This window comes from Zea mays, chromosome 3, assembly GCF_902167145.1.
Source record: "Zea mays cultivar B73 chromosome 3, Zm-B73-REFERENCE-NAM-5.0, whole genome shotgun sequence".
NCBI classification, from domain to species: Eukaryota; Viridiplantae; Streptophyta; class Magnoliopsida; order Poales; family Poaceae; genus Zea; species Zea mays.
Genome location: NC_050098.1, coordinates 222,203,915 through 222,275,430, shown reverse-complemented (window position 1 = coordinate 222,275,430; position 71,516 = coordinate 222,203,915). Strand labels below are relative to the sequence as shown.

Here is a 71,516-nt window from a genome sequence, read left to right as displayed (position 1 = left end):
GGCGCAGCATTGGCGCAAGTGGCGGTGCGGTTTCTTGCACGTAGTAACCGGCGCGCCGGTTACATGACGTGTGGGCCTAGGCCTCCATGCCGGATGCGACAAAGCCAAAGGGGTGCGCCACCGTGGTGCGGTGTTGGTGGGCAGGTGGCCGCTGTCGTCGGTGCTGAGGTGGTGGTCGCCAGAGGAGGTTTCTCCACCGACGAGACCGTTAGCGCCACCTGCGCTCCAGACCTCCGGCTCTTTGGCTTTAATGGCTGGTTCTCGTCTCCCATGAGGGGACGTGAACGAGGGCCTTTCAGCAGCAGCGTTTGCCCTGGGGCCATTGCTGCAGTTGTCTTGCCGCCTGAGGCGAAGGTCGTCGTCGCTTTGTTGGTGCAGTGGTTACCAGCGAACCACCTGGAGTTTGTTATCCCGCAGGCCCTCCGGTGTGGAGGTTGTTCATACCCGCGGGAATGGAACAGGAGTCCCGTTTGTGATGGTACCCTGAACATGGGTGTTTGTTCATTGTGGCCGCTGAGGCCTAAACATTTGGGCATTTGGGCGCGATGTCGTGTTTCTTCCTTATTTCGAGCACTAGGACTCGCCTGTCGGCTAGCTAAGCCACTTAACCGAGCGTGAGTTGCTTTGCGTGGAAGGTGACGAGTGAGGTATCCGTATCCCGGAGGCGTAGGAGTCCCTCGGCTTGATCGGCCTTGCCGCTCAAGGCTTCTCTTGCTCAGTTTTAGAACCCTCAGCCGCTCTACGATGAGCTGAAGCCGGAGGCAGCAGCGTCGGCGTGGACAAAGGCGGAGTCGGCTCGAAAAGAGGCTTCGTCGGCCCGGGAGCATGTGGCTTCCCAGGCCGAGGAGGTGCAGCAGTGGCGGCTGGAGCTTGGCCAGGTCGTCCGCGAGCGGGACCAATCCCGGAGTCACGCCGCCGAGGCCGGGAGCCGGGCTGAGGTCCTCGGGGGACAGCCGGCTGAGGCAATGGAGCGGCTAGCCGGGGTGTCTGCTCGGGCCGGAACCCTTGCGGAGAACCTGGTCGTGAGGGCCCAAGCGCGGTGCTGGCGTCCTCCTTCGAGGTGGAGATCCTTCCGCCTGAGTCGCCGTCCGAGGCTGGGCCAGGATCTGCCGAGGGTGGAAACGTCGCCGAGGGTGTTGCTGCTCCCCCTGCCGATGTCCGAACCTGGAGGAACAGTTTTTCTGAAGTATGCGTATGTTTTTCGCGGCCGCTAGGGCCTAAACATTTTAACGTCGGATTATAAAGCTGCGTTTTCTTTCCTCTTGTTTCGTGTGTTAGGACTTGTTTGGTAGCAGAGTCCCTCGTCCGAGCGTGAGTTACTTTTCGCGGAAGGTGATGAGTGAGGTATCTGTATCCCGGAGGCGTAGGAGTCCCTTGGCTCGGTCGGCCTTGCCGCTTACGTGTACTCTCGTCGTTTTTAGGGTTCTGCTATCGAAGCAGTCGAAATGGCACAAAAGTCGTTCTGACAGAAAAGTTTTCAAACGTTAGGACTTGTTTGGCAGCAGAGTCCCTCGTTCAAGCGTGAGTTACTTTTTGCGGAAGGTGATGAGTGAGGTATCCGTATCCTGGAGGCGTAGGAGTCCCTCGGCTCGGTCGGCCTTGCCGCTTACGTGTACTCTCGTCGTTTTTAGGACCCCGCTATCGAAGCAGTTGAAAAGCGCGAAAGACGTTCTGGCAAAAGACTTTTCCGAGGAAAATTTTGACGCAGAGGGGGTTCCCCCCCTTCTAGCCCCTGAGGGAGGGTCGGGCTTTGCCGAGGCAAGGCTGATCCTTCCTTGACGGTTAGACTTTATTTATGTATGTAAAGAAAAAAACGAGGTATATGAACGACTTGAAACATCTTAAGGGTAAAAGAGACGTAGCTGTTGGATGTTCCAAGCGTTGCTGTAGACCTCGCCTTGATCGTTGGCCAGCTTGTTTGTTCTGGGCTTCAAAATCTTGACGATGATGAACAGCCCTTCCCAGGGAGGAGTGAGCTTGTGGAGCCCTCGGGGGTCTTGTCGCTGCCGAAGTACCAGGTCTCCCACTTGGAAGTCTCAGGACCGAACCCTTCGGGTGTGGTAGCGTCGCAGAGACTGCTGATACCGTGCCGAGCGTAGTAAGGCCACGTCCGGAGCGTCTTCCAGCTGGTCCAATAAATCTTCTCGGCTGGTATGGTTGCCTCGGTCGTCGTACGCCTTTGTCCTCGGGGAACCGTATTCTAAGTCTGTGGGTACGATAGCCTCGGCCCCATAGACTAGAAAGAACGGCGAGAAACCCGTGGCTCGGCTCGGCGTCGTCCTCAGACTCTAGACCACCGAGGGTAGCTCTTTCATCCACCGCTTGCCAAACTTGTTGAGGTCGTTGTAGATCCTCAGTTTAAGTCCCTGTAGAATCATACCGTTGGCACGCTCCACCTGCCCATTCGTCATGGGGTAAGCTACGGCGGCCCAGTCCACACGGATGTGGTGGTCCTCGCAGAAGTCCAGGAACTTCTTCCTAGTGAACTGTGTGCCGTTGTCGGTGATGATGGAGTTCGGGACCCCAAAGCGATGGATGATGTTGGTGAAGAACGCCACTGCCTGCTCGGACCTGATGCTGGTTAAGGGTCGGACCTTGATCCACTTGGAGAATTTGTCGATGGCGACCAGCAGGTGCGAGAAGCCCCCGGGTGCCTTCTGCAAGGGACCAACGAGGTCCAGACCCCACACTGCAAACGGCCAGGTGATGGGTATTGTTTGCAGGGCCTGAGCGGGCAGGTGCGTCTGTCTCATGTAAAATTGACACCCTTGGCAAGAGCGTACAATCCTAGTGGCGTCGGCCACCGCGGTCGGCCAGTAGAAACCTTGTCGGAAGGCGTTTCCCACGAGGGCTCGAGGTGCTGCATGGTGACCGCAAGCCCCGAGTGTATCTCTCTCAACAGCTCTTGTCCTTCGGCGACGGATATGCATCGTTGGAGAATGCCCGAGGGGCTGCGGTGGTAGAGCTCTTTCTCATCACCCAGTAAAACGAACGACTTGGCGCGCCGAGCCAGTCGCCGAGCTTCGGCCTTGTCGAGGGGCAGCTCTCCTCGGAGGAGATATTGCAGGTACGGGGTCTGCCAGTTCGTGTTTGGCATGACCCCATTCCACTCCCCCTCGATGCGTAGGGCTTCACCCTCGGCGACTGAGGGTACCTCGGGCTGGGCCGAGGCCTCCTTGGGCTGGGTCGAGGCTTCCTCGGGCTCGGGCGTGTCGTCGATCTTGATGGAGGGTTGATGTATGTCTCTGGAGAAGACGTCTGGGGGAACTGTTGTCCGCCCCGAGGCTATTTTCGCCAGCTCGTCCGCAGTCTCGTTGTACCGTCGAGCGATGTGGTTGAGCTCCAGCCCGTAGAACTTGTCTTCTAGGAGCCGAACTTTGTCGCAGTAGGCCTCCATATTCGGGTCGCGATAGTGGGAGTTCTTCATGACTTGGTCAATGACAAGCTGCTAGTCGCCACGAGCGTCGAGGCGCCGAACCCCTAGCTCAACGGCAATGTGTGGCCCGTTAACCAAAGCCTCGTACTTGGCCACGTTGTTTGATGCTGGAAAATGGAGGCGCAACACGTAGCGCACATGTTTCCCGAGGGGTGAGATGAAGAGCAAGCCCGCACCTGCTCCTGTTTTCATCAGCGACCCATCGAAGTACATGGTCCAAAGTTCAGGTTGGATCGGAGCTATTGGCAATTGGGTGTCGACCCATTCAGCCAAGAAATCTGCCAAGACTTGTGACTTTATGGCCTTCCGAGGGACGAATGAGAGTGTTTCGCCCATGAGCTCCACTGCCCACTTTGCTATCCTACCCGAGGCCTCTCGGCACTAGATGATCTCCCCTAGGGGGAAGGATGATACCACAGTCACCGGATGAGACTCGAAGTAGTGTCGCAATTTTCGCCGTGTCAGAATTACTGCGTATAGTAGCTTCTGGATTTGTGGGTAGCAGATCTTGGTCTCGGATAGCACCTCACTGATGAAGTAAACCAGCCTCTGGATGAGCAGTGCATGCCCTTCTTCTCGTCTCTCGACTACGATCGCGGCGTTGACCACCTGAGTGGTTGCGGCTACGTAGATCAAGAGGGCTTCTCCCGCAGCGGGGGGCACCAAGATGGGCGCATTTGTAAGGAGCGCCTTTAAGTTTCCAAGGGCTTCCTCGGCCTCGGGGGTCCAAGTGAAGCGCTCGGCCTTCCTTAAGAGGCGGTACAAGGGCAGTCCTTTTTCGCCGAGGCGTGAGATGAAGCGGCTCAGAGCCGCAAGGCATCCCATGACCCTTTGTACTCCTTTCAAATCTTTGATAGGCCCCATGTTGGTGATGGCCGTGATTTTCTCCAGGTTGGCCTCGATGCCCCGCTCGGAGACGATGAACCCCAGGAGCATGCCTCAAGGACTCCGAAGACACACTTCTCGGGATTGAGCTTCACGCCCTTCGCTCTCAGACACTTGAATGTCATTTCAAGGTCGGAGAGGAGGTCGGAGGCTTTCCTCGTCTTGACAACGATGTCATCGACGTAAGCCTCGATCGTTCGGCCGATGTGCTCCCCGAACACGTGGTTCATGCACCTTTGGTATGTTGCATCTGCATTCCTCAAGCCAAATGGCATAGTAGTACAACAGTACATGCCAAAAGGTGTGATGAAAGAAGTCGCGAGCTGGTCGGACTCTTTCATCTTGATTTGGTGATAACCTGAATAGGCGTCGAGGAATGACAGGGTTTCGCACCCAGCAGTGGAGTCCACAATTTGATCGATGCGAGGCAGAGGGTAGGGAACCTTCGGACATGCTTTGTTTAGACCAGTGTAGTCTACGCACATCCTCCACTTCCCACCTTTCTTTTTTAGAAGCACAGGGTTAGCTAACCATTCGAGATGGAATACCTCTTTGATGAACCCTGCAGCCATCAGCTTGTGGATCTCCTCGCCTATGGCCCTATGCTTTTCTTCGTCGGAACGGCGCAGATGCTGCTTCATGGGTCGGGCACCGGCTCGGATGTCCAGTGAGTGCTCGGCGACATCCCTCGGTATGTCGGGCATGTCTGAGGGACTCCACGCAAAGGTTTCGGCGTTTGCGCGGAGAAAGTCGACGAGCACTGCTTCCTATTTGGGGTCGAGCTCGAAGCCGATCCGGACTTGCTTGCAGGCGTCGTTGCTGGGGTCGAGGGCGATGGACTTAACCGCCTCAGCCGGTTCGAAGTTGCCTGCGTGGCGCTTCGCATCAGGCACCTCCTTGGAGAGGCACTCTAGGTCGACGATGAGGGCCTCGTACTCGGCGAGGGCCTCGGCGTACTCCACGCACTCCACGTCGCATTCGTACGCGTGTCGGTACGTGCATCCGACTGTGATGACCCCGTTGGGGCCTGGCATCTTGAGCTTGAGGTACGTGTAGTTGGGGACAACCATGAACTTGGCGTAGCACGGTCTCCCCAGCACCGCGTGGTAGGTCCCTCGGAACCTAACCACCTCGAACGTGAGGGTTTCCCTGCGGAAGTTGGAGGGAGTCCCGAAGCAGACGGGCAAATCGAGTTGCCCAAGGGGGTGGATGCGCTTTCTGGGGACGATCCCATGAAAGGGCGCCGCACCAGCCCGGATCATGGACAGATCGATCTCCAAGAGCCCGAGGGTCTCGACGTAGATGATGTTGAGGCTGCTGCCTCCGTCCATGAGGACCTTGGTGAGCCTAGCGTTGCCAATGATAGGATCGACGGCGAGTGGGTACCTTCCTGGGCTCGGCACGCAGTTGGGGTGGTCGCCTTGGTCGAAGGTGATGGGCTTGTCGGACCAGTCTAGGTAGACTGGCGCCGCCACCTTTACCGAGCAGACCTCCCGGCGCTCCTGCTTGCGGTGCCGAGCCGAGGCGTTCGCCACTTGCCCACCGTAGATCATAAAGCAGCCGTGAACCTCGGGGAACTCCTCTTCCTTGTCACCCTCTTTCTTGTTGTTGTCTTGGCCTTTGCCATCTCCCGCTGGGGGCCCAGCCTTATGGAAGTAGCGCCGAAGCATGACGCATTCCTCAAGGGTGTGCTTGACGGGACCCTGGTGATAGGGCACGACTCCTTGAGCATCTTATCGAACAGGTTGGCCCCTCCGGGAGGCTTCCGGGGGTTCCTGTGCTCGACAGCAGCGATGAGATCCGTGTCAGTGGCGTCACGCTTTGCTTGTGCCTTCTTCTTCGTGCCACGCTAGGCGGACGCCTCGGGGACGTCTTCCAGCTGCCGTCCCTGAGGCTTCTTGTCCTTCCGGAAGATGGCTTCGACCGCCTCCTGACCAGAGACAAACTTGGTGGTGATGTTCATCAATTCGCTCGCCTTGGTGGGAGTCTTGCGCCCCAGTTTGCTCACTAGGTCACGGCAAGTGGTGCCGGCGAGGAACGCCCCGATAACATCCGAGTCAGTGATGTTGGGCAGCTCGGTGCGCTGCTTCAAAAACCGTCGGATGTACTCTCGCAGGGATTCCCCCGGCTGCTGGCGGCAGCTTCGGAGATCCCATGAGTTCCCTGGGCGCATGTACATGCCCTAGAAATTTCGAGCGAAGGCCTTGACTAGGTCATCCCAGTTGGAGATCTGCGCAGGAGGCAGATGCTCCAGCTAGGCCCGGGCGGCGTCGGAGAGGAACAGGGGGAGGTTGTGGATGATGAGGTTGTCATCATCTGTCCCTCCCAGCTAGCAGGCCAGCCGGTAGTCCGCAAGCCACAACTCCGGCCTTCTTTCCCCTGAGTACTTGGTGATGGTAGTTGGGGCCCGGAACCGGGCTGGGAACGACGCCCGTCGTATGGCCCGACTGAAAGCTTGCGGACCTGGTGGTTCGGGCGAGGACTCCGATCCTCCTCATTGTCGTAGCGTCCTCCGCGCCTGGGGTGGTAGCCTCGGCGCACCCTCTCGTCGAGGCGGGCTCGACGGTCGCGATGGTGTTGCTTGTTGCCGAGGCGACCCGGGGCTGCATGCGTCCCGTCCCGCGTGCGCTCGGTGTGGACCGAGGCCTCCCGCATGAGTCGGGAAGTTGTTGCGCGATGCTCCGGGGGGCACCCTTGCCTTCGGGAGGCAGAGCTTTCAGCCCGTCGAACCGCGGCATCCTCCAAGAGATTCTTGAGTTCTCCCTGGATATGCCGCCCCTCGGTGGTGGACGGCTCCGGCATTGCTCGGAGTAGCATTGCCGCTGCAGCTAGATTCTGGCCGACCCCGCTGGAGGCCGGGGGCAGCCTTGCCCTGGCATCGTCAACGATACGGCGCTGGACGTCCTGGGCCCGATGACGCGCTTCTCCGGCGAGTGCTCGGCCTGCCCACTCTTGCTCGATGTTTTGCCGGAGCTGCACAAGTTGCCCTGCTTCCTCGTCGAGCTTGGCCTGCATCTCGCGGATTTGCTCGAGCTGTGTGTCCTGACCCCCCACAGGGACTGGGACCATAGCTAGCTCCCGCAGGATGTCAACGCGAGGCGCAGGCCCAAGGGGATCATCATCCTCCGGCATACCGAGGTGGTTGCATTCGTCGTGACCCCCTAGATCGACGTGGAAACATTCACGACTTGGGCCACAACCCTCGTCGCCAAGGCTGTGGCCGTCATCGGAGCAATCGGAGAGGCAGTAGTCACATGCGGTCATGAAGTCTCGCATGGCACTAGGATTACAGAGCCCGGAGAAATCCCAACCGAAGTCGGGACCGTCCTCTTCCTCGGAACCCGGGGGCCCATAGGTTGAGACGGTCGTCAGTCGGTCCCAGGTTGACCACATATGGTACCCCAGAAGGTTAGGATATGCCTTTACGAAAGCGCTCATCGAAGCGGGGTCGCTTGGTGGATCGAAGCTGAATCTAAAAGGCACAGGGTGGAAAACGGACGGTACCTCTTGGTCGATGGACGGTGGGGAAGTCGCGTCGGGGACGGACTGCACCGTTATCTCAGGTACGAGGCTAATGCCCAGCAAGTCCTTCGCGAGAGTGCTGGTGTCATCTGTCCGCTTGGGGTTGGCACGTTGCGGGGAAACGACATCCGTCGTTGTCTCGGGTACGAGGACAACGCCCGACATGTCCCCCGCTGGGGTGCTGGCGTCGTCGACTCGCTCGACACCCGACGAGGTGTCGCCTCCTGCCTAGCCACGGTTGCCTCGTCTCCTCCTCCGGCGACGAGGAGGGTGGCGGGGCAAACCCGGATGCTGCTCTTCGGCCACGGGGGGAAGACATCGTCGAGTTCGCCGCCGCCGGGCGAGCTGACGGCCGTCGTTGTTGCTGTCGCGCTGCGGGGGGAGGAGCACCATGTCGTAGCCGCCATCGAGGGACATGAACTCGAGACTCCCGAAGCGGAGCAGCGTCCTGGGCTGAAGAGGTTGCTGAAGGCTCCCCATCTGGAACTCAACGGGAAGTTGTTCGTTAACACATAGCAGGCCCCTACCTGGCGCGCCAACTGTCGGCGTTTCGGACCCGGGGGGGTGTGCTCGTAGTAGGGGTTATCTCGCACCAGGGGGGTGTGCTCGTAGTAGGGGTTACAAGCGTTCGCGAGAGAGAGTGAGAGAGAGTGAGCCTGTTCGTCAGCTCGTTCCCCCGCGCGACCCTCTGCATGAAGGCCCTGGACCTTCCTTTTATAGTTGCAAGGAGAGGGTCCAGATGTACAATGGGGGGTGTAGCTAGGCGCTAACGTGTCTAGCAGGGAAGTACCTGAGCCCTGTGTACATGCCAATGTGGCTGTCGGAGAAGTGCTTGAGCCCTGTGTAGGCGATAACGTGTCCGTCGGAGAAGTGCCTGAGCCCTGTAGAAGCACAGATGTCGGTGCTGCTGGGATCTTGCTGACGTCTCCTTGCTTCCGTAGGGGGCTGAGAGCCACCGTCGTCATGGACGCACGTGGGGAGCCATCATTACCTGTTACCGGGACGAGCCAGATGGGACGCCGGTCTTGTTCCCTCGTAGCCTGAGCTAGCTAGGGGAGGGTAATGATGTATCCCTTGTGGCGCAGTCGGTCTGTGCCCAAGGTCGGGCGAGGCGGAGACTTCTCCTGAGGCCGAGGCCGGGGTCGAGCGAGGACGTGATTCCTCCCGAGTCCGAGGATGAGGCCGAGTCTCTGGGTCGGGCGAGGCGGAGACCTCCTCCCGAGGCCGAGGCCTAAGGTCGGGCGAGGCGGAGCTTCCTGTTGCGCCCGAGGCTGAAATTGTTGTTGTCAGCCTTGCCCGGGTGGCTGGCACAGCAGTCGGAGCGGGGTGAGCGGCGCTGTTTTCCTATCAGATCGGTCAGTGAAATAGCGAAGTGACTGTAGTCACTTCGACCTTGTCGACTGAGGCGCGCGTGTCAGGATAAGGTGTCAGGCGATCCTCGCATTGAATGCGCCTGCGATATGGTCGGTTGGAGAGGCAATTTGGCCAAGGTTGCTTCTCGACAAAGCCTGCCCAAGCTGGGCCTCGGGTGTGCCGAGGGTGCGCCCACTGCCTGAGGAGGCCCTCGGGCGAGACGTAACTTCGTCCGGGACTACAGTTCCCGCTCGAGGCTGGGCTCGGGCGAAGCGAGATCGCGTCCCTTGGGTAGACGAAGCCTTGACATGAACCGGGTCCATCAGTCTTTGCGGTTTGTGCTGAGGGTGGTTACCAGCGTGTTTAGGAGTGTTGGGGGTACCCCTAATTACGGTACCCGACAGTACTCCTTGTCTATTTGTATGAATTGCTATGAGTAGCAGCAAGGTCACGAGAAAACTGAAGACCAACTTGGTGAAGTACCTAGAATCTCAAGTCACGGGCAAGTTGTGCCCTTGATCACTCTTCTTTACCTAATAATGTTCTCTGTTAATCACTATGACATGATCAGGTTAATTTGATGGGACCTAATTTGTTTCCCTAGTTTTGTTTACCCCACACCTTGCAAACAAATGAACTATTGGTAGGTTTGCTATTCTTCTATCTGATTTTAGGATTAATGTTATATCTGATTTATTATCATGTTCCATTGTTATTGTTGGTTTAATTATTGTTCATGATAAGATTATTATGTTAAATGGAACATGGAGCGACCACCCGGGAAAACAGTGCTACCACAAGGGTGGAATGGGACGCCCTTGGCTGAATAATTAGAAAAGCTAGCGTGAGTTAATTCTTTCTCAAAAAGGGCAAGCAGGGTGGAGTTTTGCAGGTGTAGGGAGGTCCTCAGGCCAGACTGTCTTTTTAGCTTTTCGGACGAGAGATTCCTACATCGCCTTCGGCTCGGAATCTGTAGCGAGTTTTCTCCTCTAGTAGAACTTTGTAAAGGCCTCACAGTGGATCCCTGTCCATTCACCTTGGAAGTGTCTAAGGGTCTAGCTAACCCTAGCTAAACGGAAAACACGTCTTATGGGGAAATATGTGCAATCTCTGTATAGTGTAAAACTGGTATATCAGTCGTGCTCACGGTCAGGAGCAGCTCGGACCCTCAAATGATTAATTTATAGAATTAAACTTAATATGCCATATGCATTGCATGGTGGGTTTTATTACTAATGATGATCTCCTTATTTAATTGGGATGGTATCTACTTATACTTAGTAACTGCTAATAAATTTTTGACCAACTTTAAAAGCAATGCTCAGTCTTAACCATTCCTCCACTTCACATGTGCCCCACCGTAAGTGAGATCATGCATATTATTCCTCACAATTTATTGAGCGATGAACGTATGTGAGCTCACCCTTACTATATTCACACCGTCAGGTCAAGGACAGGTACTGCAAGATAAGGAGCATGAAGGATATCGCGATGAGTTCGTGAGAGGTTTAGGTCGTCGTCTCCTAGTCAACTACGGTTGTGGAGGATCGTTGTCTTCATATGATGTAATTATTTAGCTATTTGTACAGAACTCCTATTATATAATAAAGATGTGACATTTGTTTCTGTATCATGAGTTATCATATGTGTGAGACTTGATTCTAGCACACATTTTATTCGCGTCTGGCTTTTCCCTTAAATCCGAGTGTGACACCGTCCCATTCTGAATACCATTTTTCCCGACTGCTTTCGTTTACTTCGGGTATTTTTCGGTTTCGGTACAAAATAGGTAGATTGTATTCGGGTACGGTATCGAAAACGGTTTAACTGATTTTTAGTTCGTTTTTACGGTTATCGTTTTCTTTCTTGAAAATACCATTTTTCATACTGTTTTAGCAATCTGGTTTTGAGTCTAGCCTGCAGCCTTGAGCGGTTGAGCCTTTGGCCTTCCCACTTCCAATGCCCTAGCCCATACATTAGCCCCATCCCCCACATGCAGCCCACCGCAAAGCAAAAGCATACAACCAGCCCAATACACCACCGAACAATATGCATGTATGTGAGTGTGACATACTGACATGAGTATAGATATAATTTTCCATTCAAATAATGTCACTACGGGTTAATGTTTGACTACTGTGAAATTAATATATATTAATTTTCGGATTAAGTAATTCAGTTTGTTATTTGTTTTGTCAATTATCGACAAGTTTATCGTATTTCGGTCGTTTTCGACATATTTTCGTTTTGGCTTTTTCGTGTTCGAATGACTGATAATTTTGATCCCGTATACCGATCGTAATATTTTTGTTTTATAATGTTGTTATAAAACAAAACCAAAACCAATATGAGTGTTTTTTCGATAGTTTTCGACCATTTTCATCCCTACGCGCAAGAAAGGTCCTTACAGAGTTACAGAAATGATATCTGGTAATTCATATATGTTACAAACTTTGCAAGGTGATAAACTACCTAGGGCCTTAAATGGTCGTTTCCTGAAGCGGTATCATCCAAGTGTATGGCAAGATGCATAGAAAACCGATGTTTACACATCAGGTTGTTAATGCCTTGTACCAGGTGCTTTTGGTTCGTGTGGCTTTCCCAAAAAGACATGTGCATGCGTTGAGCACCATATGTGCCACCTGGAGAGGCTGGACGGCCCGCCTTTGTAGCTAGACGGTCCAGGTCGCGAATGGTTCGCGTGAATATCAGATCAGGCGGTTTAGCCCCTTTTTCTTTGCGTGTCTATCCATCTTCAATCTATATTTCATTACTTTACTTTCTTTCCCTAGGAGTAGCAGTAATGTAGCCTTCATCTCCATCTTCACCTCTCTTCGACTCTATGTCGGTTGGATACGTCTTGGGTGGCCTGCCGACCCCAAGACAAACCTTAGGATCTCTCCTCCCTGATAGGTACCTCTTGAGGAAAAAATTGCTATTTTGCCACTCTTCGTTTTGGCTCTCTATTATTTTGTCATCATGTGTCTATGACTGATGGGGTCATCTGTGTCTATGATTTGTCGGTTCGATGGTGTACTGGCAAAGCCCACAAATGATAATAACAAAATTGCAAATGGCTCCCCTCCCAGGGGAGAGATTCAGGTGCCATTGGCGATCGTTGCTGCCCCTGCGCACACACGGACTGTTCGGTCTCCATGCGCGGACCGTCCAGATCGATGCAGTGAAGACCCACTCCTGCCGTAGGGACGCAGACCGTCCGGTCCTATACCGCGGACCATCTATGCCGCTGTAGAGAGCACCACCATCGATACAACTCGTTAGTGATTGGCGTCAGATAAACGCCAACAAACAGGTTGACAGCTTGTGGGGTCTAATATTCAGAATGTTAATTGATTTCTAAAACGATGAAGACATCGTGTATCATAGCAATTTACTGGTCACCCTGTCACCCATGGCCCTAAAAGCATGTGCTCGCGACGCTCCTCGCAAGCAGGCACTGTCGCCGTCGTTCCTCGATGCTAAGTGGACGAAATCCACTCGCCCGTGCGTGGATCTCGACGGGAAGCCACGTGGCTCGAGTGGGATAAGGCCATGTTCGGTTCGGTCTAGATCGAAGGGTATTAAAACGAATTAAATCACATTTAATCCCCTTCAATATCTTTTGATTCAGACGTAACTGAATAAACCCTAAGTGGTCATAATCCGTTGTGTGCTCGTCGGTGCTCGACGATAAACTGAAGGGATCCGCTCGATGCACGTCTTTCTCTTGCGTGTGTAGGAACTTGCAGCGGAAAGTAGAGTTTCTCAGTAAAAAAGGTGCGAAAAATGATTAGGGTGCGGCTGTTTTCGGCAAGAAATAGTGAAATCCGAGAATTTATTTGAAAATTTCAGATCGCTCGAGATTGACGGTTTTGGACGAGAAACTGTTTTCGAGAGTGAGCGGTAAATACGTTGTAAACAGGATGGTGCCGACGTCGGCGGGTGGAATTCTGAGGGTATGTAACCCTGACATCATGGTTTCCGGTTTTTAAATAGAAGACACGGTGAGAACACGTTCAAGCACAATAAGGTGTATCTAAACCTTATGTCTTATTTAATAAAGTTTTCTAAGATATGAATCGTCTATGTGGATTGTACCAGTGAAGTTGTGCCTTAGGAAGTGTGTCTTCGTAAAGACATGATGACTTTGTTTTATTACACTTGACCCTCTAAACACACCTCAGGACATGGTGTATTAATAATTTAATATGCATCGTCACTACCGGAATCAGCTTCTTTGTCGTGTGTCTGAGACACACGGCAAAGGCTATTTTACACTCGGCAAAGGCTTTGCCGAGTGTAACACTCGGCAAAGAACGCTCGGCGAACTGTACATCGACAACAGCCTCTTTGCCGAGTACTTTTTGTCGGGCACTCGGCAAAGACTTTGCCGAGTGCCATTTGGCACTCGGCAAAGAAAAGTCACCGTCACGGCGCCAAGTGACGGTGACGGATCCTTTGTCGAGTGCCTTCTGTGGCACTCGGCAAAGAGGCCAATTTTGCCGAGTGTTTGCTCGAGAGGCCCTCGGCAAAGACTGGTCCAGTGGGCCCCACCGCCAGTCCCTGTGCCGAGAGCTCTAATAGGCACTCGGCAAAGAAGGCTTCTTTGCCGAGTGTCTGGTGGACTGGCACTCGACAAAGAACCCTCAAGTGGGCCCCTTTGCCAGTATCTTTGCCGAGTGCCTTGGCAACAGCACTCGGCAAAGATGTCTTTGCCGGTTCCGAGGTTTCCTTCTTTGCCGAGTGCCATTGTCAGCACTCGGCAAAGATGGCTTTACCGGTTCCTAGGTTTCCTTCTTTGCCGAGTGCCATGGTCATAGCACTCGGCAAAGCGACCCTTTGCCGAGTGTTACACTCGGCAAAGTGACCAGAATGTCCCTTTTTTATTTGCTTTTGTTGTTCCATCCAAACAAACAAAAGATATATATCATTCACATCACATTATATATCAAGCGCATCACAGAATGAACACATTTATCATCAACACCATATATATCACAGAGTCTCACTAAAGTCTCACAAATATAAGTCAGGATCATCACAAAACAGATATAAGTCTGCATCATCACTAACATCACCAAGTATCTCACAAGATAAAGTCTAACTAACATCACCAACACTCATAAAGGTAAGTCTGGATCATCACAAAACAAATCATCAACGAGGTGGGCATCTGGACTGGTTCAGCGAAGGGCTGGACGAAGCATGAGGGTTGTTCGACGCCGCCGATTGACCCTGCACAGAGAAGAGATTGTACGTGTGAGAACATATGAATATATATCATGCAGTACTAAAATTTTGATACTCACAGGAGTAGTGAACTCTGTAGGGTCAGCTGCAGGGAACAACGGAGGTGGTGGAGCATGACCCTGTGCGGCGCCAAGGCTCTACATGTACGCGAACATCTCCGCCATCCTCTTCTCCAGCTCCTCACGTTGCCTCCTCTCATCATCTAGCTGAGTCTGTAATATTTCGCCCTAATGTTACGATAATGCAAAGAGAAGATATATAAAAATCAATGAACGATGAATAGATAAGGAATAACCTGGAGTTGCTGGATACGATGCTGTGAGGTGTCCTGCCGAGGTCGTATGGCTGGGCTCGCGCTCGTGCTCCTTGCTCGCACCTGAGAGAGAGTGGGAGTGGAGGACGAGTCGATTGCCCCGTCGGCAATCCAGTACCGCCCATGCCTCTTGCCTCCTCCGACCCTCATGAGGACATCTCCGTCGATGTCCTCGGTCCTCGGATCGTAATCTGGCCCATGGACCTCTTTGGCCATGGTGGTGTACTCACTGAGTCGGCTGTGGATGGCGGGGTTGGTGTACGCCTTGGGCCCGTCATCCGGGTTGTAGGTGACGTCGGACGTCGCCTTCCCCTTGTGGGCCATGGCATATGCCGAGAACGTGGAGCAAGGCGCGCCACCATGTGCCGCCGACTGCGAGAAAACCAACGAGATGGTTAGAAATCATGTCTAATCGAAAGTTATATACCTAAATAAAAAAGAGCGCGTACCCATGCTTCCGCGTATTTGCCAAGGCTGCGGCTGCCTTGATGGTGGGAGGGACCTTGCATCAGCAAACGTCGTTCCCGGCTAGCGTTGTGCGCCTCATCCCACTCAGCTGAGCACCACCTCTGCACCATCTGCTCCCAGCACTTAGGATGCGCGGCGCACCAATGAGGAATCATCTAAAAAAATATAAGTACACCGCATATCAGAAGATAAAAATAAGCATATTTAGTACCAATAATAAAGTTTTGTATTTACCTGCAAGTACTACATCCGCCCTGGCCTCGTATCCAGCATCGAACCTGAAGAAATCCTACATACAAAGACGATGTATCCATACATTATTTCAAGAATATGCAACAAATGCGACTTATTAAACAATATAGTGCGAGGAAGACTTACCCACAGCTCTTGCTTCACCCGCTCCGCCTTGTTGTTGAATTGTCTACCGTCCCGATCTACTGCATCGGGGGCGACGGCGTAGTGGTCGAAGGTGTATGCTGGGCTCGTCACTCCGGCGTACTCGACAAGTCCAGGGAAGTGTTCCCGGCATAGAAGGCCGAGGATGCCATTAGGGTTGCGGCCGTGACCCCCTACAGTCTCCAAAACCATCCAAGACTTGTCCAAGTGATTAAGATGAAGTATTAGTTTCTATTATTAATTTGAACATATAATATGAAAAAGCAGCAACAACATCTAAAGTTACTTACCTCTCTCCATCGGGTCGTATCAGCGGACGTCTGTCACGAAGTATGGGTCGCTTAGGGAGGCTCGCGGGACCTCGCAGGTAGATACTCCTCGAACCTGAGGAGCCAGAACCTGAGACGTCCTGCTGAGCGGCGTCGTCGTCGTCATCCTGCTGCGCCGCATCGTCGTCGTCCTGCTGTGCCGCATCGACTCACGGTCCTCCATTCTGGGGTGACATCATTACGTCGAACGTGGCCCGTGTACATCCACTCACGGTCCTCCATCCTCTAACATATATAACCGAGTATAGTTTAATATAGACATGTAATGCATGTACACTACGTTCCTACCTTCTAATAGGTGACGATAGGTCCTAATCCCACCCGCGGTTGCGTAGATGGAGTTAGTTTCCATGCTCTACTCCGATCCGAGATAGAATTTCGGCAGCACCTCCCCGCTGTTCTCCGGATACACGTCCTGGCAGGGAGAGTGTACTGTCCGGAGAACAACAGGGAGGTGACGCCGAAACTCTATCTTGGACCGGAGTAGAGCATGAAACTAACACCATCTACGCAACCGCGGGCTGTCCAAAAAACGTGGACAATTCGAAACTGATACATTTGTAGATATGCGAAGATCTGTATATCTACACCGTATCACTTTCGAACGGGAGACGCCTAACTAGATGTAGAGGTGATCTACGACCATGATGCGGATGTAGAGGTTATACCTAGGGTGGCGGTGGAGTCAGGCTAGTGGGGCTGTGGCGGGTCGGTGCAGTGGCGACGGGACGCGGTGCAGGCAGACCCGCAGTGGCTAGGAAGACAAGTATCTTCTCTGTAAAAAAGAAACACAAGTCTGTTAATACAAAAAAATCGACAGCACCTCCCCTGTACGTTGAGGTTTTTAAAACCTGCAAATAAAACTAACAGCACGATGGCTGACATGCACACAGTAACAAGTTTATAAATGGTTGGGTGACATCGGCTTACATGATTTATACATTCTATCATCTAATCAATAATAAATATAAATTGACGCATAAAAAGTTTATACCTCGCGTGGCCGAGAGGCGGTGGCGGCGCGCGAGGAGGTGGCTTCCGGCGGCGGTGGTGGCGCGCGGCGTTGGTGGCGGGGGCACGGCGAGGGGCGCGGGCACGGCGGCGCGAGCGCGGCGGCGTAGAGGGCGCGCGGCGGCCGAGGGCGTGGAGGGCGCGGGCGGTCGGGCGAGGGGCACGGACGCGGTCGGGCGAGGGCGAGGGCGTAGAGGGCGCGCGTGGTCGGCCGAGGGCGTAGCGGGCGCGGCGGTGGCGACGGCGCGTCAAAGTGAGAGGGCGAGGGCGCGGCGGCGGGCGGGCAGGCGCCGGCGAGGGCGCGGCGGGCGGACGGGCGGGCGCCGGCGAGGGAGGGCGCGGCGGGCGCGGGCGCCGGCGAGGGCGGCCGCGGCGGGTGCGGGCGTGGGCGGACGCGGCGTGGAGGAGGCGCGGCGGGCGGCGAGCCGGCGATGGCGCGGAGCGGCGGCGGGCGCGCAGGGAGGCGGCGGCGGGCGCGATAGAGAGGAGAGAGCGAGAGCAGAGAAAGAAGGAGGAAGAAAGCCGCGGGCGAGTATATTCGCCTTCTTTGCCGAGTGCCCGTGATCTGGCACTCGGCAAAGTTTTTTTTAATTTTTAAAATAAACTTTGCCGAGTGCCAGATCGGTGGCACTCGGCAAAGGATCCTTTGCCAAGTGTCTATCATCTGACACTCGGCAAAGATTAACTTACACATCTTTGCCGAGTGCCACCCTGGGGGCACTCGGCAAAGAAGTCTTTGCCGAGTGTCGTCTCTAGACACTCGGCAAATATATTTTTATTTTTTTTTATTTTGTCTCCCAAATTTTTTGTGGTATGTTCCTACACTGTGTAGACCTACATGTATCATTTGTGCACAATTTTAACAAAGTTTTCAATCGTTAGTAGATTTAGTTCGTTTATTTGAATTTCTTCGGAAAATTTAGATTTGAACTGCAGGTCACTCGAAACTTGGAAAACCGTGCATGCAAAAATGATATTCATATTACTTAGCATAAGTTACGACCGATTCCAGGAGCGGACCAGAAACTTCGAGCAACATGCTCACTAAACATGGCCGTGAACTTGCCATCGACATGTTTAAAAATTATACAAAACACAAACAAAGTCAGAAAATCCTGAAACTTGTCCACGTGTCATGATATCATATGTACATGCTGCGATAAAAATTTTAGAATGTTTGGAGAAAGTTGTGGGACACTATGTGTACAAACCTAAGAGAACTACACATGAAATCATAGAGTTTCAATGTGGATCTCTTAGGTTTGTACACATAGTGTCCCACAACTTTCTCCAAACATTCTAAAATTTTTATCGCAGCCTGTACATATGATATCATGACATGTGGACAAGTTTCAGGATTTTCTGACTTTGTTTGTGTTTTATACAATTTTTAAACATGTGGATGGCAAGTTCACGACCATGTTTAGTGAGCATGTTGCTCGAAGTTTCCGGTCCGCTCCTGGAATCGGTCGTAACTTATGCTAAGTAACATGAATATCATTTTTGCATGCACGGTTTTCCAAGTTTCGAGTGACCTGCAGTTCAAATCTAAATTTTCCGAAGAAATTCAAATAAACGAACTAAATCTACTAACGATTGAAAACTTTGTTAAAATTGTGCACAAATGATACATGTAGGTCTACACAGTGTAGGAACATACCACAAAAAATTTGGGAGACAAAATAAAAAAATAAAAATATACTTTGCCGAGTGTCTAGAGATGACACTCGGCAAAGACTTCTTTGCCGAGTGCCCCCAGGGTGGCACTCGGCAAAGAATCCTCTTTGCCGAGTGCCAGTCGTAGGCTCTCGGCAACGACTAACGGCCGTCAGCTTTGGGACGGCCGTTGACGGCCCTTTGCCGAGAGCCCCCTTTGCCGAGTGTTTGACACTCGGCAAAACGTGTCTTTGCCGAGAGCCCCCTGTGCCGAGTGTTCAGCACTCGGTAAAGGGGCTCTTTGCCGAGTTCCTAACTTTACCGAGTGCGGCACTCGACAAAGCCTTCTTTGCCGAGTGCCCGACAAAAGGCACTCGGCAAAGCGTACTGCACTCGGCAAAGCCTGCGATTCCGGTAGTGCGTATATAACCTAATAACTACAAGGTTCAGTGACAGTAGAGATTCTACGATGGCATATCACATTACTTCTTGTTAAAACCCGCTGGGGTTTCACGCTCCCTCCGCGCTTCGCGCTGGCGCCGGTCGCTGTGTGTGGGACCCTCGCAGCAGTGTCACGCCGTGAGACGAGCAGGCACCCGGCTCCGTCCGCTGTGCGCTTCCCCGATTCACGCCACGCTTCTCTCGTCTCCGACACGCGCTTCCCAAGATCCGCCGCGCCCTTCTCTCACGCCCGCGGATCTCGAAGATGTCCGGGGCGGCCGTCGAGGCGTTCCCGTGCGCGGACCTGGGGGCCTCCGCCTGGGCGTCCTTGCTACGGCTCGGGCCGAGCGCGTCGGTGGCGGCCAGCGCGTCCGTGGCGGCCGGCGCGTCGCTGCTTGTCCGGTCAGTGCCCATCTCCTCTCTCCTCAGTTCTCTCCGTTGCGGTCCGGTGCGCGTGCCCATACCGCCATGTGATGCTGTTCACCGAATTTCAAAATCCGATAAATCCGCGACTTGTCGTGCCTCTAAGCGTCCTCCGTCTCCGTAACAGCGTCGGCTCACTGTGCCCTGTCCTTCCACCGCAGCGCCCATGCCGCTGCTTTCTCCCAATCTCTTATATGAAGCCCCTCTGCTGTGTTGTCTTCCTTTTCCCCCTAATTGGCAAGCGCTCCTTTCTTCTCGTCGACTCCGTCGCCGTCGTCCGTTCCTCTTCTTGGGATCCCTATTTCTTTTGTTTCGATTGATTTTTGTTTCGGCACCGGATTCATGTGCATTGGCTCATCGTTCATGTCGCTCGTGTAGATCTGCCGCATTGGATACCTGGCGAACAACCACCGGTCACGAAATCGTCCAGTCGTCCCTTCTTCAGCGATTTGAGGTAATCGTTCCACCGGTCCTCGCTTTGTTATGTTGCTTTGGTTTTTTGGTTCATTGTAGTACACCTTGCTTTGTTATTTCCAGTCTTCCCTTCTTCAGCGATTCTGACTTCGAGGGTTTAGTGTACCTTGCTTTGTTATTTCCAGTATCTCATCAGCCTCCTGGTAGTCAAATTAGATAGTACATTCAAGAACTCGTGATGGAACACTGCTGTCCATGAACAAATCAGCTATGTGGTAGCAGGGTGTGATCCTTTTAAAGCATACCAGAGAAGATACAATGATATGTAGTGAATAAAGAAAAACAAAACTCTACAAGTTGCCCATCTTCGAGAATATCAAACACACTGCAAAGTAACTTCTCATATAAACTAAAATTAAAATGATAATTATGGGTCCAATGGTAGGTCTCATCTTTAATGTCAGACTTCTTCATCAGTGAACAAAGTTTTGTGTTGTATCTTTCGGTGATAGTCAAGACCTCGACACGGCCCTCAGGAACAGTCACAACCCAGTCCTGGAATATTTAACAATGCATATATACAATGAAATTAATACTGTCAATCAGTCCGTTGCGAAGAGAAAGATGAAACACTTGTTTATTTTTTAGAAAGACGATAGTCTTATTGCTATTAATATGAAATGGTATAAAATATGGATGAGAGCACTTGCCTCTGTACTTTTTAGCTTAGAGAGAACTATCCGTAATGTGTTGCTTGTATCATACTCAAGAGATGCTGAGAAAAGTAGTTCTTCAAGAACATTCGCCTGGATAGCAGAAACAGAGACAATAGCAAGACACAAGAAGATAGAAATTATTAAAGACCCATACTGGCATACTGCAGATAGAAATGATTATAGGTGCTTGCCTGTCTTTTCTGACATTGCCCACGCAATCTTTCGGTTGGAAAATCAAGTTTGCCAACAGAACTTAGGAGCTGTAGTGATATACCAAGGATTGCTTTCTTTATCATCTATTACTTATACAGAAAAAATTGTTATAATTCTGGCAACCTTACATGATAGTGTCATTGGTGTTCACTCAGTCGCCCTGCTAATTTTTCTTATGCTTTTACAGGTTCTTTTTTGATAACTTAAAGCAAAGGTTTGTATTTACATGTAGAATATACTAGCTAAAGTTTTTTCAGCAAAGGGTTTTTATATACTAGCATCTACATAGTGCAAGATATTTATGACAAATTTTATCTCGAATGCATGGAGTAAGATTAATAACACCGTTTGCATCGGGTGTCGTCCTTTCCTAGAATGCAGTCACCATGTAACATTGTTTGCAGCGACTATATCAGGGGTGTGGCAGTCTCCCATCAGAGTCCCGCCAGCGCCGAACTCTTCGCATCGACAGTGGCCACACTAGAGAAGAAGCCATACCCACCTGCCACGGTAGCGGAGGAGGTGATGGCACGAGGCTGACTGGGGCTTTGGACCCCGTCCCCCATTCCACCCGTCGTCGCCGGCATACTTGTCCAAGGTCAGTCCGCTAACGAGTATATATGAAAGTCATCAGGAAAGGTTTTGGTCTAATTTTGATAATCTGCGCAACTATTTTGGTATCTAGAATAGATTTCCTTACGCAGGTTTTGGTCTGATTTGTAAAAATGTGGCAATAGTAAGGAGTTCAGGACTATCATAATTACTTTTCATTTGCAATTCACCATTTTGCTCATCATGGCACTGCTAAACTGCGCAGCTGTCATGTCTGACAATCAAAGATTCATGCATTTAGTGGAATGACACTAATACTGTTTCTATCATTTCCGGACAGTGATACACTAGTGCACAGGACCTATTATTTTCTTTATTGTTTTTGTGAGTTCTTTAAATTTTGTGTACTAGCTCTTAGCATGTTTGGAAGCATTGTTTGTTTCTAATTATCTGGTCAGTGTTCATGCAGTTAGTAAGTAGCGTAGGCACATAAGTTCTGGTTACCTCTTGCTGTTGACAATTGGCATCACGATTCTTGTTAGGATAGAATTTTTCCTGTTCAAATATCAAACAGATCTGACATGGAATTTCTTGAAGTATTTGACTGAGCAATCTTATGTTTGTTATGTTTTCTTTGTCATATAATTTTTTCCCTTTGGATTATGAAATCCTCAATGACCGGTTATAATTTGGAAGACCAGTTATAAGCTGGAAGGTGGTAAAATTGAGATATACTCTGCTTATTTGCCGTTGCTCGGTACCATGTAATTTAGTTACATGCTGTTATATCATCCACTACCTCTGTTCCTTAGAGAGGTGCATAGCTAGAATGACAGTCTTTTAGGAACGATTATTTTGGTTTACTCCTTTTGCCATGGTGGTGATTATTTTGAATGCATAATATTTGTTTTCATATTAGTTGCTTTGATGGCTTCAATTTTATTCACTTTCCGTCCCTAATTAATTGTTAATAAAGCCAAAATGAAGTTAAGTAAGCATGGAGCCTGCCATCTGCACTTTCATGCATGGTTCAGTTTTAGGATTAAATACAAATTGCAGGCATGGTCGCGGTTGTTCTTAGTTTGTTTTTCTAAATGAGAGTTTCAGTTTTAGGATTAAATACAAATTGCTATCTGCAGGACTTACCGGAGATGTGCTCATGGAGCCTGCCATATGCACTTTCATGCATGGTTCTTATCCATTAAGGGGTAAACACTACCATGAGATGATAAATCCATTTCGTGTACTTACAGATGTTTCTTATATCCATGTGTTTCAGGTCAAGAAGCTTATCAAGGAGAAAAAGAATGATGCTGGAATTTTTGAATATATCGATATAAATAAAGAGCTTCAAGAGGTGAGTTCATTTCTTATTTTGTCTTGTAATGTGATCCCTCATGCTCGTGTAGCTACATGTTAGATACGTTAGATTAATGATACTCACAAATGGATGCTTGATTTCTCCTCTCATTTTTGGGGATGCATCGATTCCTCTCTTCTTTGTTACAAGAAGCCATGCCCAGCACAAGGTAGCATGAAAAAGGTTGCTAGCAACATAAGATTTGTTTGGGGGTGTTAGATTTTTTGTAACCTTGAAAGGTAAGAAGGTTAATTATGACGATGGTAGGGACTGTCCGAACAACCCTATTAATAATAATGAACAATATGTAAAAATTTAGTGTCTTCAAAGTTGTCCTTTACTGATTGTTTGGACAAGAAAAACGCCAGTATTATGCAAGAGAATTCCAAACTATGAGCTACGAAAACAAAATAAAAAGGTCTCTAGTTAATGTTCATAATTTAACATTTTTCTAATATATGAAATATGAAACACAACTAAATGCCATATGCAGTAAGTTCCTCCTGACATCATGTATTATTTGAGCTATAACTACTTTGTTCTTGACATAGATAAAAGAGTTAAGTTGCTTGCAATAAACTCACAACCTGTGTTATTTCAAGTTACAAAAAAACATGTTACAGGTGAAATATGTATCCAATTCGGAAGTATCATAAATAGCAAATCCAGCAAAGATCCTGTGTAAACTGGACTGTCCTTGCAAGCTCTTGATAGCCACATAAGTGTGAACCAGATAACAAACTATTATTTTACATGCAGTTCAATAGGAAGCATGGTCACCTTTCGTAAAGAAGACTATAGTTCATCCCGGTGAGGTCAGGGTTATTTTATACTGAAGTAAAGACGTCTATCAACACAAAATACATTGCAATGCTTGAGCTCTCAGTGAATAGAAATAACCCCCAATAGTAACCGATCACCCCCCCCCCCCAGACAAGAGGAGGACACAAGCATGTTTTACATATATGCAGAGGAAAAATAGAGCATCTGAGCTCAGCATGTTAGTTTTTTATTACAAAAACACTAAATGAGGAAATAGCTAATAAATGGATAGATAGACAGTGGTCTCAGTTTTAGGTTACCTTCGAAGTATATCACCTGACCTGGGGTGCATGCAGACAACCAGTTGCACTGTGGGATCTAATCATTCGTGTATGGTGCCGATTTTAGTTCCTCATTGTCGCTTGGTTTATCTGGGAGGTTTGCTCCCTGAGAGAAAGAACAAAAACAAAAGGAACCTAAAAGAATTTCTGTTATTACATCCACCGTATGGGTTGTAATATACTATGTCTGTTTCATTGGTTCATTGGTTTTTTTAGGTTTATGGCACGATGATTCATCTCAGAGTTTCTGATTCTTATGTTTTGTCACAAGGGAAAGACGACAAGTCATTTTGCTGCTATGTTTTCGGGATCAGGGAGGGCATACTATGTTGGAGGTCAGCGAAATCTTGGCAACAATTGCTTTCTTAATGTCATCCTCCAGGTAAATATTGACTGTCTAATTCTACTGACATCCAACTATGTGAATGCTAAATAAGATAGCCTTTCCTTGGCAGGCACTTGCCAGCTGTGATGGTTTTATTTCCTTTCTAGATAATTTGCTTGCAACTGATGGCTTGCTACCTGAAGAAAAGGCTGTAAGAATACCTCTTCTTCTTGCTTTAAGTTCTCTCTTGGAAGGTAAGATTTATACTATGGACTATTGAACTTCTTATCATTTTCGAGATCCCCACTGTGAACTTCTAAATACGACTCAGTGTCCATTGCAAGTATTGTCCTTTTACTGCAGGCAATTTCAGGGGGGTGGGGGCTTCTATTGAGAATTTTTGAGCTGTATGTGAACCCCTATAATACAGTACATGGCTTATAAGTTCAAATATCATGTGGGGTCCTCAGCTGCATATGCAACATAATGCATTCACCGGTGGTGGAATCCATGCAACCTATAAATTTTTTGACAGTGTTTTCTCCTATGCTCCGATTTTCTTGGGAATTGATAGGTCCTTGTTATTTGCATTGCTTGGATTCTTTGCTCCACATAATATGTTCTTGCTTCTATATAAAACCACTGAATGGGACTTCTTTTTATCTTTTTCGCTTTATTCTTCTGACATTGGTCATGTCCTGCAAAATATAACCGCATGGCACTCTATTATTGATGTCCACCATTTGATTATAAATGCTTTTTTGTTACATGCTCACAAATTGTTATTATTGTACTTGAGCTTTGCATGTTGCAGACTTAAGCATAGTTCGAGATGAAAGGACTGTGTTGAATCCACATGGAGTAATGCATGCTTTGAGTTTGTATGTTGGTCGCTTCAATCTGACCAGACAGCAGGTATAATATTTACTTCTCTATCTTGTTTTCATTTTTTAGTATTGCATTAGATGTGCAGTCATCATAAGAACTAATTTTCCTTATAGGATGCTTCAGAAGCTTTTCTCCATCTTCTGATCTCATTGAGGGATGAATTTGCCCATTGTTATGTACCACATAGGAGTTCTCTGGCAAACATCACCCTTTCTGACTCCAAAGTATACAAGCAAAGGGAAGGTAACCTGCCTGAATGCAAGCGCTGGAAACAAAACCTATTTGGCCCCTTTGATGTGACAGTTGGCATCATATTGTCTTGCAGAAACTGTTCTTCTGTGGTAGATTCCTAATTTCCTATGCTTCTTATTCTGTCACTGTTGAATTGTGGCTTATAAAAAAGTAACCTACTGTTGTCTTTCATATATGAATGCATTTTGTTCCGGATATACCACTGGATACATAGATATTGACACGATGTCCAGTGCATGCCCCTACCTTTCCTAGCCGTGGTAAAATTAAAGAATTATTATTATGGAAGTAATTTAGCCAACAACAAGTGATGCTATTTTCATATTGCCAATAAGTTATTTTGCGCATTTTGACAGTTAGCTTAAAATACTCCTGTTTTGTTAATTTTAATGTTCTCCCTTGTTACATATCTCACAGCTGTCATTGGACTTCGAGAATTTCCACTGCTTGCCTCTTTCGCCAGTCCTTAATGCAAATGGAGATATTGTATATCCGCGTCAACCTTCCTAAATTTCATTGGATGATTCAAGTTTTTTTTAAAAAAAATTATTCATTCGCTGTCCATTTTATGCTCATTAATGGTATTTTTGTTTGTTACATTTATCCTATGTCATGACACTAGACCAGTGGGTGTAGCTTGGTGGATTGCCTAAAGTACTTCACTGTGGTGGAGCATCTTGACAACTATCGTTGTGACCGGTGTTGGCACATCATTGCTGCCAAATATCTTTCTCTTAGATCAGAAGTTGATGAGGTAATTATGTTCAACTTTGTATTAATTATCACTGCACTGGAAATTCTATTGCGCCCTTTGCAATGTTGAGTATGACAGCTACATTGATAACTGTTACAAGAAAAGGTTAGCAAAGCTTCAATCCTGTGTCGACTATGGCACTTGCAGTTGCAGGGATATGTTCCCCCTGGAGTCACTGCCATGTTCATCATCTTCACGAGCAACAAAGCAGCTGATTATCAGTCAGTGCCCGAAGGTATCCAAAATTTAAGTACTCGTTGAGACTCACATCAACTGTCATAAAATTAAGTAACACCTCAGTTGTTTCTCATCCAAATACCAGTGGAGACAATGATGTGACTTCGGATAACAAATCTCAGCATGGATCTTCAGAATTACCTCCTAGAGCTGAATTTATTGGCAACAAACAAATGACAGTAGAAAGGTACAAGGCCCATCCTGGACATGTTAATTACATCCTAGGAAGAGCAGAAAGAATATGTGATTGTTGAAGGAGCGCATCTAAGCCTTAACTTTGTGATACATATTAGCCAAGTAATGGTGCAGGAGTATTTCATAAAATTGTAGGGCGCCCGCAAGGGCGCCTTATGTTCTAGTACCCTTAATAGCATCGTAGCGTAGGATCGATCAAGTCAAATCCCTAGTCCATTGTTCGAACACATGGGAAAAGCACCTTTAGAACAACAAAGGTGGCGTATCACACATGTCGATATATGTGACCATGTCCCATGTGGCCATGTGCTTCGACTCCCACTTCCAATCGTCATGGACAGTCTAGTTTGTTAGACCATATATATATGCAAAAAAAAAAACTATTCCTATTTAGTATTTTGCATTATAGATCGTAGAAAGATAAGGTTGTTGGCACCCGCCAGCATGCCCGCTCTCCCGCTCCGTTTGTTGCGCACTTTGCTTTCTCCTGGTGCCTTTGGACAAAACTAAGCTCTTTCGACAACCAAGCGTGCTTCGAATAAAGCACTCCGTAAGACCTTCAACAGTCTCGTATTGTCATCCAAAACGTTGCTTCGGTGCACAGATGTGGAAACGAATCTGACAAAAACTCTAATATAGACTTGGGTAAATTAAAACCAATCCACCCAGTGGAAAGCAACAGCAACAGACGTCCTCCAGAGTCCAGGAATGGCGCTGGTTGCTGTGGATCTGGATCTCACATGGGGTTGTCCGGCGTGAGGACGCCAGCAGCCAGCGACTCTGGCCGCAGCGCGTCGAGGTCGGAACCGGAACCGGAACCGGACAGCAGGCAGGTGAGCGCGCGCATGGCGCCGACCTGCGCCTTGAGCGCAGCGATGTAGTCGGCCGTCTCCTCCAACAGACCCTCCACGGCCATGCCCTCGCCGCCCGGCACCAGCTGCCGCAGCAGCGCCACCTTCTGCTCCACCACCACCTCTTCATCGTCTCCTTCATGATCCCGTGGCCCCTCCAGCAGCTTGTCCTCCGTCGAGGTCTCCTCCTCCGGCGGCACAACGAGGGCGCGCTCCTCCGCGGCAGCGGCCTTGACGATGCGACGGCGGCCGCGCTCGCGCACGAGCTGGTGCTGGTGGTGATGGCGCCCCCGCGCCCTCACGCCCTCGACGTGGTGCTGCAGGTCCTCCATGGTGACGATCGACGAGGGTCAGCTACTATAGATGAAATCGGTCGATGCCAGGTGCGGTGGTGAGGGTCAGTGATGCTGTTGCGTGCGTGTCTCTGCGAGGACAGAGGTGGTGCGCGACGCGACCGCGCTTTGTTTATCCGCGGGTGGCGGAAGAGAGGAGAGAGCCTGTGAAAGGGATTCTTTGCTTATTAGGTGGTCAGGAGGGTGCGTGCGGATGGGGTGTGTTTTATGTTGAGGCAGATGGCAATGAGGCACGTGGCAGCTGGGTGGGTACGGTGCGGAATGTTATCCAGTGCATGCATCTGCCACTGCCAGCGCGTTGCTAGGCTGTGTATTTGCCTAGTCAACTTGCAACGTGGAGCCACGGGATTTTATCGTACCGAGGTTACCAATAATGCCACCGGTCCCAACGATTATTGCTCCACGACGACAGAGTGCGCGAGGTAATCAGCCAGCCACAGTCTTTGGTTGGCACTTGATCGATCCACGCGTCTCGCCTCGCCGACGGTCTAGGTATCAGATAACCACGGCCGGAGCTTCACCTCGTCGGCATGGCCAATTAATAGGTTTGTACGTTTCCGCAAGGTCGTCACGGTCTCTAGCTCGTCCACCATGTGTGTGCGCTCCAGCTGCGCCGCACCTGCGTCCACGTGAAGTTGACGCCAGCGCGGACGCCGGCGTTGGGCGTTATATATCTCCCGACTCACCGACGCCGACGAGGACGAGGACGCAAATGGACAGCTCGTACACGGGAAAGTAAAACCGAAATCGGGAGCCGGCCTGTTTGGTTCAGCTTTTTTCTTACCAGCTTTTATGAGAATCTGGTTGTGGAGAGAATCTGGCTGTGTAGAGAATTTAAGTATCATTAGAATTACGTGCGGAGGAAGATAAAGGTGTCCATAGGACTCAGGATCTAGAAAGTGACGGATTCCTACTATTGCAACGACTCAACCGATTATTTGTTTATGTTGATGTTGAATGGTTTTTAATCAAATGAATTTTATAGAAGCTGACTGAAAAGCTGAGCGTTTGGCAGTCTGCGGCAGCTTTTGGTGGCCAGAAACTCCAAAAAGCTGAAACAAACAGGGGCTCTATACAGTATCATGCCACCGTGCCTCCCGGGTCGCGAGAGAGGGGACGAAGGCACCCCGGCTGCGGCTCCGCTCCGGCTACCGGTTTGACGCCAATTTCTTTTCTAAGCCTGGCCGGACACAGTCCTGGTATATAATGTGTTTGGTTGAGGACCGAAGAACAATAAAGTGACTCCATTTCTATATTTTATATGTTTGGTTTACAATAAAAGAGGAGTTGAATGGCGATGCGGGATCTACTGGCATGGAGCACAGACGTACAGTGCAGGCATGGTCGCAGCTGTTCTTAGTTTGTTTTTCTAAATGAGAGTTTCAGTTTTAGGATTAAATACGAATTGCTATCTGCAGGACTTACCGGAGATGTGCTCATGGAGCCTGCCATATGCGCTTTCATGCATGGTTCTTATCCATTAAGGGGTAAACACTACCATGAGATGATAAATCCATTTCGTGTACTTACAGATGTTTCTTATATCCATGTGCTTCAGGTCAAGAAGCTTATCAAGGAGAAAAAGAATGATGCTGGAATTTCTGAATATATCGATATAAATAAAGAGCTTAAAGAGGTGAGTTCATTTCTTATTTTGTCTTGTAATGTGATCCCTCATGCTCGTGTAGCTACATGTTAGATACGTTAGATTAATGATACTCACAAATGGATGCTTGATTTCTCCTCTCATTTTTGGGGATGCATCGATTCCTCTCTTCTTTGTTACAAGGAGCCATGCCCAGCACAAGGTAGCATGAAAAAGGTTGCTTGCAACATAAGATTTGTTTGGGGGTGTTAGATTTTTTGTAACCTTGAAAGGTAAGAAGGTTAATTATGACGATGGTAGGGACTGTCCGAACAACCCTATTAATAATAATGAACAATATGTAAAAATTTAGTGTCTTCAAAGTTGTCCTTTACTGATTGTTTGGACAAGAAAAATGCCAGTATTATGCAGGAGAATTCCAAACTATGAGCTACGAAAACAAAATAAAAAGGTCTCCAGTTAATTTTCATAATTTAACATTTTTCTAATATATGAAATATGACACACAACTAAATGTCATATGTAGTAAGTTCCTCCTGACATCATGTATTATTTGAGCTATAACTACTTTGTTCTTGACGTAGATAAAAGAGTTAAGTTGCTTGCAATAAACTCACAACCTGTGTTATTTCAAGTTACAAAAAAAACCATGTTACAGGTGAAATATGTATCCAATTCGGAAGTATCATAAATAGCAAATCCAGCAAAGATCCTGTGTAAACTGGACTGTCCTTGCAAGCTCTTGATAGCCACATAAGTGTGAACCAGATAACAAACTATTATTTTACATGCAGTTCAATAGGAAGCATGGTCACCTTTCGTAAAGAAGACTATAGTTCATCCCGGTGAGGTCAGGGTTATTTTATACTGAAGTAAAGACGTGTATCAACGCAAAATACATTGCAATGCTTGAGCTCTCAGTGAATAGAAATAACCCCCAATAGTAACCGATCCCCCCCTCAGACAAGAGGAGGACACAAGCATGTTTTACATATATGCAGAGGAAAAACAGAGCATCTGAGCTCAACATGTTAGTTTTTTATTACAAAAACACTAAATGAGGAAATAGCTAATAAATGGATAGATAGAGAGTGGTCTCAGTTTTAGGTTACCTTCGAAGTATATCACCTGACCTAGGGTGCATGCAGACAACCAGTTGCACTGTGGGATCTAATCATTCGTGTTTATGGTGCCGATTTTAGTTCCTCATTGTCGCTTGGTTTATCTGGGAGGTTTGCTCCCTGAGAGAAAGAACAAAAACAAAAGGAACCTAAAAGAATTTATGTTATTACATCCACCGTATGGGTTGTAATATACTATGTCTGTTTCATTGGTTCATTGGTTTTTTAGGTTTATGGCACGATGATTCATCTCAGAGTTTCTGATTCTTATGTTTTGTCACAAGGGCAAGACGACAAGTCATTTTGCTGCTAAAGTGTTAATATGCAAACTGTGTGTTTGATCAAGCGAGAATTTTTCCACCGTTTTTGTAAGTAATGACTTGTTGTGAAACCGACATTTGGGCTATATGATGCGGTAGTTTGTGTTGCCCTACAGAAGCACATAGTTGAATGTACATGGCTTACCTCAAAAACTTGTAATTTACACTATAATGTATAGATAAGGCGTCTTCAATAAATACTGAAATGATTTTTGTTTATACGATGGATTATATAATGTGTTTCCTAATTCGTTACACTATTGAGAGACATAAGGATTATTAAATGTACTATGTAACTTGAACCATCTGACTCTATAAGCTTTGGTACATTGACAACCATACAATGCCAAAGCACTGAAATATGTTGTGTTCTGAAATATGACATATACCAATGGTTCACAGATTGCTTAGTTTCTCCAGAGCAACGGCCCACAGATTTCTCTCTGTGTGTGTTTTTTTCTCTGCAGGTAATATCATATTTCACAAAAATACAGATTTTTCTGATATTGGGCCCCTAACTAATACATCCACTTTGGAAAACAACTCTTTCTCTCACCATGCAGTTTCTCTATCCTAAAATATAAGATATGCTGGGAATTCCAGGACAAAATATGGGGTAAAAAAAATGACACATGCATCCTCCTTAATCATAGGGAGATATTGTGTTACCTATTTTTGGCTTTGTGATTGGGTTGACTGGAGGCATTAGTGGCAGGTGCGCATGTGATTGGGGCCTAGGGGCATTGATAGGTGAGGAGGGGGAGTTAATAAACCTACAATCCTTTTTAATTTGTGACAAGTTGGAATGCTTCAGTTATTTCAGGATGAAGGAGTACCATTGAAAAGGGAGGAGTTTCTTGTTGTGTATAAATATGTTAGTTTGTTTTGTGCGCAGCAAAATATGTTACTTTTAAAAATTATGCATGTTTATTTCGACCATGGTGTTGAAACATGTAATTCAACTAATGTTGTTGGCTGAATAGTTTCATAAGTAAAGCAAAAAAAAAACAATAGTCATGTACTAATTTCAGGACAAGAATGATTGTAGGAGTAGGATCTACCCTGTGATGAAGACCTTGAAGAAGCATTTGAAGGACTTTATCTTGATGACCCTTAGGGCCTAGGGCCCTACACTTTGTAATCTCCTACTATTCTTCCTATTCCTACTCTATTCTAGTGATCTGGACATCTGGTGATGTAAACTGTACTCTTAGACATGAACTTATTAAATCTGAGCTGGGCTGTACTCTTTTTTCCTTTCTAGGGTTTTCTCACGAGGAGTGAGTTTTTACCTAGAAAGGTTTTTAATGAGGCAGCCATTGCACAAACAGCTCTAATCCTTTATATTACTTATCTTTATATTTCTGTTCTGTGCATATGTGAATATGTATATACTGTGTGTCTGTGATTTATGATTTTGTGTCATTATGTGGATGCAAATGTAAACTGTGAATTTATGTGCTTGTTTAAATGTGAATTTAGAACTGTGTTAGTTTATATTACTTATCTTTATATTTCTGTTCTGTGCATATGTGAATATGTATATACAGTGTATCTGTGATTTATGATTTTGTGTCATTACATGGATGCAAATGTAAACTGTGAATTTATGTGCTTGTTTAAATGTGAATTTAGAATTATGTTAGTTGGCGTGCTCGGGCTGGGCCGGGCTCCTTCGTGGGCCGGGCTTTCCGGGCCGGCCCGGCACGGATGGGCCTATATAGTGCCGTGCTCGGACAGAAGAGTAAGCCCGTCGGGCGGCACGGCCCGGCCCGGATAACAGGTCAGGCTTAAACGGGCCGGGCTCAAACGGGCTCGGGCTGGGCCGGGCCGTGCCGCCCGTTTGGACATCTATAGTTACAAGCAAACGGCCGCTATACTCGTATTTATATTCAAACTTTATTCTACAAATATTATATTTTATCATCCAAAATATGAGACTGTTGAAGGTCTTACAGAGTGCTTCGTTCAAAGCAAGTTTGGTTGCCGAAAAAGCTTAGTTTTGTCCAAATACCGTTTTTTAGCCTTCGGCGAAAAAACACCTTCCCTTCTTTTCATGCTTCGTAAAGAAGAGTTTTTACGCCTTGTGAGAACATCCACACTTTGTAAAGGACATCCAAACTTCTTGAAAACATCAATGCTTCATAAACAATAGATCCCCTCTTCCGTATCAGAACTAATGAAGCTGTAATTCTCAGCTTATTTTGTGCCTTGGCACCTTTTCATTTTTGTAAAGCATTCTCCGAAGATCAGCTTCGTTTCCAATTCATGCCATTGATGTGATATGATGTATGATGTGATGCTATGCAATATGATGCAATGATATGATGCAAAGAATGATGCTAATGCCGAAGACACATACCTACGCTGAAACTCAATCTCTTCGTCCCCTTAGGAACGATGAAAATATCTTTGCCGTTTATTTTTTGGCTTCACCGCTTATTTTTCGGTGTAAGTTCTGCATCCCCTTAGGAATGTCTTTTGAACTTCTTCACCTTCTATTTTGGCGGTATTCGCGTTGACTTTTCGCGCTTCGCCTTATATTTCGGCGGTATTTGGCTCTGCATTCCCTTTGGAACGACTTTTGAGCAGAAAACTTACACTGCGCTCCCTTAGGAACGACTTTTTGTAGCTTCGGCAAACTTACGCTGCGCTCCTTAGGAACGACTTTTTGTAGCTTCGGTGAAACTTGCAATGTGATTTTTAGCTCTTCATTCCCTTAGGAACGTCTTTTGAGCTTCAGCCATTTTTAAGCTTCGTGGGTCTGTGGAGAAGATATATTTCGCTCTGACAGGAACGAAGCTATTACAAGAAATTGAAACTAGGTTTACATTGATTGTTTCTTATTTCAGAGGTAGGATATCTCTCAATAGATGTGTTTTGATTCTGGCACAGTACTGTTGACTGTGCGGGCTTCGGATTCCTCCCTGAATTCCCGTTGCTGTTGAGAATGCTGGCGCCCTTCTGGCTACTGGCTTCGGGAATAGGTTGGTTGTAGTGGTGGCGAAGGCGGGAGTTGCGGCCAAGAAGCTTGTGAATGGCTAGCCGAAGCAACAGAAGCTGCATGATGGTTGTTCACATACTCTGGTATGTAAGGAGAATGACACAAAACAGTGTGCAAGACCTGCTTCGGCTGATTCTGCCGAGCTTCAGCTTCTGCTATCTCTTTTTGCTTCTGGATGGTGACATGGCACATTCTTGTAGTATGGCCCTTGTCCTCACCACAGAATAAGCAGTAGATCTTTCTAGGCTGATCCCCAAACCTTCCTCTGAAGCCCCTGGCGCCTCTGCCCCTTGGAGTTGGTGTCCTGAAAGAGCTTTGTTGTTGTCCCGAAGATTGTGAGGTATATTATGTCCTCTGAGACTGACTTCCTTTGTCGTCACTTTGAGTGGAGTTATGGATTGACCTGACATGCCTCGGATGGATTCTTCCTCCGAAGCCCCTGGTCATTTCGGAGAATCGGTAAGCTTCCTCCCTTCTTTGGCGAAAATCATTGTCAGCCCGGATGTACTCATCTATCTTCTGAAGCAACTTCTCTAGAGTTTGTGGAGGCTTCCTGGCGAAATATTAGGCAGAGGTCCTAGGCGAAGACCCTTGATCATGGCCTCAATGACAATCTCATTGGGCACTGTAGGCGCTTGTGCCCTCAATCGCAAGAACCTTCGTACATATGCCTGAAGATATTCTTCGTGGTCTTGCATGCACTGGAACAGGGCCTGAGCTGTAACTGGCTTCGTCTGAAAGCCTTAGAAACTGGTCACCAGCATGTCCTTGAGCTTCTGGCACGACGTAATTGTCCCTGGCCGAAAGGAAGAATACCAAGTCTGGGCCACGTTCCGGACAGCCATGACGAAGGACTTAGCCATGACAGCCGCATTGCCTCCGTATGAGGATATTGTCGCATCATAACTCATTAGAAATTGTTTTGGGTCTGAATGCCCATCATACATTGGTAGCTGAGGCGGCTTGTAAGATTGTGGCCACGGGATAGCCTGCAGTTCTTCTGCCAAGGGAGAAGTATCATCAAAAGTAAAGGCATCATGATTGAAATCATCATACCATCCATCCTCGTTGAATAAGCCTTCTTGACGAAACTCCTTGTGTTGGGGCCTTCGTTCTTGTTCATCTTGAGCAAGATGACACACTTCTTCAGTGGCTTTATCGATCTTCCTCTGAAGATCAGCCAGTCGCGCCATCTTCTCCTTTTTTCTTTGTACTTGTTGATGGATGATCTCCATGTTCCTGATCTCCTGGTCCAACTCCTCTTGGAGTGTTGGACTGGTGGCCTTTCTTTTCTAGCTCTGAGCTTCTCGGAGAGAAAGGTTTCTTGGTTTGGATCCAGCGGCTGCAGTGCAGCGGTTCCTGGTGGTGAAGCCTTCTTCGGCGGCATGACGAAGGTCAGTGTTTGTCGAAGGTGGTCGAAAAAGGGTTCACCGGAGGTGCGCGCCAATGTTGGGGACTTGTTCTCAAATGCTATGAGTTAAGAACAAGGCAACACAAAATGTTAAATGTTAATATCCTTCGTCCTTCGAAGCATTATCTCCTTTAGAATATAACGATCTTCGGACGAAGGTCATACCTTCATTATCACAGTATACAGTAATGAAAGGTGAAGCGTATGAAACATGAATAATCATATAACATCATTAATTAATATAACTTTATTATATCATTATGGGAAAATAGAAACAGTATTGGATTACAAAATGTACCTTCGGCTTGATAGAAGGTAAAAGTACAAGCGTGACGCATGAGTGATTACAAGTCAGCGTGAACAGTACGAGGGCACTGTTCATCTATTTATAGGCATAGGACACAACCTGTGAGAAATTACAGTCATGCCCTATTTATTATTGGCTTATAGAAAAATCTATGAGGACTGGATAGCCTTTTCCCCTTTAAGTCGGTTCCTTTTCCCGTGATTGAATCGAAGCTCCTTTGCGCATAGCTTCGAAGTAACGGCAACCTTCGTCACGATCGTACTTCTCTCTCATCGCATATGTCCTTGATCCTGAATCCGAAGGTACCTGTTTATAAAGCATGCTTGGAAGACATTGTTAAATTACGTTTTTGAGGACCTTCAGAGGACGAAGGCTCCTAACAATTATATTCTTCGTAAACTAGCATTATTAGTATGTAAAATATATTTTTATACTTTTATTAGGATGTTAGATGAATGTAAGACCTATTTAATTAATTATATTATATTTAGTAATTTTTTATTTATATGATGTATTGTATTTAAATTATTTAAAAAGATAAGCTGGACCACCTAACGTTAAAAACCTAGCTACGCCACTGCACCTCAGGACATGGTGTATTAATAATTTAATATGCATCGTATATAACCTAATAACTACAAAGTTCAGTGACAGTAGTAGTGTATACAGAGATTCTACGATGGCATATCACATACCCTTAGGCCCTGTTTGTTTGAGATTATAATCTATATAGATTATATAATCCAATGTAAATAAGCTAGTGAGGAAACAAACAAGCAACTTATCTGATAAGATTATATAATCTAGCACTTGAGATTATGATAATCCTATAAGCTCATCAAAGGGTGCTTATTTCAGCTTATTTTTTATAAAAGACCCACTACCCATGGCAAGTTGATTAAAATTACTTCCAATTGCCATCCACCTATCCATAAGCGTTCTCACCCACCAGACAATTAAAACAATCAAGGGTATTATTGTATTTGTATGCATATGAATAATAAGCCGAGTCCAAATAATCTGAGCTAACAAACAGCAGCACCTAGCTTATTTAATCCAGAGCAAATAATCCAGATTATATAATCTAAATTATAATCTAGATTATATAATCTATAAGTTGAAACAAACAGGGTCTTAATAGCATCGTAGCATAGGATCGATCAAGTCAAATCCCTAGTCCATTGTTCCACATGGGAAAAGCACCTTTAGAACAACAAAGGTGGCGTATCACACATGTCGATATATATGTGTGACCATGTCCCATGTGGGCCGTGGCCATGTGTTTCGACTCCTACTTCCAATCGTCACGGACGGTCTAGTTTGTGAGACTATATATATATATATATATATATATATATATATATATATATATATATATATATATATATATATATATATATATATATATATATATATATATATATATATATATATATATATATATATATATGGATGTGCAAAAAACTATTCCTATTTATTTCATCTGTTTCTTTTTAGTTGTCACTGGATAGTATAAAATTGAACTATCCAGCTATAACTAAAACGAAACGGATGGAGTAGTATTTTATATTATAGATCGTAGAAAGATAAGGTCGTTGTTGGCACCCGCCAGCATGCCCGCTAGCTCTCCCGCTTAAGGTCTTCTACACTGGTTCTTGCTCGTGGTGGTCGTTGCTGGCGCCTTCCTCACCTTTTCTGTGGATTTTTTGTAGGTCTTAACAATCGGGCGACGCTTGCCCATCCATCCTCTCCCCAGTGTAGTCCCAACAGTAAAAGGGGACAACACCATCCCTTCTGTGTATGGACCGTAGCCCCGTAGCATTGTATGTTTGATTAAAATGTAGCCCCCAAAATAGTGTTACTTGGATAAATTTTCTAGCTTTAGTATTCAAAAGGGTGTCGATTGCCAAGTATTCAACTCTATTTTTTTCTGTTATCAATTATGTTCTCACTGTACTGTACATATTCAAGAAGTTGCTGGTTTTAATCATGTAATATCCAAAATTTAGATTTTCAAAAAATCCCATAGAAATCATACCAGTGATATAGCCAAAGCTCATACTGACTGACCATTCTTTATCCGCACATGCCCACTCTAGCTTGCAGTGAAAGAGTTACAGAAGATTAATTCTTTCAAAGCACCACGGGAGATGCTTCTGTGCATCATGAGCTACTGTCAGATCATAAATAACTTGCTTCTGAACATTCTTAATAGAGAGATGGATGGAATCACATGCATATAAGAGAAACATTCTTATTATTCTTGATTTAGTTGGTACTTGTACATCAATTGGAGATGGAATCCTTATGCATGTTGTATCTGTTACTCATCGTCACTTTTTTTATGATGCTAACCATTACATTGTTTTTTAACTAAATCTGATGGTTTTAGGATGCCACTTATGGATTATGGTTTTGTGGTTTCTGTAGTTCTATATGCATCAGGTAGCACTAGGGTCCAGATTCAGAATATGAGTACTGGTATGTATTTTCCATTTTATATTTTTTCAGTATTGCCACTATATCTGCAACCTACTCAATCATAAATCAAGATCTTGCACTTGGTTGCTTCCCCAGCGTGAAGATGGTCCACATCAGACTGCAATCTAAATTGTTTACTGTGAACTAGAACTTCTGCATACACATATGTGGATTTGTACATGTACAAAATCCGCAATGCCTCAGATTTTATGCGCCCACAACAACTGGCAGAATCCAAGGTGGCCTAATAGAAAAGGGGCTTCCCTCGCTCATCTTGTAGGCTACAGCTACAAATCAGATAATAAAACTCTATTAGAAAATGCTAGATGCTGAAGGTAGGGAGAAAGAGAATCTTGAAGAAGAAATAGGTGTTTTCAGAAGTCAGTTATTGCATATGAGTATGGAAGTCGATGAGGTAATTGATACTATCATTGTCAATGATTTTGCCCCTCGGAATCTGCTATTTCTTTTTATAACTCATTTTTGTTTCTTACTTGAACATGCTACCCTAACATAGTCGGTTTGTTTTCTCTTCATTCTTATTTGGTCACATCAGACAAGAAGTCTTGATAAAGGAGATGGGCCCAAAAAAATTTCCTGGTTTAGATTCATTGGTGTCTTAGACTCGAGGTTCGCAACCCAGAGAGTAGAGCAATGGACTGAAACAACCAATTGCCAAATTCTTTGAACAAGGAATAAGTTATTTATTCTTTTATAGGACCTGCTTGATCTGCCTACTTCCTGTAATTTTGTAGATGGTGTGCAAAAGGATTTATTGTCCTAGCAATTTCAGCTTTCTCATAAACTAAAATACTACATGTTCGTATGTACTACTTCTAGCACATTAGACTGCAAGGACACTTGTGCAGATGCACTATTTCTAACAATATGGAATATGTTGAAAGTTTTTTCACACAAACAAAAAATGCTACCTGTCCCACTGTGCTATCTTTAAGCACTAAGAGGTTGAAGTCTATGCATTATTGCCCCTTTCTGGATTCTGATGATGTTTAAGATAAGTGGCAGCTTCTGATCACTTGACTGCTTTATTGGTTTGTGGAATAGATGTGCTCACATGGGGAATGTGGGTTGAGAATTGAGATCATCAGTTACTTGTGCCTTTGGGGTATTAGATCATGGTGGGTGTTATGTCTTGGTCATTTTTATCATCTTAATTGCAGTTAGATTGGTAAATTTTGCTCACGTCTTAACATTTGACCTTTTATTTTAGAGTTAACATCAGTGGTCTGGGCTTGCCTTGTAGAAGTTATTCACAAGTCATCAAGTTACATTAGTTCAGGCTTAGAAGATGTACTGCTTGACTTGTATTCGACCTATTGCAGTTCTCATCGATAGACCCTTCCATCTGTCATGCAAACATCCACAAATATGCTTACAATGGCATCCAGAGCGTAGAGTGCAGTGAGACGACTACATGGCTGAATCCTTTTACCAATTGTTCAGGATAAAAAAACAAAGAACCTATAACAGTCAATGTAAAGACTTCATCTCACCTCAATATCGAACTCTCTATTGTCTTTACTGTTTTCATTCCTATGTTACCAATGCCTTATTATCCTAGAAAAACACGAGGAGATTTTGGCGAGCTGCTAAAAACGCGGAACTGTTCTGTTTTTTTTTTGTGTGTAAAATTCAAGTCCCAACGGACGATTCTGTAGTAGACCTCCATAATTTTCATGTAAACATGCAGGCTATTGCTTCTCAGTTGTCTAGCCAAGATGAGAAAAAAGGCTAATAAACAAATAGTCACAGCTTGAAGAGGGCAAGAATATGATACATGTTTGGGATGGGGAAAAATGTGTTCTGCAAACTCCAATTTACCCGACAATGAATTAGTGTGGAATAATTGTACGCATGATGCCAGCTGCCAGCCTACACAACGCACACAGGTTAATTGCAATGCTCAGATCTGATCATGTTCAGACTTGAAGTTTTTTTATGTCCCCATAATGCTTATCCTGAGCACTTGTCATTTCTGTTTATGTTTTCTAAACTCAATGCTGCAAAAATCTTGGAAATATGAGACATATTACAAGGTCCAAGAGGCAAAGATAGGATTCAGTGTTGCTTCAAAAAAGTAAAGATCTTGCTCTAGATTTATATGTCCTGGTTTTACAAATCCAAGATTCAACAAAGATCATAAAATGTTGGTCTAGCAGGTTTAAGGAGTAATCTATGTTTTGGTTCTTTCCGCCGGTACCTCTTAATCTTGTAGTAAAACGAGATTATTCGTACTATTCACCCAGAAATATATTGACAATTCGTGATGAATATGGAGGATTTGTAGTACATTGTATTTTCTCACAGACAATTTTTATTTCTGCAGAAGGATCAAGAGGCTATGCTGGGAAAAGATTATATTTGTCTGTAACAAATGCAACCATGGTGAAAGGTCTTTTTGTTGTGCAACGTCTTGCACATAACTGTATTCAATGCAAACTATTTTCCTCTGCTACACTGGTTGCTGCTAGCTATTAAACGGTTTTGTGGGAGATTCCATCTTTGAAGCAGTAATTATGCTAAATAGTTCATCAACAATTATTTACTACTGATTTTCTCTTGTCCTGGATAGGGCGCCCGAAGGGGCGCCACCTGGTCTAGTACCCTTAATAGTTAATAGTATTAGGGAATAGATTTCAACATTCCGTGAAAGGAAGTTGCTTAATAAGACTACACTTGTAAATTGTGTACTTCTCAAATGATAGGAAATCATAGCGTCACACAAATAATGGCTTGGCACTCCTGACAAGTAACAGACCATGAGTGCAACAAAGAACCATGGATGTTACTCCTAATATTCAAAGAGGTCATCTCTAGATTTTTTTTGGCTAACATGCATGTATAGCTCATGCACAAGTAAAGTAGTACAATGCATGTGTGTTGTGCTGTCACACATATATTTGATATCCATAAAAAATAATTTAATATCAAAATAAACATATGGTCTATATATCAGATATTAAACCGATAAGATCAAATATTACACTTTACCTTAGCCAAAAGGTCGACAAAGGTATGAGTTGAAAGTAACATGATCCCTTTTTTAATAGCTCGCTCGATCACTCGTCCTTCTTTAACTAGCGAGATGGTATTACGTGAGAGCGCTCCACTGCGTGTGACTTCATGTCGTGTTGGCCATGAATGTTTTTTATGGCACACACGTGATTAAAAAGTTTCATATCATATGTTTATATATACCTATATAATATGGAATTCATTGTTATGTTGGTCTTCCAACATAATTAGTTAGGATAGATGTATAAATTCTTCCATATAACCAATCCATGTCTGGAACAGAGAATATGGATAGCTAGGTATGAATGCATAATCATGGTGCTCCATTTGAATGGAGAAAACTAATCTCTACTACCTATTAAGGGTATATTGTAGATCACGGCCATGCCCCCGTCCCGACATCCTCTCCATCCAGATGTTGCTCACCGTCGTCGTTGTGTATGTCTGCCCTGTCATGCTCTTCTTCATCTCCACGCTTACTGTTGGGGACTTGTTCTCAAATGATATGAATTAAGAACAAGGCAACACAAAAATAGATTAATGGTTAATGCCCTTCGTCCTTCAAAGCATTATTTCCCTAAGGACATAATGATCTTCGGACGAAGGTTATGAAGGGCTTACTAGGGATGGCAGTTGGACCCGTGGATATGGATACCCGTGGGTTTCGTACCCACCGGATATGGATACGGGTACAAAAACTCACCCGTGGATCCTATCGGGTCGGATACCCGAAATACATCGGGTCGGGTATGGGTAAAATACTTTACCCACAGGTATCCAGTGGATACCCGAAATATCAATATACCTCTTTAAATGTGCTACATCCACTAAAAATGTGCTACATTCACTAGAAAAACTCACTCGCATGTGTTGTTGATTAATGAATATTAATTTGTGTTGTGTTAACAGTCAACTGTAATGTAATCGAGACCAATGAGACATTAACAATGTTATAACTGTCAATCGTCATGAACTCATTAAGCTTTTATTCTTTGTACTCAAATTTAAATGTATTGGATGTGATAATTATGAGTTGAGATATTGTATCGACGTGTAGCCAAATATAGTCATTCTCGAGTTGCATTGGTGCTTAGATGTAAACTAAAATATTTTATGCATTTATTATAACACTGATCGAATGCTATTTAGTCTAAAATAACATATCCACTGGATACCCGATACCCGGTGGATACCCGATGGGCATGGGTACGGGTACAGTTTCTCGCCCGATTGGCTTAGTGGGTATGGATATTTGTAGAAGTCTCGGGTACAATTTCGGGTTGGGTATTAGTATACGCGAACAAAACCAACCCGCTGCCATCCCTAGGGCTTACCTTCATAATCACATCATATATCAATGAAAGACGAAGCATATGAAACATGGGAAACAACATGGATAATCATATGACATCATAATATATCTTTTATTATATAATCATGAATGAATAAGAATAACACATGATTACATTTGTACCTTCGGCTTGATAGAAGACAAAAGTACAAGCGTGACGTACAAGCGTGACGTACAAGCGAGTACAAGTCAGCGTGAACAGTACGGGGGTACTTTTCATCTATTTATAGGCACAGGGCGCAGCCTGTGTAAATTTACATTCATGCCCTTCATATTTACTATTGACTTATGGACAAACCAACGAGGACTAGATAGCCTTTACCCCTTTAAGTCGGTTCCTTTTCCGCCATTGGGCCGAAGCTCCCTTGCGCGTAGCTTCGGAGCAACACCAGCCTTCGTCTCAACCATGCTTTTCACATCGTGTATGGTTTTAACCCGAGTCTGAAGGTACCTGTTCATATCTTACACTTGGGAAACATTGTTAGATCATGTTTTTGAGGACCTTCGGAAGACGAAGGCCCCCAACAGTAGCCCCTCGCAGTATTAATTTGTTAAGATAACGAATTCAGACTACGATATGGACGAAGGCCTTAAGCCGAAGGTCCGAAAAAACACCTTCCCTTTGCTAGAATAGCAATAATCAATGACAGATGGGGCCCTCCAATTTGCAGCGCACTGGCGTATAAATATGGACTCACACCAGCTGCATTTGATACGATGTTTTTGCCATTTGCATTATTTTCTCAATCTTTTAGCTCCTGCTCACTAGCGCTCGCTAGATTTTCAAGCTCTCTGAACTTCGGTTTAAAAGGTGCATTTTTACCATGTCTGGTGAAAAAATGTCCTAGGAAAAGAAGGTTGTGGTGGAGACGAAACTAACTGAAGAGGCGAAGCCGTTTGAGGAGAAGAAGGTTGTGGATCCTTATGTTACTGGATTTGTTGAATCGATGAGAAAGACAAACACTGAGAAGATTACTAGAGAGATACTGGAAGGTTTATTTGAAGATATTGGTGATAGCGATAGTTATGATGTGGAAAGTGGGGATGAAGATTCTGAAGATCGGCCCTAGCGACCAAGCCATTCTATCTTCAGAAAATCAACCATTAAACAGAGTCATCTTGAGAACATGAGAGGACGGTATTTTCTGGACATGTCTATTGTGAGGGCTGGTGGAGACAACAACGTCCCTGCCCCTTAGGAAAACAAAGTTGTAATTTACCGAAGCTTCTTCAAGGCTAGGCTTCGATTCCCTTTGAGCAAGTTTGTAGTTGAAGCGTTGAAAATCTACCAGATCTTCCTCCATCAGATTACCCCCGAAGCTATAATAAGGATGGGGATTTTTGTCTGGGCAGTAAGGAGTCAAGGGCTAGAGCCAAGCGCGAAGTGCTTCTGCAGTATGCACGAACTTCTATATGAGACGAAGGCCATGGGTAAAGAACAGTACCACAACAACTTCGGTTGTTATGGATTTATCGCTCACCCCAACGCAAGCCACTCGGTGCCAACGTTTCGAAAGAGATGGCCCGAAGCTTGGATGGAAGAATGGTTTGATGTGAAGAATGATTTGAAAGCGAGGGAAGACATTAAGTAAGTCATCATGCGCCGCATTTGGTCCCGCTTCGGCCTTCGAAGGCCGAAGATAGAAATTGATGAGACAGTCGAAGCGTGTCAGAGGGCCTTCAGCACTGTTTGCTCCTTTATTGGGACACGAGATTTAATTCAAGAACATATAGCCTTCAGGGTATGGCCGCTTGTAGACAGCTGGGAAATGCCGAAGGAGACCACCACCGACTCTAGCGAAGGTGGACTGGTTCGACTGAAATATACCTTCAGATTCAGGGAGAAGTTTGATGAGCCAAACAACGACTGGCTGAAGTGTATCGAAGCTACAAGTGATGAACTGCTTGGAGCATATTACAAGGCGGAAAATAATGCTCTATCCGCAGCCTTCGGAGGTCGGGGAAAGAAAAGACTGAACAGAGTTTTTGACGCCATCGGCTTCGTATACCCCTATTACCGCTACCCGCTGCGGGGACAGGAAAAAAAGAGGAAAACTGTTGCTTCGGCCACCCCAGTTGAGTCTGTGTCAAAGGGCAAAAAGGTAAAGGTTCTTACCCACCGGCCGCGCTACATTGAACCAGACGTGGTGCCTGAGTTTGGCACAGGGACCTCTTCCGCTACCGAGACAAAAGAAATCGTTCCAACTATGCAGAGCACTAAAGAGCCGACTGTAATGCCGAAGGTGCCTACAGTTGAGTTGGTTGAAACAAAGGTTGATAAGGTTGAAGAGCCAAAAATTGAAAAAATAATGAAGATGCCAGAGATTTTGAGCCCTTCAACAGAGGCAACAGTACTGAAGGTACACATGGGTTCTATCGTAACTCCTAAGAGGAGAAGGATGGAAAATGTGCTGGATGTTGTGTTAGAGACAACAAAAACATTGAGTCCTGCTCCTACAAGGAAAGTTGCCGAAGCTTCCAAGGCACAACCCGAAGCTGATTCTAAGCAGGTAGAAATCGAAGCTGCAACAATTCAAGCTGAAACTGAAGCTGGGCCTTCAGTGCCCACTGAAATGGTGCGTGCTGACCCTAAGGAAAAATCAACAAAGCGGATTGCAACTGAAAAAATCGAAGCTCCTGGTCCTGAAGCGTCGAACAAAAGTATTGACTATATTATTCGTCATGCTTTGGGAAAGGTACTATCCCAAGAAGAGATGTTAGAAGCGCAACACTATGTCAAAAAATTGAAATATCCGAAGGGGGCGCTAGTGTTCAATGGCAGTGGCGAAGAAGATTTTTTGTACTGTCTCCTGGATAACAAAGAAATATTCGTTTGCCAGGAGATAGGTAAAAGCATCAGATTCCCGAAGCTGGAAGATGGACTTTTGATTTTATCGAAGGACGAACTTGCTGACAGCGTAGCATAAAGGTATAAAAACTACCTATAAATTTGAAAATGAGGTATTTTATTTGTCATACTTATTCTTTCCTCCACTTGCAGGGCTTGATTCTCAGTAATGCCCTTGGGGCACAGAAAAATATAGAGGACGAAGGCTATACAATGGCCCTGAACAACATTCGTTCTGAGGTAATTGAACCGAGAAACGAAGGTCTTGAAAAAGACAAAATCTTATTCTCTCTGGTTAACAAAGTCATAGAAGATGAAGCTAGCTTCAAAGCTCAGGCCAAAGCCCAAAAGATTGAAATTGAAGACCTTCGGAGGCAACTGGCCGAAGCTAAAGAAAAATGCGCGCTCGCAGAAGCTAACTGAGAAATCAGCGAATATTGGAAAAATCATTTAGAGAAAAACGTTGAAGAACTTCGCACATCCAAGGAAAGATGCTTTGAAAAATCCTTGGACTGTGTGAAGAAAATAAAAACCAATTTCGCCAACGTGGGCGCCTATTCTACCGAAGAAAACTTCATACGAGGCGACCCCGAAGGCGTTATTGAATGGATAAGTGGGGAGGCCGAGAGCTTCGAAGAAATCTTAAGTGATCGCGGGGATGTCTGTGCATTTTCCGGTGCACGAGTGATTTCAGCTATCTTGGAGAAGGCGGGATGTGATCACATCAAGACCATGGCCCAGGCCGAAGCTACCTTCTCCACAGACGACACGAAGGATCCTTCAGCTGAAGCAATCTTGATGGACGGAAAATTCTATAATGATGTCTGGGTGAATGGTGGCCGAGAGATGGCTCATGAAATTATAAAGAAAAGTGAAAAAGACACCCATGACGCCCAGATAGAAGCGAGACAAGCTGAAGAAGCTGCAGAGCGCGAAAAACGTATAGGTATTGTTTCTTGGCTTTTAGCTTCGGCATTGGTTTTTATGGCTTTGGACTGATTAACTTTTTCCTATTTCAGCTGAATTATCTCCGTCGCCGAAACCGTTCGATCCCCTGGCCGATCCAGAAATGAAGGAAGCACTGGAGATCATTAATATGGCTGAATCTATTGTTGACGAAGTCGTCAATAAATTGCTAAATGAAGTTGCGGAGAAAATCCTGAAAAAAGACTAGCACTTCTTGTAAAAACATTTTTAAATGGCCAATGTAAGAGACACTAGAATCGATATTGTGTTTTTATTGTAACGAAGCTGTAATATTTGATGTGTGTAACTTTGGATCGAATATGTAAATTATTGTAATTTATTTCTTTACGATGCATGAAACTTACATACATACCGTTTTTTAGCCTTCGGCGAAAAAAACACCTTCCCTTCTTTTCATGCTTCGTAAAGAAAGGAGATCTGTGGTCCATAAAAATAAAGATATTCATGCTTCGGAAAGAGAGAGATCCCTCTTTTGTGTGCAGACTGACGAAGCTGTAATTCGAAGCTTACTTCGTGTAACTTTGACAATATTTTTTCCAAAAATCGGCTCCGTATTCCATTCTTGTGTCATTGATGCAATATGATGTATGATGTGATGCTATGCGAAATAATGTGATGATATGATGCAAAATGATAATGATGCCAAAGACACATACTCACACTCCCACTCTAGAACACACAAGCTCTGCATTCTCTTAGGAACGACTGGAATCTCTTTGCCGTTTATTTTTCGGCTTCACCGTTTATTTTTCGGTGTAAGTTCTGCATCCCCTTAGGAACGTCTTTTGAACTTCTTCGCCTTCTATTTCGGCGGTATAAGTTCTGCATCCCCTTAGGAACAACTTTTGAACTTCTTCGCCTTATATTTCGGCGGTATTTGGCTCTGCATTCCCTTTGGAACGACTTTTGAGCAGAAAACTTACACTGCGCTCCCTTAGGAACGACTTTTTTGTAGCTTCGGCAAAACTTACACTGTGCTCCCTTAGGAACGACTTTTCCGTAGCTTCAGCAATTTTTAGCTCAGCATCCCCTTAGGAACGACTTTTGAGCTTCGTAAATCTATGAAGAAGATATATTCCATCTCGATAGAAGAAAAATCATTACAAGAACTTAAAACTAGATTTACATTGCTTGTTCCTTATTAAAAAACAAAATGATATAGAGCATAAAGGTATTTTAGAGGCAGGATATCGTTCAATAAATGTGTTTTGATTCTGGCACAGTACTGTTGACTGTACAAGCTTCGGATTCCTCCCTGAATTCACGTTGCTGTTGAGGATGCTGGCGCCCTTCTGGCTGTTGGCTTCGGGAATATGTAGGTTGCAGTGGTGGTGGCGGTGGAAGCTGAGGCCAAGAAGCCTGTGAATGGCTAGCCGAAGCAACATAGGCTGCAAGGTGATTGCCCACATATTCTGGTATGTAGGGAGAGTGGCACAACGCAGTGTGTAAGACCTGCTTCAACTGATTCTTCTGAGCTTCGGCTTTTGCGATCTCCTTTTGCTTCAGAATAGTGATTTGGCACATTCTTGTAGTATGGCCCTTGTCCTCACCACAGAATAGACAATAAATTTTCCTGGGCTGGTCCCCATATCTTCCTCCGAAGCTCCTGGCGCCTCTACCCCTTGGAGCTGGCGGCCTGAAGGAGCTTTGCTGCTGCCCCGAAGACTGTGAGGTGTAATGTGGCCTCTGAAGCTAGCTTCCTTTGTCGTCATTCTGACTGGAGTTGTGGATTGATCTAAAATGCCTAGGGTGGATTCTTCCTCTGAAGCCCCTAGTCATCTCAGAGAATCTGTAAGCTTCCTCCCTTCTTTGGCGAAAGTCGTTGTCAGCCCGGATGTACTCATCCATCTTCTGAAGCAGCTTCTCCAGAGTTTGAGGGGACTTCCTGGTGAAGTATTGAGCCGTAGGGCCTGGCCGAAGACCCTTGATCATGGCCTCAATGACAATTTCATTGGGCACTGTGGGCGCTTGTGCCCTCAGTCGCAAGAACCTTCGGACATACGCCTGAAGGTATTCCTCATGGTCTTGCGTGCATTGGAACAAGGTCTGAGCTGTGACTGGCTTTGTTTGAAATCCTTGGAAACTGGTAACCAGCATGTCCTTGAGCTTCTGCCACGACGTGATTATCCCTGGCCGAAGAGAATAATACCATGTCTGGGCTACGTTCCAGACTGCCATGATGAAGGACTTTGCCATGACAGCTGCATTGCCTTTGAATGAGGATCTTGTTGCCTCATAGCTCATCAAAAATTGCTTTGGGTCCGAGTGCCCATCATACATGGGTAGCTGGGGTGGCTTGTAGGATTGTGGCCATGGGATAGCCTGCAATTCTGCTGCCAAGGGAGAAGCATCATCAAAAGTAAAGGTATCATGATTAAAATCATCATACCATCCATCTTTATTGAATAGGTGTAGCATCCCAAAAATTCAAATCTTGGAATTTTCTCAAACTCGCTCTAAATTTAAAATGAATTTCAAATTTCATTTCAAAATGTTTGTTTGCGAGTTGATATCAACAAATAAATTATAGTGGTTAATATTCTCTTCAAAATCCTCCTCAAAATATCCTACAAATATTTCTCCAGTGATCCCCCTCAAATTCTTTCTAGAAATACTGCCCAGATATTTCCCCAATAATCCCCTCAAGTTCCTTCCAGAAATAATGTCCAAATATTCCACCGATAATTCTCCAGATATTTTCCTCCTTAGAAATACCTTCCGAATCATTTTTGAAGTCCCCACAAATATTTTCTTCATAACTTTCCTCATGCTCATACGTATACGTACGCCTCCGGTGTCATACGGTGAGCTCTACAAGCTAATCTCAATTATACAAGACAAATACATGCTAATCTCCCACTAATCCTCTCATCCTCCCACTAATCCTCTCATCCCTCCCCCTAATCCCCCCACCATGGCTATAAATAGAGGGGCAAGGGCCTCCTCTCATCCCACCCCAAGCCATTTCATGGTAACTCTCTCCACTCCCCCCACACGCCCACTCCACCTCCCACACAAGCACACACTAGCACGAGGATCGTTCGGTCGTTCTTCGATCGTTCGTCCACCTGTTCTTAGTTCATTCGTCCGATCATTCGATCGTTCGTCCGATCATTCATGGTTCGTTCGTCCGATCATTCGATCGTTCGTCCGTTCGTTCGTCCAAATAATCTTTTTCCTGCCGTTATGCTGCCGAAATTCCGATCGTTCGTTCGTTCGATCATTCGATCGTTCATCATTCGTTCATAGTTCCTATTCATCGTTCATCCATAGTCCTTATTCATCGTTCATCCAGATAATCTTTGTCCTACCGTTATGCTGCCGAAATTCCGATCATTCGTTCGTCCGATCATTCGATCGTTCCTCCGTTCGTTCATAGTTCCTATTCATCGTTCATCGTTCGTTCATCGTCACTATTCATCGTTCATCGTTCGTCCATATGACTATTCACCATCACTATTTATCGTTACTATTTATCATCATTACTATTCATTGTTACTATTCATTGACACTATTCACCATCGTTGCTTTTCATCGTTGTTATTCACCGACTCCATTCATTATCGTTACTATTCATTGATGATATCTATGGTACTTTTTTGTCGTCACTATTCATTGTTACTATTCATCGATCATCCGATCACCCCCAAATTTCAACTACTCATCCATCATATTGTCCAGTCCACCTAAGACCAGCCAGACCCATATTTTAATCATACGAACTCCGGTGACTGTGATTTTCCTTCCAGTAGGGAACTTCCCATCTGGTCACCCATCCTAGGTTTCTCCAAGTTGAGCACGCTTAACTTTGAGATTCCTTCGAACCAGGCTTCCAAACTCTGATTCCAATAATTCTTGTTTCTAAATTCTTATCAGATTATTCCCTATCCAACCATGTCATCCCTTAAGCATGGTTCATGTTCCAGAAAACTCCCAAAATACTCTTGTCCCATATTCTGCCTATAACTCTCCTGTTCATACTAAGTGAGACGATTCATTTGTCACCATTCTCACCAACAGTGAACTTCACTGTGCTACACCACATACACCCAGCTATAAATACACCCAGCTACCCTCTCCCTCTCCACACACCCTCAGCCAAGGCAAACACCCCACCCACTCAGTTACTCCGCTCTGCCGGCTACACGCATAGTGTCGCTTTGCCTCCAGTCCACCCTCCTGGTAAGCACCTCCGCTCCACCACCAGTTATATCTCAACACCACATGTCACAGATTCTGCTCAAGACTCTACCCATCCATATATCGCTATTCTGACCACTATACTAAATATCTGTTGATATACTTGCTGGTTTGTATGTTTGCTTATTCATGTTGCATAGTTATCGGAGCGTTCGCGTCGTCTCGTGGAGGCCAGAACTGCAAGTCTACGCCAGGCAGTGGAGCTAGAAGCCAGTTCCGTGAGTTCCCCTTCCCTCTTCGCCGGATAAGCACGGCAAGCTCACTGGATCCCTTTGATGCATAAATTACCTATGATTTTTCAACCACAACCCTTAGCCTGTTATTTTATGCATAATATGATTTTGAGACAAGTTATTATGGCCACCCAGCCACTTGCCGCAATCAATCCTTGATATATTTGTTACAAATGATTTGAGAAAAGGTGTGAGTTTTCAAAAGAAAATGCTTTTCAAAATGTGTATGATGAAGGGTTTTCACCCTTATCACCTTTGAGTAGGGATGATCAGGGACTCCCTAGTTTAGGGGAGGGCCTAAGGTGATGGCTCAGCTGGTTTAGGTGTGAGCAGAAGGATTGTCCCCTCACATAAGGACCAGTTTCTCATCCTTCACTACCTGTACTCATAATAAGTACAACCACTCGAGACTGTATGGGCAGTCACTCAATCTGAACTCGTACGATCCAAACCCCAGGGTTATGAAGGCTGGGGAGCACCGGGAGGATAAGGAGGGGGAATGTTTTCTCCGGTTTGGACATGGCGGTGGCCTGACTCCTTCCGGTATAACCGTTAAGGTAAGGACGTGCGAGGAAAGAAAGAGATTCGGCATTCGGATCTCACGACAGTGAGATCGTAGAAACCGGACTAGTGGGTAAAGTGTACCCCTCTGCGCAGAGTTTGAAAATCTATTCGAATAGTATGTGTCCACTGATATGGACGAGTCTGGTGTGGTATGACAATTAGTGTTTTGTTTTTAAAAAAAGTGCGTTTGAGAAAAGTGGTTTTTAAAAAGGTCCGGCGGTTGAGCCGTGAGCTATGGTGGACGGGAAGTCCAGTAGCTATTTTTGAAAATGAAAACCAGTGGGAAACTGTTGTGATACCTGGATGGTTTAGTCCAGGGGATTTTGTTCTATATTGAAAAACTTCCTGCTCCTTTGGGAGAGGATGCGCTTTGAAAAATACAAAATGTTTTACAAAACAACCCTGCATAAATATTGTTGTTTCTGCAAAATATCCTGAGCTCCACATATTCCATGCATTATATCTGATTTCCCCATTCCGCGGGTGAAGGTGGGCTGCTGAGTACGTTTGTACTCACCCTTGCTTATTTGTTGTTTTTCAGAAAAGGAGATCGGGTAAGAGTTACGCCTGTTCCCAACCTTGCATGTGGCTGTTGGACCGCTGATTTGCTTCGCTGCGTATATCAGGCTGCTTCAGCCCCACTCTGATGATATGTCCCGAGTTGTGGACCAACTCTTAAAGTTGATCGCCACCTTTATAGGTTTATCTCGTTTAAGCAGATCTAGAACTATCTGATGTATAAATGTGTTTACTAGCCTCCTAGAACTAGTAATTGTATCACATTTGAGTCCCAGAGGATATAGGGCACTTCAATAGGCCCTCTTGACGAAGCTCCCTGTGTTGGGGCCTTCGGTCTTGGTCATCTTGAGCAAGCTGACGCACTTCCTCAGTAGCTTCATCGATCTTCCTTTGAAGATCGGCCAGCCGAGCCATCTTCTCCTTTTTCCTTTGCACTTGTTGATGGATGATTTCCATGTCTCTGATCTCTTGGTCCAACTCCTCCTCCTGGAATGTTGGACTGGTGGCCTTTCTCTTCTGGCTTCGAGCCTCTCGGAGAGAGACATTCTCCTGGTTTGTGTCCAGTGGCTGCAGTGCAGCAGCCCCTGGCGCTGTTATCTTCTTCGGCGGCATGACGAAGGTCAGTGCTTTGCCGAAGGTTGTGGAAGTGGGTACACCGGAGGTGGGCGCTAATGTTGGGGACTCGTTCTCAAATGCTATGAATTAAGAACAAGGCAACACAAAAATAGATTAATGGTTAATGGCCTTCGTCCTTAGAAGCATTATTTCCCTAAGGATATAATGATCTTCGAACAAAGGTTATGAAGGGCTTACCTTTATAATCACAGCATATATCAATGAAAGATGAAGCATATGAAACATGGGAAACAACATGGATAATCATATGACATCATAATATATCTTTTATTATATAATCATGAATGAATAAGAATAACACAGGATTACATTTGTACCTTCGGCTTGATAGAAGACAAAAGTACAAGCGTGACGTACAAGCGAGTACAAGTCAGTGTGAACAGTACGGGGTACTGTTCATCTATTTATAGGCACAGGGCGCAGCCTGTGTAAATTTACATTCATGCCCTTCATATTTACTATTGACTTATGGACAACCCAACGAGGACTAGATAGCCTTTTCCCTTTAAGTCGGTTCCTTTTTCCATCATTGGGCCAAAGCTCCCTTGCGTGTAGCTTCGGAGCAACATCAGCCTTCGTCTCGACCATGCTTTTTCACATCGTGTATGGTTTTAACCCGAGTCCGAAGGTACCTATTCATATATTACACTTGGGAAACATTGTTAGATCATGTTTTTGAGGACCTTCGAAAGACGAAGGCCCCCAACACCTATGGGGTTGAGCTCTACATCTTCCTCATTATCATCCTGTTCATAGGTACGCGGCGCGACTCGACTCTGGCTCTACTCGCTTCCATTTCGAGACTTGATAAGATTTTTTCTATATGTGATTTGCCTACTGGCCTCATTTCACCATCTCTATATATTGCCTAGACCAAATTCCTCGGGCTCGCCTATCCCTCCAGGGGGCGTCAGATCTCAGAAGGGGCATTCACCGTCCACCCCGCCTCTTGTCGCTGCGCCTCTGCTTACGTCACGAGGCCCACGCCTACGATGACGACCATCACGATGTTGCTCTGCTCTTCATAGACACCTCATCTGCTAGCCGCCAACGCGGTGGTCGACGCCGCTCGCTCCCTCCATGCACTGTGATGTCACCATCAACAAGGTATAATAACACCTAGAATCAGTCGAGTGTAAGAATATGAGTTTCATATGGATCTAGGTGGGTGACGAAATCGAGATTATTCTTGTGGTTTCTATTGTGCATATATAATGACACAAAACAAGTTGGTGCCAAGTGAGTGTTACAAACTAGTGCTGAATGTGTTCACTCTTCAATTTAGTTCTATAAAAAACTTCAATTTAGTTCAGACTCAATGCTCTTGCCTTACTTTCAATGCAAAAATCATAGTGTCCGTTGTTCTCTCTATAGTGTAACCTCCACACCTTGTTGTGCTTAGTTTGTGATACACTTGATTTAGAGTTTATTTGCTTACCTCAGTTGAATACATGTAATTGGTCGTGCAGACGTTGGATAAGATGGGTGTAGAAATTATAATTGTTGATGCTGGTATCAACGATTTCAATGTCGTCGGACTAGGTGATGTAGTTGTGTTGCTTGCATTTGGAGCTGTTGTGGAAGAGATGTGCACACTAAATGAAAATAAAGTGCAGATTGTTGATACGTCTTGCCCTTGGGTTTCAAAGTTTAGTTCTGCTTTTGAAGACATCCTCTTATGTTCTTCCTTTTATGCCACTTGACAATCGTCCCCTGATTGCTGTTTCTCAAAAATAAAAAGATCCATTGTAGCATACTGACAAGGTTCATTATTCGATAAAGGTATGAAACATGGTCGAAAAGCACAAGAAGAGTGAATGTACTCAATTATTCATGGAAAATATTCCCATGAAGAAACTGTTGACACTACTTTTGTAGGAAGTACATCATTGTGAAGAATATGGCAGGGGTACATCTAACAGATTTTATGTTTTATTGTTCTTTAGCCTTTGTGTCGAATATGATCAGATATAAGAAATTTGAAATGTTTTCAATAGGTGACCTATGTGTGATTATAGACTTGGTGGCCAACTTGATGGGTCTAGAAATGAATATAAATCATGAATCGATATCTCCCACCATTAGTTCACCGCTCCACCGACATAAAATCTCCCAAATCGTCGGGTCCAAAAAGAGAAGCAATAACAAAAATCAAGAACTCTAGGATATCCTACATGATACATAACTTTGAAAGAAACTTACCGCTGAGAAGACATCTGTTGAAGAAAATTGACACCAAAGACTCGAAGAGAAGACTTCGTCATCTGTGATGATGTCCTCATCACTAACGTGTCGTGCTGCCACCACTTCCTTCTACATCGCAACGTGTGAGCTCGCGAGGAACTCTCCCATGCCTAGATCTAAGCATGGGTCGTCCGACCCAACCAACCAACAGACCCGTTCGAAAAAAACCTTGACCCAACCAATGCAATGAACAGGCACGAAGTATAGTTTTTGACTCGCAACAATCCACGGGTAGGATACGAGCTATGTTTTTTACCCAAAACCAAAAAACTGACCCAACCCGAATAAATATGACATGGCACACTCAATAGGGAAGCATGTGTCAATCCGGCCTGACCCGACACTAGACATGAATCGAGTATATGCTGCGTCAAATGACCTACGACTAGACCTTGATTCGACCCGAACTCGATCCGATCTGACGTTTGAACAGGTTTCCCCAGCTACCAGAGACTAGGATGAGAAGGGATGTCAATTTGACCGATAGAGCCAAGTATGGATACATTTTTTGACCAGTGGGGTCAAATTCGTACCTTACTTAAAGTCAGACGGACATGGATTAGGTTATTACCTCCCACCTACGGGCTATCCGTTGGATATTCGAAATCGTCCATAGTTTATTTTTAGCCTAGCCCATATATAGCAAAGAGCAAACCTTAACTCCATGAACCCCACATCTAACGCTCTTAATTCCCCTCCGTTGGCCGCCCTTTCTAGCCTTAGACCAACTCCAGCAAGGGCCCGTAAACGGGCATGCTTCCGTAAAATACGCGGCCGAGGCTACTGTTCACGCGGCCAGCGGACTCCGTATCCGGGCGCGGAGAACACGCGGCGCCGGTGCTCGCTCCCTTTTCTCGCGTCCTCTCTCTCTCTTCCCCGCACTTCAACCGTCGCTTTTGCAAATGAGGTATGTCTCCGTGAGTTCATTCATCCGGACGCCGAGATGTAGATTCTAGATCAAGCTCATTCCTCCTCCTTCAAAGTTTCGATTTCGGTAACTGTAGGTTGAACGACGGCTTGGAAACTACACTCAGGCCAAGGATGAGATACTGGTATCTGCCTACATGAACATGTCCAAAGATCCTGCAATTGGAACGAATCAGTCAGGAAAGGCTTATTGGTGTCGCATCAGCGACTACTACAATGAACACAAGAAGACAACTAATGCTAGGACACAACACTCCTTGGAGCACAAGTGGAGCGACATTCAAAGGGACACTACGAAGTTTTGTGCTGCGTACGACAAAGTGATAAGGTTGAAGCAAAGTGGCAAAAGCGAAGACGACCAGGTATACGAATTTGTATCCTTTTCAAACATGTTAGTTACCATGTAAACAACGGTGGGTTTAATCAATCTGAACTTACAGGTAAAAGATGCACTACAGATGTTTGAAAGCATGCACAAGAAACAGTTTAGGTTTATGCACTGTTGGTACATGCTTCGCCAAGAGGTCAAATGGACGACCTGGCTCTCAAGTTGTGAAACTCCACATAATACTGGGAATGTCAACGTCAACGAAACCGGGTCCCAGGCGAGGCAGGGGGAAGACCAATTTGGTTCACCGTCTGATACCTTTGTGCGACCAATGGGTAGGGACCGTGCAAAGAAGGCTCGTAGTACCAGCACTTCGATCAATTCAACTGCCTGCATGGCGATGCTCCAGAAGTTCCAAGAGGATAGAGCAAGGTTCGAAGAAAAGGCTACAAAGTATGAAGATCAGGCCGCAGCATCAACAGAAGAGGATTGAAGGGATATGAAGATGTACAGGGACAGAGACAACACCTTGGGTAGGGACCGCTACTGAAGTCAAAGCAGCACACAGCAGCCACGGTCGGACGGAGACAACACCTTGGGCGCAGTGGCTTCCAACATGGCCCAATGAGATCGTTTTCCGACCGTTGGTGGCAACAGAAACGGCCGCCCTTCCCTCCACCGAGTAGGGAGCCGTATACGGACTCTGCTGGAAACGCCTCCGCGCTCCGCCTACGCAAACGTGGAGGGCGCTATCAGTGTTTTGGGTCCTACCGCGCACCCGGGGTTGCCCCTTAAGGTCCTTTTTGGAGTAGGACGGTGTTACCGACTGTAGCTCGATGGTTCATGCTAATGCACGAGAGGCAGTGGACAGTTTTATACAGGTTCGGGCTGCTTGGAGATGCGTAACACCCTACGTCCTGGTGTGAGTACTTTATGTGGTGGGTTACAAGGAGGCTCTCTAGTGTTGGAAACGTAGAGGGCCAGGTGGATGGCTAAGTAGTGAGGTCTCTCTTTTTGAAGGGGTGCCCCATAGGCCTTATATACTCGACCGTGGGGTGTTACATGCGGATATGATAACGACGTGTGCCTAAGTAATAGTGATCTGACTGAGTCTATCTTCCTATAATTCAGCCGACCCATCCTCGCTCGGTTCTGATGTATGAGGCCCCTGCGCGGGAAGGTCGGGTCACTGTTGTGATCACTGCTCGAATTCATCGGGCCGTCTGGGCTTGCGTCGATCCGGTCTTGTGTCAATCCGCTTCACTAGACGTTCCTCCCCAGGCCCACGAAGGGATGACCTTGCGAATTATTGGGCCCACGGGCCTCTCATGAGGTCTCTTATCCTTCTGGTGGACTCGGGGGATATCCGTCCTCCACAAGCCCCCGATCTTTGGGTTGATTTTGAAATAACCGGCCCAAAGATCCTAGGTCCAGCTTGTAGTTTTTGATTTTAACAAGTAATGTCTTGAAAATAAGTCTGTCGGGCCACTACTTCTGAACTCTAAGTGATCTGGTAAAAACGACATTTTACTGTCTTCTTCTGCTATTATTCCTCGATATTCAGTGTTATTATGCTTTAGAGGTCAGCATTTTGATTTGTAGAACTTTGAAATTCATTAGGTGCACCGAAATTCAATGGATGTAGCCCTCGAGCTTCGAGTGGATTTTTGCAGATAATCCACTCGAAGGTCTTCATTTCAAGTCTTCTCAGAAATCACTTTTATCTTCCACTTGCGCTTTTTCAGAAGTCAGTCTGGTCTTAGATTCGCCTTATGCTTTAGAGGTCAGCATTTTGCCTCTTAGGGATGATGATTCATTGGGTGCACCATAGGTGCACCCAATGGGTGTAGCCCCTGAGCTTTGAGTGGATTTTTGAAAATAATCCACTCGAAGGTCTTCATTTCATGCCGTTTTTCAGGAATCATCCTTTCCTTTTGTCGAATGCCTTAAAGATCAGCATTATATCATTAACATTATGCTTTAGAGGTCAGCATACATTTTTGCCTTTGAGGCCGAGTACGCGATCTACCCATATCTTGTTAGGTATTGCAATTTATTTGATTTGCGACTGATTGGATGTTCGGTAGATGGCCTTTGGCTAGTCTTCATATCACTTCGTGCTTCAATGCTTCTGTTGATTAGACTTGTACCTCATCGGCTATATTTGGCTTTCCTCTGATATCTGTTGATATCTTCCTTCTGTCTTGAGGTATTCATTGCGTATACTGTATGGATGTGACTGCTTGGGAAAATCTATTGAAAATTCCTGGATGTCCCCCCCAATGGGTGTAGGCAAGGGACGGCTTGGTGCGCTAAGCGTTTAGCAAACTGCTTCTGAGTAGTAACTTGACGTGACCGCGGGTGTAGTCATATCGCCCAAGCAGTTGACTAGAGTCCCAATGGGTGTCGTGTTACGTGGAACGACGCTAGCCGCCTGACGTGTCTCCAGACGGTTTGAATTGCATATTGAATTTTTGCGACAGTTCGGTGACCGTGGTAGGAGGTGAGCGGTTGCCTTCTTCTTCTATAAATAGTGTGCTTGCTTCTCCGGCATCTTCACATCTCTTACTGCTGCTTGTTGCTTACTCTCTTCACTTTCCTTCTACTCCACCATGGGCAAGAGCAAGAAAGGTGGTAGTTCTTCGCATCACTCCGGCGATAAGCGGAAGCGTGAGCCAACTCCTCCCTCGGAGGACTTCGACGACTCGGAGTACTCGGAGGAGGAGTTCTCCTCCGAGTCAGAGGGCTCACCGGTCCATGCCTCTCCCCCGGCGTCGTCTGATGACTCAGACGACTCCCAGGGGCTCGTCGTAGAGGTGTGGACCTACATTCAGGTCGTCGAGCACGCCGGGCTCGAGGGCTCGAATGAGTCGGAGTACTCCTCAGATGAGGAGAACTCCTTGGACTCGTCCGAGGAGGGCGGCGGCGACGGCGATGGCGGTGACGACGACGACGACGGAGGCGATGGTGATGGCGGCGGTGATGGCAGAGAAGGCGGCGGCAAGGGCGGCGAAGGCGACGGTGAGGGCGGCAGCAAGGGCAGCAACAAGGCCAGTGGCTAGGCGCCACTGGTTTTAAATGTTAGTATAGATTAGTAGTAGAAGTAGTATTAGTGAAATAATGTAGTAGTAGTTAGTAGTATAGTGTAGTGAAATGTAATGTAGTAGTGGGGAGGAAATCAGCTCATAATGAGTTGATTTTTAAGTTTGGTAATGCTTCCCTTTTATGATGAAGAAGAATTTTGCCCCATTCTGTGTGCGCTCTTTTGCTTTCCCGTCGATCATCGATCGTATTTATGCTTACTGCGAATGTTGTTCTTGGACGTAACGCTTGAGTAATGTAACATCCCAATTTCTAACCCAGGTTTGAAACCCTAATCTAACCCCCCCCCCTTCTTATCATCTATCCCAAGTTCCCCCTAGGTCTCCCCATCATTTGCATGCACTTTGTTTGATTATGAGCACCTCACTTAGATTTTATTTTTTAGCACGTAAGATTATCTATTAAATTAATTGTTCAAAAGAAAAAGATATAAAAATGGATATAAGAATTAGAAAATAAAAAGAAAAAGAGAAACCCTCTCCCCCCTAGCTGGGCTGAATCCGGCCCATGCCACGGCCACTCCCCCCCTTGCGCCCGCGACTCCCCCCCCCCCCTTCGGCCCATTTCCGGCCTGCTTCCACGCACGCAGCCGCTCCGCGCTCCCTCTCGCTGACGAGCCGACCCCACCCGCCAGCTGCTCTCTCTCGCGCGCTCACTCCCGCTGGCAGACCGGCCCCACCGGTCAGCCGCTTCGTCGTCCTCCCCGCGTACGACTCGTCGCGGTCACCTCCGACCGTCGTCCCCTCCATCGCCCTTGTCCCCTCGCCCATCCCCTCGCCGCACAGAAGAGTTTGGCACCGCCCCGTCCTCGCCGCTTGATCGTGTCCTTGCCCGGTACCGCCCCCGCCGTGCGGTCTTGTCGTCGCCGCTGTGCGGCATTAAACGCCGGCGTTGTGCACCTCACCGGCCTCCGCCGAGCTCCACCGCTCCCCTCCCCTCGGGCGCCTATAAAAGGGTCGCCCCGAGCACTCCCTTACCCCGCACCAGCCTCAGCCACCCTTCCTTCCCCTCGCCCGAGCTCAATTCGCGGAAGCGCCGTCGTCTTCTCCCTCTCTGGTAAGCCTTCCCACTCTGGTGGTCCAGCAAGAAATTAGAATGGCTTGCTATGTTCGCCACACCGCCGTGAACTTAGGACTCCACCCCCTACCCCAATCCCCGCCCGAAGCTCACCGGCGGCGACTCCCGCCGCAGAACTCCGCCACCTCCCCGCGGACCGCCCCCTCTCGCCCCCTCTAGGCAAATTGAGCCTGCCCCTAGGTTCGCCAGCTCCTCCCCATGCTAAGGCACCTACCCGCTGCCCGAGAACCGGGCCACCGGCGGCGAATCGCCACCGAGCCCACCGGCGGCCGGGTTCTCCCCCGCGGACGGCCGGTTCACCCCGCCGTCGACTGTAGCGCCGTTTCTCGCCCCCCCCCCCCTTCCGCTTTCGCTGGCGTGTGGGCCCCGCGGCGACGACGTCATCCCCGCGTGCCCGCGTCGTCTCCCGCCTTGGGCCGCAACTGGGCCGGCGCCCTCGCGCCCGCGCGCGCGCTGCGCCTGGCTGGGCTAGAATCCCCCCTCCCGGCCCACCAGTGCTCAAATCCCTTTTTCTTTTTCAGCCTTTTCTCTTTTAATTAATACTTCTCAATATTTTATGCACCAAAAATTATCAAAAATAATTTCTAAAGTCACATGTAACAATAATGTTAGAAAGTGACACACTACAATTAGTAAACCACTGTTGATGTATTGTTTTATTGCCTGTTTTACTAGAAGAAGCGGGGACCGTCGATCCGGAACTCGTAGCCCCGGAAGAAGGGGCGGAGCCCGATCTCCTGGAAGTAGATCTTTTGTGCCAGGAAAGCTTCGACGAAGGCAAGTCCATCCTTCCCTTGATGCATAAATTACCTATTCTTTCTACCACTACCTAGGCCGGGATTTCAGGGTGGGATATTTGCATTGTGAGTAGAGAGATAGCTCGCATTAACAAATATCTTTTGGATACGAAATGTGGGTTGGGAGAAAGGGCAATATGTTTCTTCAAATAAGGTTTCTTTTAAAAAAAGAATGTGCGATGAAGGGTATTCACCCTCATCACCTTGGGGGTGGGATGATCAGGGACTCCCTAGTTTAGGGGAGAGCCTAAGGTGTTGGCTCAGCTGGTTTAGGCGTGAGCAGAAGGATCGACCCCTCATATAAGGACCGGTTTGTCATCTTCACTACTGGTACTCTTTAATAGTACAACCACTCGAGACTGTGTGGGCAGTCACTCAATCTGAACTCGTACGATCCAACCCCAGGGTTATGAAGGCTGGGGAGCACCGGGAGGATAAGGAGGGGGAATGTTTTGTCCGGTTTGGACATGGCGGTGGCCTGACTCCTTCTAGATAACCGTTAAGGTTAGGACGTGCGGGGGAAGAAAGAGATCCGGCATTCGGGTCTCGCGACGGTGAGATCGCAGAAACCGGACTAGTGGGTAAAGTGTACCCCTCTACGCAGAGTTGAAACCTATTCGAATAGTCTGTGTCCACTGGTATGGACGAGTCTGGTATGGTATGACAATTAGTGTTTTTACAACCTCCATGAACAGGGAAATGTGTGTGTAAGTGCGTACTGAAAAAGAAAACAAGGCCACAGGAGCGGGAAGCTCAGTGGTGGTTGAGTATTTTGTTACTTTTAAGTCTTTGGGGAAAACCTTACACCAACTGCCTTTCTCTAAGAAAATGAAGAGTGACTTCAACTCCACCAAATAAAGCATGTATGATATAGGTCTCTTTCTCTTCACGGGAGCGGGGTGGGCTTGCGGAATACCTAGTGTATTCACCCAGATTTATTTTTGTTTTTCAGCAGCCGAAGACTTCTTCTCTGCTATGCTTGATTAAGAGGGCTGTGTCTGCACCCAGTTCTGCCTGTGGCTTGGGCTAGTGTACTTTCTTCTGCGCTCTATATTCTGGCTCTCTCGAGCTTGTACCCCGGTATTGTAATAACTTTTATTTAAACTCTGTACTATTTGAAGTAAGGAATGTGGTTACTAGCTTCCTGGGACTAGTAATTGTATCACATTTGAGTCCCAAAGGATCGGGAAGCTTCAAGTGGTATCAGAGCCATAGGACTGGCCGTAGGTCGTAGCCCTGACCTTAAAACTTGCCTTAAAAGAAAATACCTCTTACCCCAAGAAAAATCTTCTCTCCTTTTCCCCGATATTGACAGACCCTTCTTTTCCTATTCCAGATGGAAGACTCTCTGGTCATTAGGACATCCTACTGCTCAGAGATGGAGGGGTTCCCACATCTATTGCGAAGTTGTGCGCTTCGCATGGGAATCCGCAAGAAGCCAGAATATGACTGGAAGGAGTATCTCGAGAATGGAATGGAGAAGTGCTCTATGGCAGTTTACCTGGGAGAAAGCCGAAACTACCCGAACCATCCTTCTTTCCAAGTCACTTTCACCGGATACCGCTTCCTAGATACTTGCCAGAATGTTGCCCAAAAAGCCCTCCGACAACTATGCCAAAGCTACAGCAGAGTAATCTTTGAAACCCCCCTCCGCTACTTCCCACCCAGCAACAAAAATACCCCCGCCTGGAGGAAAAGACTTCAGGCCCTGTCAGGGGGAGACCCTATCGAGGATGACCCCACCATTGTCTACATGGCTGGATACCTCCACACCCTTGATAACCAATATGATGACCTTGCCTCCCACTGCACTCACCTAAACTCCCGGGTGGAAAGCCTGGAGCAACAAGTCAGGGAACTTACAAGGGAAAAGGTGTCCCTTCAAGAGAGCCTCGAGATAGCAGAAGGCGAGGAAACCGACACCCGTGAGGCCTACCGCACTCTGAAGATGGATTACGACAAGAAGCTGAAGAAGCTCGCCCCCGCAAGAAAAATCCGCAAGAAGACCAAAAGCCAAGGATGTCAGACTGAGCAGAAGGAAGAAGCCCCTCCAGCCCTACCCCCTACCAGAATAAGAAACTCGTCCGACACCGAGGAAATGTCCCTAGCCAGCCTTGATGACCTTCTCAAGGAATTTGGGGACACTTTAGAGAAGGAGTTCGGGAGTACCCTAGATAGCACTCGCGTGTAATGAACTTATGGTAGTTGTATGCTGTAATGAACTTGTGTAATGAATAAAGTAACTGGTTGAAAAAAAATTTTGGCATGTGCATAGTAGTAACTCTTTTCCCCTGGCAGATGGCTTCGGATAAAACCATGCCTACCGCCTCCGGGATTGGAGCAGGTTTTCCCCTAAGAGCAGAAGGAGAAGCTGGCGGAGAAGAGAGTGAGACCCACCTCCCCACACCTCCGAAACTACCACTAGATTTGGCCCAAGTTCTAGCCAATCAGTCCCAACTCATTGAAATCCTCACTAGAAGTCTGGAAAACCAGCACCCAGGTGGTGGGAGACCACAGGACAGGATGGGAGAATTTCTGAGACTCAAGCCTCCCACGTTCGCGGGGTCTAGCAATCCCCTCGATGCAGATGACTGGCTGCGCATGATCAAGAGGAAACTGGAAGCCATCGGATGCCCCGAAAATCAGCGTGTTCAATTGGCTGCTCATCAGCTTTCTGGGATGGCCCTAGCATGGTGGGATACCTTCAGCGAGGCCGTCAGGGATGCTACCTGGGTAGAATTCGAAACTGCTTTCTGCGAGCACCATGTACCCCAGGGGATCGTTCAACTCAAGGAAGATGAATTCCGAGAACTAACTCAAGGTGGAAGATCTGTCAGTGAGTACGTGCACAAGTTCACAGAATTGGCTCGTTACGCGCCTGACGATGTCAGCACCGAGACCAGGAAGGTGGCCCGTTTTCTGAAAGGGCTAAGACCAGAGCTTAAGACCATCCTCGCCAGCCAAGATTTCCTCAACTTCTCGCACCTCTCCAACAAAGCCATCCAAGTGGAAAGGGCAAAAGAGGAAGAAAAAGGGCACCTTAAGAGGAAATTCCAGGTTCTCTGAGCTCAGCAGCAAGACCGTCACCAGAGAGCTCGATCCTTTGGGCTTCCACCCAAGGGACCAAGCTTCAATAGACCAGCTGGACCCACTCCATCACGTTACAGTCAGCAGAGTCAGAGCTCCTTTCAGGCCCCCTCGGTTGCAAGCAACCAACCGCCAGCAAATGCCTGTTGGCACTGTGGAGACCCCAGTCACTTCAAGAATAACTGCCCCCAATTAAAGGCACCTGGACCTACCTACTCCAACTCGGTGAATGGCCCCAAGATTCCCTCGGCACCTGCCTCCAAGGCACCCCCCTCCAACAGTCAGCAGAGCAGGACCCAGTACCAGGGCAGAGCACGAGTTAACCACGTCGACGCTCAAGGGGCCCAGCAAGCTCCAGGAGTAGTGCTCGGTGAGTTCCCTGTTGAATTTACTCCCGCTACTGTGCTTTTTGATTCAGGAGCATCCAATTCATTTATAGCCACTAGTTTTATGGAAAAGCATGGCATCCCCTCTACACCCCTAGAAATTCCTTTGGTCACCCGAACCCCGGGGTCAGACCTTCTATGCCAACTCAAGTGCTCCCAAGTCAGAATTCTTCTAAGTGGGGTAGTGTTCCTGGCAGACTTAACCGTCTTGCCATCCCAAGGGATTGATGTGATCCTAGGAATGGATTGGCTAACTAAGCACAAGGGTATCATAAGTTGCGCAAGTAAGATTGTCCTTCTCACCGACCGCTAAGGAAAATCAGTATCCTGTCAGGCCCAACCGCCTGCCAATGATCCAATGATGTTTAATCTGGCAGCAGAGAACATATCTGTAATAGAAGAATTCATGGATGTATTTCCGGAAGAGTTGCCTGGAATGCCACCTGAAAGAGGAGTGGAGTTCTATATAGATCTCATTCCTGGCACTGCGCCCATCACAAAGAGACCATACTGCATGGCCCCCACAGAGTTAGCAGAATTAAAACTCCAGATTGCAGAGCTGCAACAAAAAGGGTACATCCGTCCCAGTTCGTCTCCTTGGGGAGTACCCGTCCTTTTTGTCACCAAAAAGGATGGAAGTATGAGGATGTGTATTGATTACCCGGTCCTTGAATGAAGTTACAATCAAGAATAAGTACCCTCTCCCTCGGATCGATGATCTCTTCGACCAGCTGCAGGGAGCCAAATATTTCTCCAAGATAGACCTCAGGTCAGGATATCACCAGCTGAGGATCAAGGAAGCAGATATTCAGAAGACTACATTCGTCACCACATACGGGCAATATGAGTTCATAGTGATGTCGTTTGGGCTAACGAACACCCCCGCCTTTTTCATGAACCTCATGAATAAGGTATTCATGGAAGAATTGGATAAGTTTGTCGTAGTCTTCATCGACGACATCTTATCTATTCCAAGAATCGCAAGGACCATGAGCGTCACCTTCGAATCGTCCTCGGAAGACTCAGGGCACATCAACTCTATGCTAAGCTCAGCAAGTGTGAATTCTGGTTAGAAAAGATAGCCTTCCTTGGGCAAATCTTGACTGCAGAAGGAATAGAAGTAGACCCATCCAAGGTAGAAGTCGTTTCAAAGTGGAAACAGCCATCCAACGTTAGTGAAGTACGAAGCTTTCTAGGAATGGCAGGGTATTACCGCCGCTTTATCAAGGGATTCTCCAGCGTAGCAAGACTTATGACCGAACTTCTCAAAAAGGATAATAAGTTTGTGTGGACTCCAAAATGTGAGGAAAGTTTCCAGATCATCAAGGAGAAGCTCACGACCACGCCCGTTTTGACACTACCAGATATACACCAGGATTTCGTCATCTTCTGTGATGCTTCAAGGCAAGGCTTAGGGTGTGTCTTGATGCAAAATGAGAAAGTTATTGCTTATGCATCCCGCTTACTCAAGCCACATGAGCAGAATTACCCCACCCACGACTTGGAGTTGGCAGCCATAGTTGAAGTACATCTCCACTCAGCCAGACCTCAACCTCCGTCAAATAAGTTGGCTTGAACTAATCAAGGATTATGACCTTGAGATCCATTATTACCACGGGAAGGCTAACGTGGTAGCAGACGCTCTTAGCCAAAAACCTTTCAGGATAAAGGGGGCCAACTTTTTAGAAGATTGGAAGAAGGAATCAGCTCAGCTAAATGCATGTCTAGGAGATAATGGTAGCCTGGAGGTCAAGCCAATGCTAGAAGACCTCATATGCAAGGCTCAATGCCTGGACGCGGAGACAGCAAGACTTATGGAAAGAGCTCGCAAGGAGCAACTTCCGGACCTTAGGGCAGATGAACAAGGAGTTCTTTGGTTCAAGAACCACCTGTGTGTACCAATAGGAGAGGCACGGGAAGTCCTGCTCAATGAAGCCCACAACTCAGCCTACTCCGTCCACCCAGGAACTACCAAGATGTACCTGGACCTCAAAGCCAGATACTGGTGGAGAGGGATAAAAAAGGAGATAGCACAGTATGTGGCCCGGTGTGACACCTGCCAGCAAACAAAGGCCGAACACCAAAAACCTACAGGCCTAATGCAACCCCTCCCAGTGCCTAAATGGAAGTGGGAGGAAATAGGCATGGATTTTTGTAACCGGACTGCCCCGGACGCAAAAAGAAAATGACTCTATCTGGGTAATAATAGACCGTCTCACCAAGGTGGCCCACTTCATTCCAGTAAAAACCACTTTTGGAGGAGCCACCCTTGCCCGGATATATCTTAAGGAGATAGTCAGGCTCCATGGTATTCCTCGGAAAATAGTGTCAGATAGAGGAACGCAGTTCACCTCAAAATTTTGGAAGAGCCTTCAGCAAGCTATGGGCACCAAGTTAGATTTCAGCACCGCTTATCACCCCCAGTCAGATGGTCAAACGGAAAGAGTCAACAAGGTCCTCGAAGATTTATTAAGAGCTTGTGTGTTGACGTTCGACAGAAATTGGGAGTCTAGTTTGCCGTATGCCGAATTCTCATATAACAACAGCCATCAGGCCAGCATCAAAATGTCACCGTTCGCAGCATTGTATGGACGAAAGTGCCAGACCCCCCTAATGTGGTCCAATGTAGGGGAAAGGATACTAGAAGGACCCGACTTTGTTAAAGAAGCCGAAGAGAAAGTTGCCTTGATCCGCAAGATGTTACTTGAAGCTCAGAGTCGACAGAAAAGTTATGTAGACAACAGACGGAGAGAACTCAGATTTGAGGAAGGAGATTTCGTATACCTCAAGGTCTCCCCGATGCGTGGTGTCAAAAGGTTCCAAAAGAAAGGAAAGCTAGCATCGCGTTTCATCGACCCTTATCCCGTCATTAGCAGAGTGGGACCCGCATCATACCGTCTTGAGCTACCAGAATCCATGTCAGATATTCACAATGTGTTCCATGTGTCCCAGCTCCGTAAATGCCTGCAAGTACCAGAGAACCACATCGAGGCAGAGACGATTCAGATTCAAAAAGATCTCCAGTACCGAGAAAAGCCAGTAAAGATTCTTGACTCAGCAGTCTAGAAGACCCGCAACTCAGAAGTAAGACTCTGTAAGGTTCAGTGGAGCAGAGAAGGAGAAGAGGAAGGTACCTGGGAAAGTGAGGATTCTCTGAGGAGGGAATACCCTTACCTTTTCTTGAGCCCCGTCTGAATCTCGAGGGTGAGATTCCTTTAAGTGGGGTAGGTTTGTAACATCCCAATTTTTAACCCAGGTTTGAAACCCTAATCTAACCCCCCCTTCTTATCATCTATCCCAAATTCCCCCTAGGTCTCCCCATCATTTGCATGCACTTTGTTTGATTATGAGCACCTCACTTAGATTTTATTTTTTAGCACCTAAGATTATCTATTAAATTAATTGTTCAAAAGAAAAAGATATAAAAATGGATATAGGAATTAGAAAATAAAAAGAAAAAGAGAAACCCTCTCCCCCCTAGCTGGGCTGAATCCAGCCCATGCCGCGGCCACTCCCCCCCTTGCGCCCGCGACTCCCCCCCCCCTTCGGCCCATTTCCGGCCTGCTTCCGCACGCGCAGCCGCTCCGTGCTCCCTCTCCCTCTCGCTGACGAGCCGACCCCACCCGCCAGTCGCTCTCTCTCGCGCGCTCACTGCCGCTAGCAGACCAGCCCCACCGGTCAGCCGCTTCGTCGTCCTCCCCGCATATGGCTCGTCGCGGTCACCTCCGACCGTCGTCCCCTCCATTGCCCCCGTCCCCTCGCCCACTGTCACACCCGGTTTTAGAAGGCAAACCGAATGCGAACCATGTACGTGCCAGGATCAGTTATTCACGTACACAGCAGTTACATAATATGGACATCATCACACAGTGCTCAAAATAGTATTAATAAGGGAAATAGTCGATTACATCATACGTCTGAGACGTCCATATAGTTCTTACAATAAATCAAAGTGCGGAAAAGAAACGTAGATAACGCGGCCTTCACAGGCAGCCGACTGGGGGTTGCCGCTAACCCACACCTAGAACTCGTCGTAATCTTGGAACTCCTGGAAGTCTCCTTCCACAGCTTCGTCTTCGCCTGAGCAGTGGTTGCAATGCTGACAACCTGGGGGGGGTTTGGTGTGTAGAGCAAGGGTGAGTACACATCAACATACTCAGCAAGTATCCTGTTTGGCTGTAGTGGACTAGCTTTATGTGGGGATAAGTCAAGCAGTTGCTTTTAGTTGGTCAGATTATTATTAACTAGTAGAAAGCCAAGTTTTAGCATTACCCAAGTTATTAACCCGATGTATCCTTTCCAAACGGAAAGAATACCACTTACCAACACCATAATCATAACCAGAACCATCAATCTCATTGCCACCTGTACCACAATGTCTCTGATCAAGTACCACTAATCACTGGAGCTCCCTTGGCCGCTCATAACCGCGAGCACGGCTGATATATCAGTTTCATAACACTCTGCAGAGGTTGTGCACTTTACCCACAAGCCGTGATTCCCTTTCTGCCCGGAGAGAGCTACTCCCCATTGACCACTACCTAGGTGGCCTAGCAGGGCATCACTACGTAGCCTTTACAAAGATTCCCCGGGGCTGTAGCCACCCGTTAGGTTTCCTAAATGCACCGCACTCCTCCCCAAGGGGCGAACCCAAACTTGGCAGAGCGAGCCGCATACACCGAGCCCCATTGACGGCACGACGGCTAAGTGATCTACACCCCGGATCCTCTAATTATTCAGCTAAGGGCACCCCATTCCACCCTCATGGTTGCACTGTTTTTCCGGGCGGTCATCCATAGAACAGGTCCTTACGGAGAGGCACTCGAGAAACCGCTCGAGCCCCCTTGAAAACCACAAGTATAATCATAAAGAAGAACGGGAAAACAGCGTATCATAGATAATCACATCATGTTCATTGATTAGAGTTGAGCAATAGCATCAGACTAAGTAGTAATAATCCGACCCAAATAGGTAAACAAGGACATGGATAACAAAAGCTAGTCAATCCTTAGGTATAAATGTGTAATGCGGGAGGTGAATTAAAGAATGAATAGGACATAGATAGGTCAAAGGACACTTGCCTCCACCAACCGACTGCTGCTCAGGGGCTTCTCCTGCGAATTCCTCGGGCTCTTCGACCGGATCGTTCTCTATGCGAGCGCAAACATACATACATCCATCCACATATTTAATACAAAAGAACAGTACACCATACAAGATAACAAATAAAGTGAATATGCATCAAGTATGACATTCGATAACGCATTTGTTATGGTTAGAAAGAAACGGGAAAGGTCTCGCAGGGGGTTAAATCTTATGCACTAATGACACAATTGGTTTTTAACAAAATAATTCTGTTATATATATTTATATATACTGATGGAAACCTAATCACTTTTAGTTGATCAACATTGCACAGGGTAAACAATTAACTACGTGAATCAATAACATAACGGAATTTTAAACTAAACTTCCTATTTTCCCATAGCATGAACAGTGATTAGCCTACTTAAAATACAGTAATTATGATCACAGAAAGTAAATAAAATAAAATAAAAAAAAATAAAAAAACAGAAGGGGGGGGGCGGTTGAACCGGCCCTAGGGCGGTTGAACCGGCCCTAGGCGGGGCGCGCAGGGGCGGCCGAACCGGGGCGGCTGAGCCGGCGGCGGGCGGCCGGGCTGGCGAGGGCGGGCGGCGCAGGGGGCGGCCGAGCCGGCCGAGCAGGGGGGCGGGGCGGCCGAGCGGCCGAGCCGGCGGGGTGGGGCGGGCGGCCGAACCGGCCATGGGGCCGAGCGGCGAGGGGAAGGGGAGGGAGGAGAGGGGGAGGAGGGAGAGAGGGAGGAGGGGGGGCTCACCGGTGTCGGGGATCGACGGCGAGGGGCGGCCGGCGGCAGGGGGCGGCGCGGCGACCTAGGGCAGGGGGCGGGTAGGGGGTAGGGGCGGCGGCTTAGGTGGGGAGGGAGAAAATGAGGGGGGAGAGGGAGAGGGTTAGGGAATAAGGGAAAGAGGGGGGGGACGGCTGGGCCTATTGGGCCCAAGGGGGGGGGCGCGCAGGGGCCTGGGCCGGCCGGGGTCGGCCCACGGCGCGGGAGAGAGAGGAAAAGAGGAGAGAAAAAGAGAGGGAGAAAAAAAGAGAAAGAAAAGATCTTCTCCACATTTTCGAAATCCGATCTTTCTACATGAATGCAATTGCGCTTTCAAAGCAATCAAAAGAAATGCAAGGGCGGCATGGTGCATCAAACAACATAAAGTATTTAGGGTTTTTATACGTACGGGAATTCCAAACCGAATCCCGCTTAGAACTTTGGAAAAGGTCAAGGTTTAGCGAAGGGAAAAAGAAAAGGAAAAGGTAACGCCCGAATTTTGGCGAGTAAAGAAAAGAAAAAATTCAACTGCAAAATTCGGGGCGTTACAAACCTATCCCCCTTAAAAGAATCTCGCCCTCGAGATTCAGGGCTGGCTAGCAAAGAGCTCCGGGTACTTGGCCATCAGATCATCTTCACGCTCCCAGGTTGCTTCTTCTTCAGAGTGGTGACTCCATCTGACTTTGCACATTCTGACGGTCTTCCTTCGGGTGACTCTATCTGCAACCTCAAGGATCTGAGCTGGCTTCTCAACATAGGTCAAGTCCTCCTGGACCTCAAGACCTTCCACTGGCAACTGCTCTTCCGGCACACGCAAGCACTTCTTCAACTGAGACACATGAAAGACATTATGCACAGCAGACAAATTCTCTGGCAAACTGAGCTGATAAGCCACTTCTCCTCGTCTTGCAAGAACCTGATACGGACCAATGTAGCGGGGTGCTAGCTTGCCTTTCACTCCGAACCTTCTGACTCCTCTGATCGGTGACACCTTCAGATAAACAAAGTCTCCGACTTCGAAACTCAGCTCTCTTCTTCTTGTGTCTGCATAGCTTCGCTGCCTCGATTGCGCTATCTTCAGATTCTCTCGGACCATCTTGATGTTCTCTTCGGCTTCAAGCAGAATGTCTGGCCCAAACACTTGCTTCTCTCCAGGCTGATCCCATTGCAACGGAGTTCTGCAACTCCTTCCATAAAGCGCCTGAAATGGTGACATCTTCAAACTGGCCTGATAACTGTTGTTATAGGAAAACTCTGCATAAGGCAATCGCTTGTCCCATCCGGACTGATCTTGCAATGCACAGGCTCTCAACATATCTTCAAGAATTTGATTGGTTCTTTCAGTCTGACCATCTGTCTGCGGGTGATAAGCTGAACTGAAA

General features: G+C 46.7%; 3 protein-coding genes and 1 pseudogene across 3 annotated transcripts; 2 read left to right on the top strand and 2 right to left on the bottom strand.

The window, feature by feature from the left end:
- Positions 1 to 19,325: 19,325 nt before the first annotated feature.
- Positions 19,326 to 26,420, top strand: LOC103651463 (ubiquitin carboxyl-terminal hydrolase 27). The gene is made up of 9 exons (XM_008677095.3): positions 19,326 to 19,462; positions 19,862 to 19,937; positions 22,658 to 22,735; positions 24,113 to 24,223; positions 24,297 to 24,420; positions 24,981 to 25,081; positions 25,168 to 25,395; positions 25,724 to 25,792; positions 25,929 to 26,420. The coding sequence occupies exons 1-9, from the start codon at positions 19,326 to 19,328 to the stop codon at positions 26,127 to 26,129; spliced, it is 1,125 nt and encodes a 374-aa protein (XP_008675317.2). The 3' UTR covers positions 26,130 to 26,420.
- Positions 26,421 to 26,896: 476 nt separating this feature from the next.
- On the bottom strand, positions 26,897 to 27,843 carry LOC100275101 (uncharacterized). The gene has a single exon (NM_001149282.2). The coding sequence runs from the start codon at positions 27,673 to 27,675 to the stop codon at positions 27,229 to 27,231; it is 447 nt and encodes a 148-aa protein (NP_001142754.2). The 5' UTR covers positions 27,676 to 27,843; the 3' UTR covers positions 26,897 to 27,228.
- A 12,983-nt stretch (positions 27,844 to 40,826) lies between these two features.
- On the bottom strand, positions 40,827 to 40,984 carry LOC111591250 (uncharacterized; annotated as a pseudogene).
- A 14,480-nt stretch (positions 40,985 to 55,464) lies between these two features.
- LOC103651462 (glutathione S-transferase T3-like) lies at positions 55,465 to 56,885 on the top strand. The gene is made up of 2 exons (XM_020551189.1): positions 55,465 to 55,853; positions 55,932 to 56,885. The coding sequence occupies exons 1-2, from the start codon at positions 55,629 to 55,631 to the stop codon at positions 56,310 to 56,312; spliced, it is 606 nt and encodes a 201-aa protein (XP_020406778.1). The 5' UTR covers positions 55,465 to 55,628; the 3' UTR covers positions 56,313 to 56,885.
- The last annotated feature ends 14,631 nt before the right edge of the window (positions 56,886 to 71,516 follow it).

What these genes read in the sequence shown, in the direction of transcription:
- LOC103651463 (XM_008677095.3), top strand. Translation starts at nt 19,326, where the DNA reads ATGTCCGGGGCGGCCGTCGAGGCGTTCCCGTGCGCGGACCTGGGGGCC. An exon ending in GGCGCGTCGCTGCTTGTCCG is followed by an intron (nt 19,463 to 19,861) that starts GTCAGTGCCCAT and finishes TCGCTCGTGTAG; the next exon opens with ATCTGCCGCATTGGATACCT. An exon ending in GCAGAAACTGTTCTTCTGTG is followed by an intron (nt 25,396 to 25,723) that starts GTAGATTCCTAA and finishes CATATCTCACAG; the next exon opens with CTGTCATTGGACTTCGAGAA.
- LOC100275101 (NM_001149282.2), bottom strand. Translation starts at nt 27,675, where the DNA reads ATGGAGGACCTGCAGCACCACGTCGAGGGCGTGAGGGCGCGGGGGCGC.
- LOC103651462 (XM_020551189.1), top strand. Translation starts at nt 55,629, where the DNA reads ATGAACATGTCCAAAGATCCTGCAATTGGAACGAATCAGTCAGGAAAG. An exon ending in GCAAAAGCGAAGACGACCAG is followed by an intron (nt 55,854 to 55,931) that starts GTATACGAATTT and finishes CTGAACTTACAG; the next exon opens with GTAAAAGATGCACTACAGAT.